At 49.8% G+C, this 64328-nt stretch overlaps 1 protein-coding gene across 1 annotated transcript; it reads right to left on the reverse strand.

The window, feature by feature from the left end:
- Positions 1-2180: 2180 nt before the first annotated feature.
- On the reverse strand, positions 2181-25762 carry LOC135000761 (zinc finger protein OZF-like). The gene is made up of 2 exons (XM_063951528.1): positions 25503-25762; positions 2181-5009 (listed from the first exon to the last, which is right to left on the reverse strand). The coding sequence occupies exons 1-2, from the start codon at positions 25609-25611 to the stop codon at positions 3442-3444; spliced, it is 1677 nt and encodes a 558-aa protein (XP_063807598.1). The 5' UTR covers positions 25612-25762; the 3' UTR covers positions 2181-3441.
- Positions 25763-64328: the final 38566 nt, after the last annotated feature.

Here is a 64328-nt window from a genome sequence, read left to right on the forward strand (position 1 = left end):
TCGTCCTGGTCAGTGATGCAGCCCCACTGCTCCCACTCTCTCTGTACTCATACATACATGCCTTTCTGGGAGTGTCTCGTCCTGGGTGTCAGTGATGCAGCCCCACTGCGCCCACTCTCTCTGTACTCATACATACATGTCTTTCTGGGAGTGTCTCGTCCTGGTCAGTGATGCAGCCCCACTGCTCCCACTCTCTCTGTACTCATACATACATGCCTTTCTGGGAGTGTCTCGTCCTGGGTGTCAGTGATGCAGCCCCACTGCGCCCACTCTCTCCGTACTCATACATACATGCCTTTCTGGGAGTGTCTCATCCTGGTTGTCAGTGATGCAGCCCCACTGCTCCCACTCTCTCTGTACTCATACATACATGCCTTTCTGGGAGTGTCTCATCCTGGTTGTAAGTGATGCAGCCCCACTGCGCCCACTCTCTCTGTACTCATACATACATGTCTTTCTGGGAGTGTCTCGTCCTGGTCAGTGATGCAGCCCCACTGCTCCCACTCTCTCCATACTCATACATACATGTCTTTCTGGGAGTGTCTCGTCCTGGCTGTCAGTGATGCAGCCCCACTGCTCCCACTCTCTCCGTACTCATACATACATGCCTTTCTGGGAGTGTCTCGTCCTGGCTGTCAGTGATGCAGCCCCACTGCGCCCACTCTCTCCGTACTCATACATACATGCCTTTCTGGGAGTGTCTCATCCTGGTCAGTCATGCAGCCCCACTGCTCCCACTCTCTCTGTACTCATACATACATGCCTTTCTGGGAGTGTCTCGTCCTGGGTGTCAGTGATGCAGCCCCACTGCTCCCACTCTCTCTGTACTCATACATACATGCCTTTCTGGGAGTGTCTCGTCCTGGCTGTCAGTGATGCAGCCCCACTGCGCCCACTCTCTCCGTACTCATACATACATGCCTTTCTGGGAGTGTCTCGTCCTGGCTGTCAGTGATGCAGCCCCACTGTGCCCACTCTCTCCGTACTCATACATACATGTCTTTCTGGGAGTGTCTCGTCCTGGGTGTCAGTGATGCAGCCCCACTGCGCCCACTCTCTCCGTACTCATACATACATGCCTTTCTGGGAGTGTCTCGTCCTGGGTGTCAGTGATGCAGCCCCACTGCGCCCACTCTCTCCGTACTCATACATACATGCCTTTCTGGGAGTGTCTCGTCCTGGTTGTCAGTGAGACAGTGTCTCTGGCACAGCTGTGTAATCATGATGTGAGTGTGTGTGCTGAGTAGAGAGTACTGCTAGCAGCAAGTCTTACAGCTTAACTGCAGTGAATCAGTGTGGTGGGGGTGGAGGGGAGAAGGGGGTTGCTACACCAATGAGACAAGGAGAGGAGGAGTGGTTGGATGGAACTCACACAGCAGGTGGTGAAAAGCTTAAAAAGGAGGAGTGGTTGGAAGAGGAAGGAGCTAGTAGGCTCAGAAAGGATTAGTAAGGACTCTCAAGGGAAATTGGAGTGGGATCCCCCAGGTACCAAACTGGGTAAAGAGCAGCTTTTAGGAAGGAAATTGTTGAGCCAGTCCCTGTGGTTGTCCCTTCTCTGCCTCATGTGGGGTGGATCCTTGGACTTTCCAGTTCCTCAGGAGGCTGTGGATTTTTCTTGCCCACTACCTGGTGGGTCTGTGGTCATCTCAGGCCATGAACCTCCCAGATGCCTGGCCTCCAGATAAACATGACATGGTCATGGAGATGGTCCTGGGCTCTGTAGAGGAGGAGGTGGAACAAGCAAAGGAAAGTTGTGTCCCTTCTGAAGGGGCAATGGTGGACATTGTGAATGGTGAATGGTGAAGGGAAGGTTTTTGTGGGTGAAGAGGGAGTTATTCCATATATAGCAGAAACATGGGTCCTCAGCCTATACGATGTGCCACCATTAATGTGGCTTCTGTCTTGTCCGACCAAGCTTGATCTATGGGCTGATTTTTTTTTAATTTCTGCAGTAGACTAGAATAAGCCCAGACAGTCCCACTTCCATTATACCACCTGAATGTGACGGTCAGTGACCACCGTGCCATCACTTACCTGTATGATTACACGAAACAGAATGATGGAAAACTTACACGGTTTCTTTACATCTTCTGGGGTCCACTCCGAGATTAGACATTATGGCGTAATTACTCAGACGGGAATATAAAACAGATAAAAAAATAAAAGCTATAATGCAATAATTAGATGCAAACAAAAGCTTTTATTATGAAATCATACATAGGAGTATCCGCACCATATAGATGTAACATACAACAAACCACCGCAGATGGAACCCGGGTGACTCTAATGCACATGGTAATGTACAGGGTATATATGGATAGGATCTTGTATCAGAAAACACTCAGCACTCCTGATCAAGATGAGTGTCTGCAACAAGTTAGGCAAACTAGAAGTGAAAACACGTTCCAATGGCCGCCATATTGTCGTGTAGCAATACAGATTGTGCAAACTGGTATTAGACATTCACATTTACACAAAGCACAAGACACAAAATAAACAGCAGAAAAAAGACCTAAGCATTTAGGATGTATTATTTAGGAAGTAAATAGAGGTACATTAATGAAAAGCGTGAGTAGCAGTCATCAGTCTATTTGTGACGTTCTCTAGAGTGGTGGTCTCTTGGACTGTGCAAGGCAGTACGTTCCATGGTAAGGGCTGCAAAGTTAAAAATTTGACCCTTAAATGAATGACAGGAGATTCTTGGTACTGCTGGTAACAGTCCTTCATCTGTAGAAGCAAGCAAGCAGGGCAGTAAGGAGGCAGAAGCTGCTTCTAGCACCTTGGACCATGTAATGTTGGGCTGGGAAGGTCAGTTAGCCAATTATGAAATAGATTTGTCATCTTACAGGCAGCCGGTGAAGGGAGCAGAGAATGGGTGTTATGTGGCAGGAACGGGCTGGTTAGGTAACAGCTTGGCTGCTGCATTATGTACTATCTGCAAGCTCTGTAATTATTTTGCTGGGTGACCCAGGTAGATGGCATTGCAGTAGTCTATGAACTTCCGAGGGAATCAAGTGTTTGATTCTGGCTATGGTCCACAGATGGAAGAATGAGGATTTGTATGTGGCAGATACCTGATGTCTGTGTCAGCCACATACTAGGACAACACAAAGATTCAGCACACGTTCAGTATTTTGCGATTCTGAACACCAAAGCATAAATCCAGATGGTTGGTAAAGTCTTGTCCTTTATTGGGGAGCTTCTATTATGTTTCACAAAGACTGAGTCACAGCCAACTGGCATCATCCACCCCTGGCGCTCAGCTAGACAACCATTTATTGGTATTAGGTTCTCAGTACATGGAGCAAAAAGCAGGTCATCTGCATAGCAGTGGTAGACCAGGCCATGACGTCTGATTATATCACCCAGTGCTAGCATGTATATTTTATAAAGCATAGGAGATAGGATTCACCCTTGAGGAACATTGCATGACAGTGATGATTATACTCCAGAAGATTTAAATGGTTCCGTACTTGGGTAATGTCTAATGTGTTCAACAAGAGCGGATTTATTTCTCTCACAGCATGAAAACGGCTTCTCACCTGTGTGACTTCTCTGATGTGTAACAAGAGATGATTTCTGTGTAAACCATTTCCCACACTCAGAACAGGAAAACGGCTTCTCACCTGTGTGACTTCTCTGATGTGTAACAAGAGATGATTTCTGTGTAAACCATTTCCCACACTCAGAACAGGAAAACGGCTTCTCACCTGTGTGACTTCTCTGATGTTTAACAAGAACTGATTTAAATGCGAAACATTTCCCACACTCAGAACAGGAAAACGGCTTCACACCTGTGTGACTTCTCTGATGTGTAACAAGAGCTGATTTCTTTGTAAAACATTTCCCACACTCAGAACAGGAAAACGGCTTCTCACCTGTGTGACTTCTCTGATGTGTAACAAGAGCTGATTTCTTTGTAAAACATTTCCCACACTCAGAACAGGAAAACGGCTTCTCACCTGTGTGACTTCTCTGATGTGTAACAAGAGCTGATTTCTTTGTAAAACATTTCCCACACTCAGAACAGGAAAACGGCTTCTCACCTGTGTGACTTCTCTGATGTGTAACAAGAGCTGATTTCTTTGTAAAACATTTCCCACACTCAGAACAGGAAAACGGCTTCTCACCTGTGTGACTTCTCTGATGTGTAACAAGATCTGATTTCCATGCAAAACATTTCCCACACTCAGAACAGGAAAACGGCTTCTCACCTGTGTGATTTCTCTGATGTGTAGCAAGATTTGAGTTGCGTGCAAAACATTTCCCACACTCAGAACAGGAAAACGGCTTCTCACCTGTGTGACTTCTCTGATGTGTAGCAAGATTTGAGTTGCGTGCAAAACATTTCCCACACTCAGAACAGGAAAACGGCTTCTCACCTGTGTGACTTCTCTGATGTATAACAAGATGTGATTTCCGTGCAAAACATTTCCCACACTCATAACAGGAAAACGGCTTCTCACCTGAGTGACTATTCTGATGTTTAACAAGAACTGATTTCAATGCAAAACATTTCCCACACTCAGAACAGGAAAACGGCTTCACACCTGTGTGACTTCTCTGATGTGTAACAAGAGCTGATTTCTGTGTAAAACATTTCCCACACTCAGAACAGGAAAACGGCTTCTCACCTGTGTGACTTCTGTGATGTGTAACAAGAGCTGATTTCTTTGTAAAACATTTCCCACACTCAGAACATGGAAATGGCCTCTCCCCTGCCTTAGCTGGCTGATGGGTAATGAGCTTTGTGTTCTGTGTAAAACATTTGGCATCTATAGAACAGGGAAACACTGTATCTACTGTCAGAGCTGTAACAGATGCACCAATATCAGAGTGATCAGGAGAACATTTCCCAGGATCAGGGGGATCAGCTGATAGAGCTGGATATATAATTGGGGTAATGGGGTTATCTCCTGGAGAATCCTGTCTACTGTCATTATCTCTTATGTCACAATCCGGGGATAACATTAGATGTCCTTCTGAGATATTCCTGCTTGTGTGTCCATCTGCTGGAAATAAAATACATTATGGAAAATAAGATTTCTCTGACGTCCTAGTGGATGCTGGGGACTCCGTAAGGACCATGGGGAATAGCGGCTCCGCAGGAGACTGGGCACAAAAGTAAAGCTTTAGAACTACCTGGTGTGCACTGGCTCCTCCCCCTATGATTAGAAATGAGAATAACCGCGCTGTTGCCGGGATTTAAGTGTTTTAGCTGCCCTGAATAAAAATAAACAATTCAAATAGATACTAAAACAAGGTGCTTGTGACGAATGCGCCTCTCATGCTCCTTTCCACAGACGCAGAAAAGGCCTTTGATCGGGTGGATTGGGATTTTATGGAGGCAGTGCTTCGGCGATTGGGTCTGGGGGATGTTTTCTTACAAAAAATTCTCTCATTATATAGGGCCCCATCTGCTCGGATTAGGGTGAATGGCGTCCTCTCGGAGCCCGTATCAATTACTAACGGCACACGCCAGGGTTGCCCGCTGTCACCCTTAATATTTGTTTTATGCATGGAGGCACTGGCACGTGCGATCAGATGCAACCCTGACATTGTGGGACTACGGGTAGGTAACACTGACCATCGTTTGGCCCTCTTTGCTGATGACTTATTGGCAGTCATAACGAATCCATTGATCTCTCTACCTAACCTTATGAAGGAATTCGCACGGTTCGGAGATATGTCAAATTTTAAAATTAATTATTCAAACTCTATGGCGATGAATGTCACACTTCCGTCTGCCACGGCATCCCTCCTATCGCAATCATTCCAATTTACATGGCAAAAATCCCATATTACGTATCTGGGAATCCAGATTCCTTCGGCACTTAACACTATAACTGCTATTAATCATACCCCACTACTCCGCAAACTGAGACAGGAGATGGGGCACTGGCTCACGCAGAGGTTTTCATGGCTAGGCCGTATAAATATAGTAAAGATGAACATTCTCCCCAGGTTGCTATACCTTTTTCAAACCACTCCTTTAAATCTTCCCCCTCAATTTTTAGCTGAAGCACACAAGGCGATAAGCCACTTTGTCTGGGGCGGTCGGAAACCTAGGTTCAAACATAGCCACCTATCTAGACTGAAATCCCAAGGCGGACAGCAATTGCCCATGATCTCTGCATACTACTGTGAAGACCAGGAGTATTAGAGCATAAACTCAGAGTGTACTCCAGGACTTCTGGGTCAGGTCACGCAGACAGGAGACAGATAAAGATATAACAATATATTTATTAGGTGTTTACTTAGTACAAGCTCTCTAAATCAACTATAAGATAAACACAGTTGAAATTAACCCAAGAACAACAGGTCCCAATAAACAGCAGTTTACCGTCAGACTTCCCAGCACTTTCCCACATGCTCTTGTCCGGATGTAGTATAATTGTGGAGGATCACAGGAGTTTCAAGCAGTGTTCATATAGCAGAGCCAACAAGTCTGCAAATCCAGAGAAAAGTGGGTAATCCAGTAGCCACAATGCTCCCAGGCCAAATCCTCAGCACACTAGCAGGAGCTGAGACTCCAGGACTAGTAGCTTTTAGAAGCCAAACTCACACACACTGGTGATCTCTTGCCTTCCCTTTTTAAACAACATTCTAATTTCCACCACCAAAAGTCCCTCCTGATTGGAAGAGTTCCATGAAGGTCTGTAAAAGAGATGAGTCATGAGGAGATCCCCCCTGCTGTTCTCATGGCCCAGTGTCTGACTCAGTCCTAGGGGAGAACAATGGGATCTTGACACAATTAATCCCTTGGTGATGGGGGAAGATAGCCAGTCACTCCCTGTTTTATCCTTTTATAGTCATACAATATGTAACCTCAGAGGGCTCCAACTGCTCCCAGCTTCCTGCTATAGGTGTCTAGTGACTGGTCCAGCATAACACATCACACCTGGCCCTGTTTAAGAACAATAGCTACTACAACATAGTCAGAATGGACCTTGGACAGTATATTCTGTCACAACTACCACGCCGCAATACTGCATAGAGTTGTAGACTGGTCCCGTCCCGTCTCACATAGGAAGCAATGGGTCGAACTGGAGTCATCTTCTACCAGCCTTAATCTACAAGTAGTGCCCTGGCTCCCTAGATTTAATCGCTCATCACATCCCACTGTGGGACCTACTTTGGCTTTATGGCGGACGCTTCGCTATAAGATGGGAATCTCGTCAAAACGAACATCCCTTATGCCTATCTTCGACAACCCGTTATTCCCCCCGGGTGGGTCCAATAGGATTGCTTCTAGATGGGAAGGGGCGGGTGTGACTAGGGTGGGTCACTTGCTTGCGCATGGCAAACTCAAAATGTTCTCTGAAATACGGAGAGCGGGCGACATTCCTTCTAAAGATTATTGGTTTTACCTTCAGGTACACCATTTTGTTACCTCGAAACGAGAGACAATAGACTTGTATAAAACTCTCACGCCTTTTGAGTCCATGTGCGACCAGGAGATAACCCCCACACATGTAGTGTCGGGAATCTATAAGATTCTTCAACAAGGTTCCTTTCCTACTGTCCCCTCTTTTTGTGACGCATGGGATAGAGACTTCATGCACCGGGGAATCAAGATCCACTGGGACACACACTGCAAGGTCATGGCACAATGCTCCACTAGTCTGGACGTTGTGGAAACGCAATATAAATTACTAACAAGATGGTATAGATGCCCGTCCCTTCTGCATAAATTCTACCCCTCAGTTTCCCCTTTGTGCTGGCGATGTGGTAGGGATACGGGCACACTGATACACATATGGTGGGATTGTCTGTCGATTGCCCCTTTTTGGAATACGATCATAGACCTATCCACAAAGATTTTGGGTGGCCCTGTCCCGCCGGGTCCGGACTTTTGGCTATTATCGCATTCAGATATACCCCTTTCCCGCTACAAGAAATCCCTCCTTAAACACTTAAATAACGCAGCAAGAGCTGTACTCCCGGTGCATTGGAAATCCACTAACCCACCGACAATATGGGAGTGGTTCCAACGCATTGACTTCTATATGCATATGGAGAATGTTTATTCTGCCGCCTTGGACAAATACTCAGATTACATAGCTACCTGGCTCCCTTGGATTGAATTCAAGATCACTAACACCTATGCTGATTATGCACCCTGACCATACATTGAGGACGGGGGTCCTTAAGGCCCCCGCTTTGGCTTCTGTATGTGCTACATATGTGGCCTACCTACTCCCCTCCCCATTCTGCTTCCCCCCTCTCCCCCCTCTTCCCTTTGTCCTCCTCTTTATCTATTTGTTTCCAAATGTTTACTACCTCACACTTTCTATAAAAGCTATGTTATTAAGCGATATCGATATGAGGATGTTTTTGATCCCAGATTTTGTACAATCTACCAAACGTGGCACAGTTTAAGAAAAGATAGATGAAACTGTTGATTCCTTTTTACTGCAAACATTTATTGATGTATATAACTACAATTGATAAGATATGAGACTGTTGTCTACATTCTATTCTATGATATGTATGTTAACATATTTGGAAAATGTTTTATATTATAAAATGAAAAATAAAGAATTTAAAAAAAAAAAAAAAACAAGGCGCTTGTGACAATATGTATTCTATTTTGCAACAATTTAAATGTTGCAATACTGTAGTGCAATACCTGTAAAAAAGAAAAGGATTAGTAATGTTTACAGCTCCTTTTGCGTTTATTTTCAGTCCTGCCGGATTTTTCTGTAAAACCGGCTCCTTATCCCATTGAAATCTCTGTACGGGGTGACGGTAACCCCGTAGTATAGGGAAAGATAGGGTTACCGTCACCCCGTACAGAGATTTCAATGACTTCCTCCCCCTATGACCCTCCTCCAAGCCTCAGTTATATTTTTGTGCCGAACGAGAAGGGTGCACACTAGGTGGCTCTCCTGAGCTGCTTAGTGAAAAGTTTTTTATGTTCAGTGAGACCTGCTGGCAACAGGCTCACTGCATCGAGGGACTAAGGGGAGAAGAAGCGAACTCACCTGCGTGCAGAGTGGATTGGGCTTCTTAGGCTACTGGACATTAGCTCCAGAGGGATCGATCACAGGCCCAGCCATGGATGGGTCCCAGAGCCGCGCCGCCAGCCCCCTTACAGAGCCAGAAGAGCGAAGAGGTCCAGAAATCAGCGGCAGAAGACGTCCTGTCTTCAACAAGGTAGCGCACAGCGCTGCAGTTGTGCGCCATTGCTCTCAGCACACTTCACACTCCGGTCACTGAGGGTGCAGGGCGCTGGGGGGGGGGGGCGCCCTGAGCAGCAATAAAAACACCTTGGATGGCAAAAAATGCATCACATATAGCTCCTGGGCTATATGGATGAATTTAACCCCTGCCAGAATACACAGAAAAACGGGAGATAAGGCCGCCGGGAAGGGGGCGGAGCCTATCTCCTCAGCACACTGGCGCCATTTTCCCTCACAGCTCCGTTGGAGGGAAAGCTCCCTGGCTCTCCCCTGCAGTCACTACACTACAGAAAGGGTTAAAAAAGAGAGGGGGGCACTAATTAGGCGCAGTATTAAAAATACAGCAGCTATAAGGGGAAAAACACTTATATAAGGTTATCCCTGTATATATATAGCGCTCTGGTGTGTGCTGGCAAACTCTCCCTCTTCTCCCCAAAGGGCTAGTGGGGTCCTGTCCACTATCAGAGCATTCCCTGTGTGTGTGCTGTGTGTCGGTACGATTGTGTCGACATGTATGAGGAGGAAAATGGTGTGGAGGCGGAGCAGATTGCCTGTAATAGTGATGTCACCCCCTAGGGGGTCGACACCTGAGTGGATGAACTGTTGGAAGGAATTACGTGACAGTGTCAGCTCTGTATAAAAGACAGTGGTTGACATGAGACAGCCGGCTACTTAGCTTGTGCCTGTCCAGACGTCTCATGGGCCGTCAGGGGCTCTAAAGCGCCCGTTACCTCAGATGGCAGATACAGACGCCGACACGGATACTGACTCCAGTGTCGACGGTGAAGAGACAAACGTGACTTCCAGTAGGGCCACACGTTACATGATTGAGGCAATGAAAAATGTTTTACACATTTCTGATAATATGAGTACCACCAAAAAGGGGTATTATGTTCGGGGAGGAAAAACTACCTGTAGTTTTCCTGAATCTGAGAAATTAAATGAGGTGTGTGATGATGCGTGGGTTTCCCCCGATAACAACTGATAATTTCTAAAATGTTATTGGCATTATATCCTTTCCCGCCAGAGGTTAGGGTACGTTGGGAAACACCCCCTAGGGGGGATAAGGCGCTCACACACTTGTAAGAACAAGGGCTCTACCCTCTCCTGAGATGGCCGCCCTTAAGGATCCTGCTGATAGAAAGCAGGAGGGTATCCTAAAATGTATTTACACACATACTGGTGTTATACTGCGACCAGCAATCGCCTCAGCCTGGATGTGCAGTGCTGGGTTGGCGTGGTCGGATTCCCTGACTGAAAATATTGATACCCTAGATAGGGACAGTATTTTATTGCCTATAGAGCATTTGAAAGATGCATTTCTATATATGCGTGATGCACAGCGGAATATTTGCCGACTGGCATCAAGTCTAAGTGCGTTGTCCATTTCTGCCAGTAGATTATGGACACGACAGTGGTCAGGTGAGGCGGATTCCAAACGGCAATTGGAAGTATTGCCTTATAAAGGGGAGGAGTCATTTGGGGTCGGTCTTTTAGACCTCGTGGCCACGGCAACAGCTGGGAAATCCACGTTTGTACCCCAGGTCGCCTCTCAACATAAGAAGACGCCGTATTATTAGGCGCAGTCTTTTCGTTGGCAAGCGGGCAAAGGGTTCCCCATTTCTGCCCGTGACAGAGGGAGAGGAAAAAGGCTGCAGAAATCAGCCAGTTCCCAGGAACAGAAGCCCTCTCCTGCCTCTGCCAAGCCCTCAGTATGACGCTAGGGCTTTACAAGCTCAGGCACGGTGGGGGCCCGTCTCAACAAATTGGAATTCGAGACGTCCCCCCCTCGCCGTTTCCTAAAGTCGGCTTTACCGACGTCTCTCTCTGACAGGGAGGCAGTTTGGGAAGCCATTCACAAGCTGTATTCCCAGCAGGTGATAATCAAGGTACCCCTCCTGCAACAGGGAACGGGGTATTATTCCACACTGTTGTGGTACCGAAGCCGGACGGCTCGGTGAGACCGATTCTAAATCTAAAATCTTGAACACTTACATACAGAGGTTCAAATTCAAGATTGAGTCACTCAGAGCAGTGATTGCGAACCTGGAAGAAGGGGACTACATGATGTCTCGGGACATCAAGGATGCTTACCTTCATGTCCCAAATTACTCTTCTCACCAAGGGTACCTCAGGTTTGTGGTACAGAACTGTCACTATCAGTTTCAGACACTGCCGTATGGATGGTCCACGGCACCCCGGGTCTTTACCAAGGTAATGGCCGAAATGATGATACTCCTTCGAAGGAAGGGAATTTTAGTTATCCCTTACTTGGACGATCCCCTGATAAGGGTATGATCCAAGGAACAGTTGGAGGTCGGTGTAGCACTATCTCAGGTAGTGTTGCGGCAGCACGATTGGATTCTCAATATTCCAAAATCGCAGCTGATTCCGACGACTCATCTTCTGTTCCTAGGGATGATCCTGGACACAGTCCAGAAAAAGGTGTTTCTCCGGGAGGAGAAAGTCAGGGAGTTATCCAAGCTAGTCGGGAACCTCCTATAACCGAGCCAAGTCTCAGTACATCAATGAAAGGGTTCTGGGAAAAATGGTGGCTTCTTACGAAGCAATCCCATTCGGCAGTTTCCACTCAAGAACTTTCCAGTGGGACCTGCTGGATAAATGGTCCGGGTCGCATCCTCAGATGCATCAGCGGATAACCCTGTCACCAAGGACAAGGGTGTCTCTCCTGTGGTGGTTGCAGAGTGCTCATCTTCTAGAGGGCCGCAGATTCGGCATTCAGGACTGGGTCCTGGTGATCACGGATGCCAGCCTGCGAGGCTGGGGAGCAGTCACACAGGGAAGGAATTTCCAGGGCTTATGGTCAAGCCTGGAGACATCACTTCACATAAATATCCTGAAGCTAAGGGCCATTTACAATGCTCTAAGCTCAGCAAGACCTCTGCTTCAAGGTCATCTGGTGTTGATCCATTCGGACATCACGGCAGTCACCCACGTAAACAGACAGGGTGGCACAAGAAGCAGGAGGGCAATGGCGGAAGCTGCAAGGATTCTTCGCTGGGCGGAAAATCATGTGATAGCACTGTCAGCAATATTCATTCCGGGAGTGGACAACTGGGAAGCAGACTTCCTCAGCAGACACGACCTCCACCCGGAAGAGTGGGGACTTCACCCAGAAGTCTTCCACATGATTATAAAACTCGACGGGTATTGCGCCAGGTCAAGGGACCCTCAGGCAATAGCTGTAGACGCTCTGGTAACACCGTGGGTGTACCAGTCAGCGTATGTGTTCCCTCCTCTGCCTCTCATACCCAAGGTACCGAGAATTATAAGATGGAGAGGAGTAAGCACTATATTCGTGGCTCCGGATTGGCCAAGAAGGACTTGGTAACCGGAACTTCAAGAGATGCTCACGGAGGATCCGTGGCCTCTACCTCTAAGAAGGGACCTGCTCTAGCAAGGACCCTGTCTGTTCCAAGACTTACCGCGGCTGCTTTTGACGGCAGAGCGTTTGAACGCCGGATCCTGAAGGAGAAAGGCATTCCGGATGAAGTCATTCCTATCCTGATCAAAGCCAGGAAGGATATAACCGCAAAACATTATCACCGCATTTGGCGAAAATATGTTGCGTGGTGCGAGGCCATTAAGGCCCCAACGGAGGAATTTCAACTGGGTCGATTCCTGCATTTCCTGCAAACAGGAGTGTCTTGGGCCTAAAATTAGGATCCATTAAGGTTCAGATTTCGGCCCTGTCGATTTTCTTCCAGAAAGAACTGGCTTCAGTCCCTGAAGTTCAGACGTTTGTAAAAGGGGTACTGTATATACAACCTCCTTTTGTGCCTCCAGTGGCACCTTGGGATCTCAATGTAGTTTTTGGGTTCCAAAACTCACATTGGTTTGAACCACTTAAATATGTGGAGTTAAAATATCTCACATGAAAAGTGGTCATGCTGTTGGCCCTGGCCTGGGCCAGGCGCGTGTCAGAATTGGCGGCTTTATCCTGTAAAAGCTCTCATCTGATTTTCCATTCGGACAGGGCGGAATTGAGGACTCGTCCTCAGTTTCTCCCTAAGGTGGTTTTCAGTGTTTCACCTGAATCAACCTATGGTGGTGCCTGCGGCTACTAGGGACTTGGAGGATTCCAAGTTGCTAGACGTTGTCAGGGCCCTGGAAATATAGGTTTCCAGGACAGATGGAGTCAGAAAATCTGACTCGTTGTTTATTCTGTATGCACCCAACAAGCTGGGTGCTCCTGCTTCTAAGCAGACTATTGCTCGTTGGATTTGTAGTACAATTCAGCTGGCACATTCTGTGGCAGGCCTGCCACAGCCAAAAATCTGTAAATGCCCACTTCACAAGGAAGGTGGGCTCATCTTGGGCGGCTGCCCAAGGGGTCTCGGCCTTACAACTTTGCCGAGCAGCTACTTGGTCAGGAGCAAATACGTTTGTAAAATTCTACAAATTTGATACCCTGGCTGAGGAGGACCTGGAGTTCTCTCATTTGGTGCTGCAGAGTCATCCGCACTCTCCCGCCCGTTTGGGAGCTTTGGTATAATCCCCATGGTCCTTACGGAGTCCCCAGCACAAACTAGGACGTCAGAGAAAATAATAATTTACTTACCGATAATTCTTTTTCTCGTAGTCCGTAGTGGATGCTGGGCGCCCATCCCAAGTGCGGATTGTCTGCAATACTGGTACATAGTTATTGGTACCAAAAAATCGGGTTATTGCTGTAGTGAGCAATCTTTTCTAGAGGCTCCTCTGTTATCATGCTGTTAACTGGGTTTAGATCACAAGTTATACGGTGTGATTGGTGTGGCTGGTATGAGTCTTACCCGGGATTCAAAATCCTTCCTTATTGTGTACGCTCGTCCGGGCACATTATCCTAACTGAGGCTTGGAGGAGGGTCATAGGGGGAGGAGCCAGTGCACACCAGGTAGTTCTAAAGCTTTACTTTTGTGCCCAGTCTCCTGCGGAGCCGCTATTCCCCATGGTCCTTACGGAGTCCCCAGCATCCACTACGGACTACGAGAAATAGAATTATCGGTAAGTAAATTCTTATTTTTACTCACCGGTAAATCTATTTCTCCTAGTCCGTAGTGGATGCTGGGAACTCCGTAAGGACCATGGGGAATAGCGGCTCCGCAGGAGACTGGGCACAACTAAAAGAAAGCTTTAGGACTAACTGGTGTGCACTGGCTCCTCCCCCTATGACCCTCCTCCAGACCTCAGTTAGGATACTGTGCCCGGAAGAGCTGACACAATAAGGAAGGATTTTTGAATCCCGGGTAAGACTCATACCAGCCACACCAATCACACCGTACAACTCGTGATTTTAAACCCAGTTAACAGTATGATAACAATGGAGCCTCTGAACAGATGGCTCTCAACAATAACCCGTTTTAGTTAACAGTAACTATGTACAAGTAATGCAGACAATCCGCACTTGGGATGGGCGCCCAGCATCCACTACGGACTACGAGAAATAGAATTACCTGTGAGTAAATTCTTATTTTCTCTGACGTCCTAGTGGATGCTGGGAACTCCGTAAGGACCATGGGGATTATACCAAAGCTCCCAAACGGGCGGGAGAGTGCGGATGACTCTGCAGCACCGAATGAGCAAACTCAAGGTCCTCCATAGCCAGGGTATCAAACCTGTAGAATTTTGCAAATGTGTTTGAACCCGACCAAGTAGCAGCTCGGCAAAGTTGTAAAGCCGAGACCCCTCGGGCAGCCGCCCAAGAAGAGCCCATTTCCTCGTGGAATGGGCTCTTACAGATTTAGGATGCGGCAGTTCAGCCGCAGAATGTGCAAGTTGAATCGTGCTACAAATCCAACGAGCAATAGTCTGCTTTGAAGCAGGAGCATGGGTGAATACAGGATAAATAGCGAGTCAGTTTTCCTGACTCTAGCCATCCTGGAAACATAGATTTTTAAGGCCCTGACTACGTCCGGCAACTTGGAATCCTCCAAGTCCCGAGTAGCCGCAGGCACCACAATAGGTTGGTTCAAATGAAACGCTGATACCACCTTAGGAAGAAATTGGGAACGAGTCCTCAATTCCGCCCTATCCATATGAAAAGCAGATAAGGCTTTTACATGACAAAGCCGCCAATTCTGATACACGCCTGGCGAAGCCAAGGCCAGAAGCATGACAACTTTCCACGTGAGATATTTTTGCTCTACTGTTTTCAGTGGCTCAAACCAATGCGACTTTAGGAAATCCAACACCACGTTGAGATCCCAAGGTGCCACTGGAGGCACAAAAGGGGGCTGAATATGCAGCACTCCTTTTATCAAAAGTCTGAACTTCAGGCAGTGAAGCCAGTTCTTTTTGGAAGAAAATCGACAGAGCCGAAATCTGGACCTTAATGGAACCCAATTTGAGGCCCATAGTCACCCCTGACTGTAGGAAGTGCAGAAATCGACCCAGCTGAAATTCCTCCGTTGGTGCCTTCCTGGCCTCACACCAAGCAACATATTTCCGCCATATGCGGTGATAATGTTTTGCGGTCACCTCCTTCGTAGCTTTAATCAGCGTAGGAATGACTTCCTCCGGAATGCCCTTTTCCTTTAGGATACGTTCAACCGCCATGCCGTCAAACGCAGCCGCGGTAAGTCTTGGAACAGACAGGGCCCCTGCAGCAGCAGGTCCCGTCTGAGCGGCAGAGGCCATGGGTCCTCTGAGACCATTTCTTGAAGTTCTGGGTACCAAGCTCTTCTTGGCCAATCCGGAACAATGAGTATAGTTCTTACTCCTCTCCTTATTATCCTCAGTACCTTGGGTATGAGGGTGAGAGGAAGGAACACATAAACCGACTGGTACACCCACGGTGTCACTAGAGCGTCCACAGCTAACGCCTGAGGGTCCCTTGACCTGGCGCAATATCTTTTTAGCTTTTTGTTGAGGCGGGACGCCATCATGTCCACCTGTGGCCGTTTCCAACGGTTCACAATCAGCTGGAAGACTTCTGGATGAAGCCCCCACTCTCCCAGGTGGAGGTCGTGCCTGCTGAGGAAGTCTGCTTCCCAGTTGTCCACTCCCGGAATGAACACTGCTGACAGTGCTATCACGTGATTCTCCGCCCATCGAAGAATCCTTGTGGCTTCTGCCATTGCCACCCTGCTTCTTGTGCCACCCTGGCGGTTTACATGGGCGAACGCTGTGATGTTGTCTGACTGAATCAGAACCGGTTGGTTTTGAAGCAGGGGTTCTGCTTGACTCAGGGCGTTGTAAACGGCACTTAGTTCCAGAATAGTTATGTGTAGGGAAGTTTCCTGACTCGACCATTGTCCTTGGAAGTTTCTTCCCTGGGTGACTGCCCCCCAACCTCGGAGGCTTGCATCCGTGGTCACCAGGACCAAGTCCTGTATGCCGAATCTGCGGCCTTCGAGCAGAGGAGCACTCTGCAGCCACCACAGCAGAGACACCCTGGCCCTCGGGAACAGGGCGATTAACCCATGCATCTGGAGATGCGATCCGGACCACTTGTCCAACAGATCCCACTGGAAGATCCTTGCATGGAATCTGCCGAAGGGAATTGCTTCGTAAGAAGCTACCATCTTTCCCAGGACTCGCGTGCAGTGATGCACCGACACCTGCTTTGGTTTCAGGAGGTCCCTGACCAGAGATGATAATTCCTGGGCCTTCTCCACCAGGAGAAATATCTTCTTCTGTTCTGTGTCCAGAATCATGCCCAAGAACAGCAGACGCATCGCAGGAATCAGCTGCGACTTTGGGATATTCAGAATCCAGCCGTGCTGATGTAGCACTTCCTGAGATAGGTCTACGCTGACTAGCAACTGCTCTTTGGACCTTGCCTTTATAAGGAGATCGTCCAAGTACGGAATAATCATGACTCCCTTCTTTCGGAGGAGCATCATCATTTCGGCCATTACCTTGGTAAATACCCTCGGTGCCTTGGACAAACCAAACGGCAGCGTCTGGAATTGGTAATGACATTCCTGTACCACAAACCTGAGGTACTCCTGGTGGGGTGGATAATTGGGGACATGCAGGTAAGCATCCTTGATGTCCAATGACACCATAAAATCCCCCTCTTCCAGGCTTGCAATAACCGCTCTGAGCGATTCCATCTTGAACTTGAACTTTTTATATATAAATGTTCAAGGATTTTAAATTTAGAAAGGGTCTCACCGAACCCTCTGGTTTCGGTACCACAAACATTGTGGCATAGTAACCCCGTCCCTGTTGAAGGAGGGGTACCTTGATTATCACCTGCTGAAGATACAGCTTGTGAATTGCCGCCAGTACTACCTCCCTTTCTCCGAGGGCAGCAGGTAAGGCTGATTTGAGGTAACGGTGAGGGGGAGTCGCCTCGAACTTCAGCTTGTATCCCTGTGATACTACTTGCAGAACCCAGGGATCCACCTGCGAGCGAGCCCACCGGTCGCTGAAGTTCCGGAGACGCGCCCCCACCGCACCTGGCTCCGCCTGTGGAGCCCCAGCGTCATGGGGTGGACTTAGAGGAAGCGGGGGAAGATTTTTGATCCTGGGAACTGGCTGTCTGGTGCATCTTTTTCCCTCTTCCCTTGCCTCTGTGCAGAAAGGAAGCGCCTTTGACCCGCTTGCTTTTCTGTGGCCAAAAAGACTGTTTCTGATAATACGGTGCTTTCTTAGGCTGTGAGGGAACTGAGGTAAAACTTTTTACTTCCCAGCTGTTGCTGTGGATACGAGGTCCGAGAGACCATCCCCAAACAATTCCTCACCCTTATAAGGCAGAATCTCCATGTGCCTTTTAGAATCAGCATCACCTGTCCACTGCCGGGTCCCTAATACCCTCCTGGCAGAAATGGACATTGCATTAAATCTGGATGCCAGCCGGCAAATATCCCTCTGTGCATCCCTCATATATAAGACGACGTCTTTAATATGCTCTATGGTTAGCAAAATAATATCCCAGTCGAGGGTAACAATATTATCTTACAGGGTATCAGACCACCCATACTGAGGCAATTGCAGGTCTCAGTATAGTACCCGAGTGTGTATATACAGACTTCAGGATAGCCTCCTGCTTTCTATCAGCAGGCTCCTTCAAGGTGGCCGTATCCTGAGACGGCAGTGCCACCTTTTTTGACAAACGTGTGAGCGCCTTATCCACCCTAGGGGATATCTCCCAACGTGACCTATCCTCTGGCGGGAAAGGGTACGCCATCAGTAACTTTTTAGAAATTACCAGTTTCTTATTGGGGGAACCCCACGCTTCTTCACACACTCCATTCAACTCATCTGATGGGGGTACAAAACACTGGCTGCTTTTTCTCCCCAAACATAAAACCCCTTTTTAGTGGTACTTGGGTTAATGTCAGAAATGTGTAACACATTTTTCATTGCCGAAATCATGCAACGGATGCCCCTAGTGGATTGTGTATATGTCTCAACCTCGTCGACACTGGAGTCAGACTCCGTGTCGACATCTGTGTCTGCCATCTGAGGTAGCGGGCGTTTTTGAGCCCCTGATGGCCTTTGAGACGCCTGGGCAGGCGCCGGCTGAGAAGCCGGCTGTCCCACGGCTGTTACGTCATCCAGCCTTTTATGTAAGGAGTTGACACTGTCGGTTAATACCTTCCACATATCCACCCACTCTGGTGTCGGCCCTGCAGGGGGTGACATCACATTTATCGGCACCTGCTCCGCCTCCACATAAGTCTCCTCATCAAACAAGTCGACACAGCCGTACCGACACACCGCACACAGACAGGGAATGCTCTGACTGAGGACAGGACCCCACAAAGTCCTTTGGGGAGACAAAGAGAGAGTATGCCAGCACACACTACAGCGCTATTTAATCAGGGAGTTACACTAACAGAACGTGATTTATCCCTATAGCTGCTTTTTATATACAGTTTGCGCATAAATTTAGTGCCCCCCCTCTCTTTTTAACCCTTTGAGCCTGGAAGCTGCAGGGGAGAGCCTGGAGAGCTGTCTTCCAGCTGCACTGTAAAGAGAAAATGGCGCCAGTGTGCTGAGGGAGATAGGCCCGCCCCTTTTTCGGCTGACTTCTCCCGCTCTCATAAGTGTATTATGGCAGGGGATATTTACACATATATAGCTTATTAGGCTATATTATGTGTTGTTTGCCAAAGTCAAAGTACTCTAATTGCAGCCCAGGGCGCCCCCCCCCCAGCGCCCTGCACCCATCAGTGACCGGAGTATGTGGTGTGCATAGGGACCAATGGCGCACAGCTACAGTGCTGTGCGCTACCTTAATGAAGACTGGAGTCTTTAGCCGCCGATTTCCAGGACGTTCTTCTTGCTTCTGGCTCTGCAAGGGGGACGGCGGCGCGGCTCCGGGACCGGACGACCGAGGCTGGGCCTGTGTTCGATCCCTCTGGAGCTAATGGTGTCCAGTAGCCTAGAAGCCCAAGCTAGCTGCAAGCAGGTAGGTTCGCTTCTCTCCCCTAAGTCCCTCGTAGCAGTAAGTCTGTTGTCAGCAGATCTCACTGAAAATAAAAAACCTAATAAATACTTTCTTTACTAGAAGCTCAGGAGAGCCCCTAGTGTGCAACCAGCTCGAGCCGGGCACAGATTCTAACTTAGGTCTGGAGGAGGGGCATAAAGGGAGGAGCCAGTGCACACCAGATAGTACCTAATCTTTCTTTTAGAGTGCCCAGTCTCCTGCGGAGTCCGCTATTCCCCATGGTCCTTACGGAGTTCCCAGCATCCACTAGGACGTTAGAGAAAATAAGAATTTACTTACCGATAATTCTATTTCTCGTAGTCCGTAGTGGATGCTGGGATTCCGTAAGGACCAAGGGAATAGCGGCTCCGCAGGAGACAGGGCACAAAAAGTAAAAGCTTTAAGACTAGCTGGTGTGCACTGGCTCCTCCCCCTATGACCCTCCTCCAAGCCTCAGTTAGGATACTGTGCCCGGACGAGCGTACACAATAAGGAAGGATTTTGAATCCCGGGTAAGACTCATACCAGCCACACCAATCACACTGTACAACCTGTGATCTGAACCCAGTTAACAGCATGATAACAGAGGAGCCTCTGCAAAGATGGCTCTCAACAATACAAAACCCGATTTTTGTAACAATAACTATGTACAAGTATTGCAGACAATCCGCACTTGGGATGGGCGCCCAGCATCCACTACGGACTACGAGAAATAGAATTATCGGTTAATAAATTCTTATTTTCTCTGACGTCCTAAGTGGATGCTGGGACTCTGTAAGGACCATGGGGATTATACCAAAGCTCCCAAACCGGCGGGAGAGTGCGGATGACTCTGCAGCACCGAATGAGAGAACTCCAGGTCCTCCTCAGCCAGGGTATCAAATTTGTAGAATTTTGCAAACGTGTTTGCCCCTGACCAAGTAGCTGCTCGGCAAAGTTGTAAAGCCGAGACCCCTCGGGCAGCCGCCCAAGATGAGCCCCCCTTCCTTGTGGAGTGGGCATTTACAGATTTTGGCTGTGGCAGGCCTGCCACAGAATGTGCAAGCTGAATTGTACTACAAATCCAACGAGCAATCGTCTGCTTAGAAGCAGGAGCACCCAGCTTGTTGGGTGCATACAGTATAAATAGCGAGTCAGTTTTCCTGACTCCAGCCGTCCTTGAATATATATTTTTAGGGCTCTGACAACGTCTAGCAACTTGGAGTCCTCAAAGTCCCTAGTAGCCGCAGGCACCACAATAGGTTGGTTCAGGTGAAACGCTGACACCACCTTAGGGAGAAACTGGGGACGGGTCCGCAGTTCTGCCCTGTCCGAATGGAAAATCAGATATGGGCTTTTGTAAGATAAAGCCGCCAATTCTGACACTCGCCTGGCCGAGGCCAGGGCCAACAGCATGGTCACTTTCCATGTGAGATATTTCAAATCCACAGATTTGAGCGGTTCAAACCAATGTGATTTGAGGAATCCCAGAACTACATTGAGATCCCACGGTGCCACTGGAGGCACAAAGGGGTGCTGTATATGCAGTACTCCCTTGACAAACGTCTGGACTTCAGGAACTGAAGCCAATTCTTTCTGGAAGAAAATTGACAGGGCCGAAATTTGAACCTTAATGGACCCCAATTTGAGGCCCATAGATACTCCTGTTTGCAGGAAATGCAGGAATCGACCCAGTTGAAATTCCTCCGTCGGGGCCCTCCTGGCCTCACACCACGCAACATATTTTCGCCAAATACGGTGATAATGTTGTGCGGTCACCTCCTTCCTGGCTTTGATCAGGGTAGGGATGACTTCCTCCGGAATGCCTTTTTCCTTCAGGATCCGGCGTTCAACCGCCATGCCGTCAAACGCAGCCGCGGTAAGTCTTGGAACAGACAGGGTCCTTGCTGAAGCAGGTCCCTTCTTAGTGGCAGAGGCCATGGGTCCTCTGTGAGCATCTCTTGAAGTTCCGGGTACCAAGTCCTTCTTGGCCAATCCGGAGCCACGAGTATAGTTCTTACTCCTCTCCGTCTTATAATTCTCAGTACCTTGGGTATGAGAGGCAGAGGAGGGAACACATACACTGACTGGAACACCCAAGGTGTTACCAGAGCGTCCACAGCTATTGCCTGAGGGTCCCTTGACCTGGCGCAATACCTTTCTAGTTTTTTGTTGAGTTTGGTTTTTCCCAACGGTTCACAAACATGTGGAAGACTTCCGGATGAAGTCCCCACTCTCCCGGGTGGAGGTCGTGCCTGCTGAGGAAGTCTGCTTCCCAGTTGTCCACTCCCGGAATGAACACTGCTGACAGTGCTATCACATGATTTTCCGCCCAGCGAAGAATCCTTGCAGCTTCCGTCATTGCCCGCTTGTGCCGCCCTGTCTGTTTATGTGGGTGACTGCCGTGATGTTGTCCGACTGGATCAACACCGGCTGACCATGAAGCAGAGGACTTGCTAGGCTTAGAGCATTGTAAATTGCCCTTAGCTCCAGTATATTTATGTGAAATGAAGTCTCTAGGCTTGACCACACTCCCTGGAAATTTCTTCCCTGTGTGACTGCTCCCCAGCCTCGAAGGCTGGCATCCGTGGTCAACAGGACCCAGTCCTGAATGCCAAATCTGCGGCCCTCTAGAAGATGAGCACTCTGCAACCACCACAGAAGAGACACCCTTGTCCTTGGAGACAGGGTTATCCGCTGATGCATCTGAAGATGCGATCCGGACTATTTGTCCAGCAGATCCCACTGAAAAGTTCTTGCATGGAATCTGCCGAATGGAATCGCTTCGTAAGAAGCCACCATTTTTCCCAGTACCCTTGTGCATTGATGCACTGACACTTGGCCTGGTTTTAGGAGGTTCCTGACTAGCTCGGATAACTCCCTGGCTTTCTCCTCCGGGAGAAACACTTTTTTCTGGACTGTGTCCAGAATCATCCCTAGGAACAGCAGACGTGTCGTCGGACTCAGCTGCGATTTTGGAATATTTAGAATCCACCAGTGCTGTCGTAGTACTACTTGAGATAGTGCTATTCCGACCTCTAACTGTTCTCTGGACCTTGCCCTTATCAGGAGATCGTCCAAGTAAGGGATAATTAAGACGCCTTTTCTTCGAAGAAGAATCATCATTTCGGCCATTACCTTGGTAAAGACCCGGGGTGCCGTGGACAATCCAAACGGCAGCGTTTGAAACGGATAATGACAGTTCTGTACCACGAACCTGAGGTACCCTTGGTGAGAAGGGCAAATTGGGACATGGAGGTAAGCATCCTTGATGTCCAGAGACACCATATAGTCCCCTTCTTCCAGGTTCGCTATCACTGCTCTGAGTGACTCCATTTTGAATTTGAACCTTTGTATGTAAGTGTTCAAGGACTTTAGATTTAGAATAGGTCTCACCGAGCCGTCCGGCTTCGGTACCACAAACAGTGTGGAATAATACCCCTTTCCCTGTTGTAGGAGGGGTACTTTGATTATCACCTGCTGGGAATACAGCTTGTGAATGGCTTCCAATACCACCTCCCTGTCGGAGGGAGACGTTGGTAAAGCAGACTTCAGGAACCGGCGAGGGGGAGATGTCTCGAATTCCAATCTGTACCCCTGAGATACTACCTGCAGGATCCAGGGGTCCACTTGCGAGTGAGCCCACTGCGCGCTGAAACTCTTGAGACGACCCCCCACCGTACCTGAGTCCGCTTGTAAAGGCCCCAGCGTCATGCTGAGGACCTGGCAGAAGCGGGGGAGGGCTTCTGTTCCTGGGAAGAGGCTGCCTGCTGCAGTCTTTTCCCCCTTCCTCTACCCCGGGGCAGATATGAGTGGCCATTTACCCGCTTGCCCTTATGGGGACGAAAGGACTGAGGTTGAAAAGACGGTGTCTTTTTCTGCTGAGAGGTGACCTGGGGTAAAAAGGTGGATTTCCCAGCTGTTGCCGTGGCCACCAGGTCCGATAGACCGACCCCAAATAACTCCTCTCCTTTATACGGCAATACTTACATGTGCCGTTTGGAATCCGCATCACCTGACCACTGTCGTGTCCATAAACTTCTTCTGGCAGAAATGGACAGCGCACTTACTCTTGATGCCAGAGTGCAAATATCCCTCTGTGCATCTCGCATATATAGAAATGCATCTTTTAAATGCTCTATAGTCAATAATATATTGTCCCTGTCCAGGGTATCAATATTTTCAGTCAGTGACTCCGACCAAGCTACCCCCGCACTGCACATCCAGGCTGAGGCGATTGCTGGTCGCAGTATAACACCAGTATGTGTGTATATACTTTTCAGGATATTTTCCAGCTTTCTATCAGCTGGTTCCTTGAGGGCGGCCGTATCAGGAGACGGTAACGCCACTTGTTTTGATAAGCGTGTGAGCGCTTTATCTACCCTAGGGGGCGTTTCCCAGCGCGCCCTAACCTCTGGCGGGAAAGGGTATAATGCCAATCATTTTTTAGAAATTAGCAGTTTTTTATCGGGGGAAACCCACGCTTCATCACACACCTCATTTAATTCATCTGATTCAGGAAAAACTACAGGTAGTTTTTTCACACCCCACATAATACCCCTTTTTGTGGTACTTGTAGTATCAGAAATATGCAAAACCTCCTTCATTGCCGTGATCATGTAACGTGTGGCCCTACTGGAAAATACGTTTGTTTCTTCACCGTCGACACTGGAGTCAGTGTCCGTGTCTGTGTCGACCGACTGAGGTAACGGGCGCTTTAGAGCCCCTGACGGTGTTGGAGACGCCTGAACAGGCACTAATTGATCTGCCGGCTGTCTCATGTCGTCAACAGTCTTTTTCAAAGTGCTGACGCTATCACGTAATTCCTTAAATGAGACCATCCAGTCAGGTGTCGACTCCCTAAGGGGTGACATCACTATTACCGGCAATTGCTCCGCCTCCACACCATTTTCCTCCTCATACATGTCGACACACACGTACCGACACACAGCACACACACAGGGAATGCTCTGATAGAGGACAGGACCCCACTAGCCCTTTGGGGAGACAGAGGGAGAGTTTGCCAGCACACACCAGAGCGCTATAATATGTATAGGGACAACCTTATATAAGTGTTTCTCCCTTATAGCTGCTATGTAGTTTATATATGCCAAATTAGTGCCCCCCCCCTCTCTTTTTTACCCTGTTTCTGTAGTGCAGGACTGCAGGGGAGTGTCAGGGAGACGTCCTTCCAGCGGAGCTGTGAGGGAAAATAGCGCTTGTGTGCTGAGGAGATTGGCTCCGCCCCCTTCTCGGCGGCCTTTTCTCCCGCTTTTTACAGAAAAACTGGCAGGAGTTAAATACATCCATATAGCCCAGGAGCTATATGTGATGTATATTTTGCCAAAAAAAGTGTTTATATTGCGTCTCAGGGCGCCCCCCCTCCCAGCGCCCTGCACCCTCAGTGACCGGAGTGTGAAGTGTGCTGAGAGCAATGGCGCACAGCTGCAGTGCTGTGCGCTACCTTTACTGAAGACAGGACGTCTTCTGCCGCCGATTTCTGGACCTCTTCTGTCTTCTGGCTCTGTAAGGGGGCCGGCGGCGCGGCTCCGGGACCCATCCATGGCTGGGCCTGTGATTGATCCCTCTGGAGCTAATGTCCAGTAGCCTAAGAAGCCCAATCCACTCTGCACGCAGGTAAGTTCGCTTCTTCTCACCTTAGTCCCTCGATGCAGTGAGCCTGTTGCCAGCAGGACTCACTGAAAATAAAAAAACCTAAGTCTAAACTTTTACTCTAAGCAGCTCAGGAGAGCCACCCAGATTGCACCCTTCTCGGCCGGGCACAAAATTCTGAGGCTTGGAGGAGGGTCATAGGGGGAGGAGCCAGTGCACACCAGCTAGTCCTAAAGCTTTTATTTTGTGCCCAGTCTCCTGCGGAGCCGCTATTCCCCATGGTCCTTAAGGAAGTCCCAGCATCCACTACGGACGTCAGAGAAAAGTGTTTATTACTCACCTGTGCTGATATCTGTAGGAATCTCCTCCTCCTTACACTGCTGATCACCCCTCACATACGTCTCTTCTTCTTCCTCTATATTTTCTGCCTTTATATCAGTCATATACATCTCTTCTTCTCCCTCTATATCTTCTGCCTTTATATCAGTCACATACGTCTCTTCTTCTTCCTCTATATCTTCTGCCTTTATATCAGTCACATACGTCTCTTCTTCTCCCTCTATATCTTCTGCCTTTATATCAGTCACATACGTCTCTTCTTCTTCCTCTATATCTTCTGCCTTTATATCAGTCACATACGTCTCTTCTTCTCCCTCTATATCTTCTGCCTTTATATCAGTCACATACGTCTCTTCTTCTTCCTCTATATCTTCTGCCTTTATATCAGTCACATATGTCTCTTCTTCTACCTCTGTACCTTGTATTTTAATATCAGACAGACGTTGTGCCTAAAAAACAAACAAACAAACACTCTAATGACATTTGCATACAGTCTAATTAAACTGAGGTGAAACAGTATAATATCAGTGTACAAGACACAGCTCCTCTACAGATCATGTAGTTACAGTCACTTTGGTGTATGGGTGAGACCCTAAATCCCACCTACCTGATCCTCCTGTGGGATCCTGTGATTCTCCTCTGTACAATCCTGGGAATACAGAGGACGGGGACATCTCTCTGGGGTATCTCTGTTACTGGGTCCATCTGTAGGAGACACACAGTGACTGAGTACAGTGTATATATGTGATTATCAGATGATGTGTGTATATAGGGGGCCCCCATACCTGTTCTCCCCTGTACAATACATGACAGTCTCCTCTTACCCAGTGATGTGAGGGGCCGGTGATTCTCCATCATCACGTCCTTGTACTGACCCCTGTGTTCCTCTATATACTCCCCCTCCTGCATGGAGACATAGACAGTGACAACCTGACACCTTATAGGAACCTGACACACACAGTGATACAGTCATCACCCAGACACATCCCCTGGTGTTACTGTATAATGTCCCATTCCCAGCAGTCACCTCTCCAGTCATCACCCAGACATGTCCCCTGGTGTTACTGTATAATGCCCCATTCCCAGCAGTCACCTCTCCAGTCATCACCCAGACACATCCCCTGGTGTTACTGTATAATGTCCCATTCCCAGCAGTCACCTCTCCAGTCAACGCCCAGACATGTCCCCTGGTGTTCCTGTATAATATCCAATTCCAAGAAGTCACCTCTCCAGTCATCAAGCAGACATGTCCCCCGGTGTTACTGTATAATGCCCCATTCCCAGCAGTCACCTCTCCAGTCATCACCCAGACACATCCCCTGGTGTTACTGTATAATGTTCCATTCCCAGCAGTCACCTCTCCAGTCAACGCCCAGACACGTCCCCTGGTGTTACTGTATAATGCCCCATTACCAGCAGTCACCTTTCCAGTCATCACCCAGACACACCCCCTGGTGTTACTGTATAATGTTCCATACCCAGCAGTCACCTATCCAGTCATCACCCAGACACATCCCCTGGTGTTACTGTATAATGTCCCATTCCCAGCAGTCACCTCTCCAGTCATCACCCAGACACGTGCCCTGGCGTTACTGTGTAATGCCCCATTCCCGGCAGTCACCTCTCTAGTCATCACCCAGACACATGCCCTGGTGTTACTGTATAATGTCCCATTCCCAGCATTCACCTCTCCAGTCAGCAGCTGAATGATCTTGTTGGTGAGTTCCAGGATCTTCTGGTCACTGTGTCTCTCATGTATCAGTGAGTGAGGTGGAGGCACCGTAATGGGGCTCTGGGTTCTGCTTAGTCCTTCTGACAAACAGGGACGGCTGCTGGGTGTCTCACACTCATTGGATGTCTTCTTCACTACTGTGCAATCCTGCAAAATGGGGAAGGCATCAATATCACTATAAATACTGCCAGATACCCTCACCTCCCCAGTCATGTCCCTGTATTATCACTATAGATATAAGTGATGTCACAGTGACACTCCCAGATCCCCTCACCTCCCCAGTCATGTACCTGTATTATCACTATAGATATTAGTGATGTCACTGTGATGCTCCCGCATCCCCTCACCTCCCCAGTCATGTCCCTGTATTACTATAGATATAAGTGATGTCACTGTGACGCTCCCAGATCCCCTCACCGCCCCAGTCATGTCCCCGTATTATTACTATAGATATAAGTGATGTCACTGTGACACTCCCAGATCCCCTCACCTCCCCAGTCATGTCCCTGTATTATTACTATAGCTATAAGTGTAGCTCCCTAGTATGATGCTATGATTTGTACGAGTGTAAATAAATGAAATTTATATGGTAGTTATATGCCCTTGAGGGTGATCCTATTTCAATGCACCCTGTACTATGGGATCAGCGGGACAGTGGGACTAGATGGGCACGAGGGGACTGGAGAAAATTCTTCTAGAAGCCCCCGCGCCAGGACAAAGTGGTGTTCGCGTGCTGGTGGAGGAAGATACAGCGTCCGAGGAGAGAGACCATTAACTGGAAAAAGGACTGACCGGTAAACGGAGTTTAGAGGCTGTGTGGTGCAGAGAGCGGAGAACGGGTGGTAGCGGGTGAGGTCCTGAGTCCCTGAGCCTGGCCTGAACTGGTGGTGTAACGGCGGCCTGACTACGAGCAGGGGCAGCTCAGCAGAAGAAACGGGGAGTGACCTGACCATGGAGACAGGAGATTTGGTCGTGCTGCACCGACCGAGCGTACCAGCGTACCGCTAGTTAGCGACAGAAAGTGACAGCTCCTCTAGGGTCACTGGGTGTCCCATTATACATAAGCAGCGGTGGCGGACAGTGAAAGACGTGCCCATCAGGTGGGTGGTCCTACGCAGTACAAGAGGAAAGAGTCGCAGCCTACGAAACGGGGGATGTGATACAGGAGGCGGCCAGCGTTGCTCAGTAAGGAGGAGGCAGAAGATATGGGGGGAGTAACGGCTGGACATCCAATTCGCATGAGTCATAAGTGAAATTCCACCCCAGCACTCCGTACATGCCCAAGGAATGTTAATGGGATTTGGAGCAGCCCTAGGTGTAATATAGGGACGAACGCTGTGCACACACCCCTTAGTCCCGCTGCTGCGGAACCCGTAGTGAGACTGCTATTCATATACAGATAGGCCGGCACCATCTACGGTATCTGCGAAACCCATAGTGAGACTGCTATTCATATACAGATAGGCCTGCACCATCTACGGTATCTGCGAAACCCATAGTGAGACTGCTATTCATATACAGATAGGCCGGCACCATCTCAGGACACAGTTGTGCACGCGCGCGCGGGGGCAGGACACAGTTGTGCGCGCGCGCGGGGGCAGGACACAGTTGTGCGCGCGCGGGGGCAGGACACAGTTGTGCGCGCGCGCGGGGGCAGGACACAGTTGTGCGCGCGCGGGGGCAGGACACAGTTGTGCGCGCGCGGGGGCAGGACACAGTTGTATACACACGCGGGGGCAGGACACAGTTATATACACACGCGCGGGGGCAGGACATAGTTATATACACACGCGCGCGCGGGGGCAGGACACAGTTATATACACACGCGCGCGCGGGGGCAGGACACAGTTATATACACACGCGCGCGCGGGGGCAGGACACAGTTATATACACAAGCGCGCGCGGGGGCAGGACACAGTTATATACACACGCGCGCGGGGGCAGGACACAGTTATATACACACGCGGGGGCAGGACACAGTTATATACACACGCGCGCGGGGGCAGGACACAGTTATATACACACGCGCCCGGGGGCAGGACACAGTTATATACACACGCACGCGGGGGCAGGACACAGTTATATACACACGCGCGCGGGGGCAGGACACAGTTATATACATACACACGCAGGTCACAGTTATATACACACGCGGGGGCAGGACACAGTTATATACACGCGGGGGCAGGACACAGTTATATACACGCGGGGGCAGGACACAGTTATATACACGCGGGGGCAGGACACAGTTATATACATACGCGGGGGCAGGACACAGTTATATACACACGCGGGGGCAGGACACAGTCATATACACACGCGGGCAGGACACAGTCATATACACACGCGGGCAGGACACAGTTATATACACACGCGGGGCAGGACACAGTCATATACACACGTGGGGGCAGGACACAGTTATATACACGGGGGCAGGACAGAGTTATATACACGCGGGCAGGACACAGTCATATACACACGAGCGGGCAGGACACAGTCATATACACGGTGGCAGGAAACAGTTATATACACACACGGGGGCAGGACACGGATATATAAACACGCGGGGGCAGGACACTGTTATATACACACGCGGGGGCAGGACACTTATATACACACGCGAGGGCAGGACACTTATATACACACGCGAGGGCAGGACACTGTTACATACACACGCGAGGGCAGGACACTGTTACAAACACACTCGGGGGCAGGACACTGTTACATACACACGCGGGGGCAGGACATTGTGACATACACACGCGGGGGCAGGACACTGTGACATACACACGCGGGGGCAGGACACTGTGACATACACACGCGGGGGCAGGACACTGTGACATACACACGCGGGGGCAGGACACTGTGACATACACACGCGGGGGCAGGACACTGTGACATACACACGCGGGGGCAGGACACTGTGACATACACACGCGGGGGCAGGACACTGTGACATACACACGCGGGGCAGGACACAGTTATACACACACGCGGGGGCAGGACACAGTTATACAAACACACGCGTGGGCAGGACACTGTTATATACACACGCGGGGGCAGGACACTGTTATATACACACGCGGGGCAGGACACTGTTATATACACACGCGGGGCAGGACACTGTTATATACACACGCGGGGCAGGACACTGTTATATACACACGCGGGGCAGGACACTGTTGTATACACACGCGGGGCAGGACACAGTTATACACACGCGGGGCAGGACACAGTTATACACACGCGGGGCAGGACACAGTTATACACACGCGGGGCAGGACACAGTTATATACACACGCGGGGCAGGACACAGTTATATACACACGCGGGGGCAGGACAGTTATACATACACGCGGGGGCAGGACAGTTATACATACACGCGGGGGCAGGACACAGTTATACACACACGCGGGGCAGGACACAGTTATACACACACGCGGGGCACGACACAGTTATACACACACGCGGGGCAGGACACAGTTATACACACACGCGGGCAGGACACAGTTATACACACACGCGGGGCAGGACACTGTTATACACACACGCGGGGCAGGACACTGTTATACACACACGAGGGGCAGGACACTGTTATACACACACGCGGGGCAGGACACTGTTATACACACACGCGGGGCAGGACACTGTTATATACACACGCGGGGCAGGACACTGTTATATACACACGCGGGGCAGGACACAGTTATACACACGCGGGGCAGGACACAGTTATACACACGCGGGGCAGGACACAGTTATACACACACGCGGGGCAGGACACAGTTATACACACGCGGGGCAGGACACAGTTATACACACGCGGGGCAGGACACAGTTATACACACGCGGGGCAGGACACAGTTATACACACGCGGGGCAGGACACAGTTATATATACACGCGGGGCAGGACACAGTTATATATACACGCGGGGCAGGACACAGTTATATATACACGCGGGGGCAGGACACAGTTATATATACACGCGGGGGCAGGACACAGTTATATATACACGCGGGGGCAGGACACAGTTATATATACACGCGGGGGCAGGACACAGTTATATATACACGCGGGGGCAGGACACAGTTATATATACACGCGGGGCAGGACACAGTTATATATACACGCGGGGCAGGACACAGTTATATATACACGCGGGGCAGGACACAGTTATATATACACGCGGGGCAGGACACAGTTATATATACACGCGGGGCAGGACACAGTTATATATACACGCGGGGCAGGACACTGTTATATATACACGCGGGGCAGGACACTGTTATATATACACGCGGGGCAGGACACAGTTATATATACACGCGGGGGCAGGACACAGTTATATATACACGCGGGGCAGGACACAGTTATATATACACGCGGGGGCAGGACACAGTTATATATACACGCGGGGCAGGACACAGTTATATATACACGCGGGGCAGGAAACTGTTATATATACACGCGGGGCAGGACACAGTTATATATACACGCGGGGGCAGGACACAGTTATATATACACGCGGGGCAGGACACAGTTATACACACACGCGGGGCAGGACACTGTTATATACACACGCGGGGCAGGACACAGTTATATACACACGCGGGGCAGGACACAGTTATATACACACGCGGGGCAGGACACAGTTATACACACACGCGGGGCAGGAAACTGTTATATACACACGCGGGGCAGGACACAGTTATATATACACGCGGGGCAGGACACAGTTATATATACACGCGGGGCAGGACACAGTTATATATACACGCGGGGCAGGACACAGTTATATATACACGCGGGGCAGGACACAGTTATATATACACGCGGGGCAGGACACAGTTATACACACACGCGGGGCAGGACACAGTTATACACACACGCGGGGCAGGACACAGTTATACACACACGCGGGGCAGGACACAGTTATACACACACGCGGGGCAGGACACAGTTATACACACACGCGGGGCAGGACACAGTTATACACACACGCGGGGCAGGACACAGTTATATATACACACACGCGGGGCAGGACACAGTTATATATACACACACGCGGGGCAGGACACAGTTATATATACACACACGCGGGGCAGGACACAGTTATATATACACGCGGGGGCAGGACACAGTTATATACACACGCGGGGGCAGGACACAGTTATACACACACGCGGGGCAGGACACAGTTATACACACACGCGGGGCAGGACACAGTTATACACACACGCGGGGCAGGACACAGTTATACACACACGCGGGGCAGGACACAGTTATACACACACGCGGGGCAGGACACAGTTATATATACACACACGCGGGGCAGGACACAGTTATACACACACGCGGGGCAGGACACAGTTATATATACACACACGCGGGGCAGGACACAGTTATACACACACGCGGGGCAGGACACAGTTATACACACACGCGGGGCAGGACACAGTTATACACACACGCGGGGCAGGACACAGTTATACACACACGCGGGGCAGGACACAGTTATATATACACACACGCGGGGCAGGACACAGTTATATATACACACACGCGGGGCAGGACACAGTAATACACACACGCGGGGCAGGACACAGTTATACACACACGCGGGGCAGGACACAGTTATACACACACGCGGGGCAGGACAGTTATACACACACGCGGGGCAGGACACAGTTATATATACACACACGCGGGGCAGGACACAGTTATACACACACGCGGGGCAGGACACAGTTATACACACACGCGGGGCAGGACACAGTTATACACACACGCGGGGCAGGACACAGTTATACACACACGCGGGGCAGGACACAGTTATATATACACACACGCGGGGCAGGACACAGTTATATATACACGCGGGGGCAGGACACAGTTATATACACACGCGGGGGCAGGACACAGTTATACACACACGCGGGGCAGGACACAGTTATACACACACGCAGGGCAGGACACAGTTATACACACACGCGGGGCAGGACACAGTTATACACACACGCGGGGCAGGACACAGTTATACACACACGCGGGGCAGGACACAGTTATACACACACGCGGGGCAGGACACAGTTATACACACACGCGGGGCAGGACACAGTTATACACACACGCGGGGCAGGACACAGTTATACACACACGCGGGGCAGGACACAGTTATACACACACGCGGGGCAGGACACAGTTATATATACACACACGCGGGGCAGGACACAGTTATATATACACACACGCAGGGCAGGACACAGTTATACACACACGCGGGGCAGGACACAGTTATACACACACGCGGGGCAGGACACAGTTATACACACACGCGGGGCAGGACACAGTTATACACATACGCGGGGCAGGACACAGTTATATATACACACACGCGGGGCAGGACACAGTTATACACACACGCGGGGCAGGACACAGTTATACACACACGCGGGGCAGGACACAGTTATACACACACGCGGGGCAGGACACAGTTATACACACACGCGGGGCAGGACACAGTTATATATACACACACGCGGGGCAGGACACAGTTATATATACACACACGCGGGGCAGGACACAGTTATACACACACGCGGGGCAGGACACAGTTATACACACACGCGGGGCAGGACACAGTTATACACACACGCGGGGCAGGACACAGTTATACACACACGCGGGGCAGGACACAGTTATATATACACACACGCGGGGCAGGACACAGTTATATATACACACGCGGGGCAGGACACAGTTATACACACACGCGGGGCAGGACACAGTTATACACACACGCGGGGCAGGACACAGTTATACACACACGCGGGGCAGGACACAGTTATACACACACGCGGGGCAGGACACAGTTATACACACACGCGGGGCAGGACACAGTTATATATACACACACGCGGGGCAGGACACAGTTATATATACACACACGCAGGGCAGGACACAGTTATACACACACGCGGGGCAGGACACAGTTATACACACACGCGGGGCAGGACACAGTTATACACACACGCGGGGCAGGACACAGTTATACACATACGCGGGGCAGGACACAGTTATATATACACACACGCGGGGCAGGACACAGTTATACACACACGCGGGGCAGGACACAGTTATACACACACGCGGGGCAGGACACAGTTATACACACACGCGGGGCAGGACACAGTTATACACACACGCGGGGCAGGACACAGTTATATATACACACACGCGGGGCAGGACACAGTTATATATACACACACGCGGGGCAGGACACAGTTATACACACACGCGGGGCAGGACACAGTTATACACACACGCGGGGCAGGACACAGTTATACACACACGCGGGGCAGGACACAGTTATACACACACGCGGGGCAGGACACAGTTATATATACACACACGCGGGGCAGGACACAGTTATATATACACACACGCGGGGCAGGACACAGTTATACACACACGCGGGGCAGGACACAGTTATATATACACGCGGGGCAGGACACAGTTATATATACACGCGGGGCAGGACACAGTTATATACACACGCGGGGGCAGGACACAGTTATACACACACGCGGGGCAGGACACAGTTATACACACACGCGGGGCAGGACACAGTTATACACACACGCGGGGCAGGACACAGTTATATATACACACACGCGGGGCAGGACACAGTTATATATACACGCGGGGGCAGGACACAGTTATATACACACGCGGGGGCAGGACACAGTTATACACACACGCGGGGCAGGACACAGTTATACTCACACGCGGGGCAGGACACAGTTATACACACACGCGGGGCAGGACACAGTTATACACACACGCGGGGCAGGACACAGTTATATATACACACACGCGGGGCAGGACACAGTTATACACACACGCGGGGCAGGACACAGTTATATATACACACACGCGGGGCAGGACACAGTTATACACACACGCGGGGCAGGACACAGTTATACACACACGCGGGGCAGGACACAGTTATACACACACGCGGGGCAGGACACAGTTATACACACACGCGGGGCAGGACACAGTTATATATACACACACGCGGGGCAGGACACAGTTATATATACACACACGCGGGGCAGGACACAGTTATACACACACGCGGGGCAGGACACAGTTATACACACACGCGGGGCAGGACACAGTTATACACACACGCGGGGCAGGACACAGTTATACACACACGCGGGGCAGGACACAGTTATATATACACACACGCGGGGCAGGACACAGTTATACACACACGCGGGGCAGGACACAGTTATACACACACGCGGGGCAGGACACAGTTATACACACACGCGGGGCAGGACACAGTTATATATACACGCGGGGCAGGACACAGTTATATATACACGCGGGGCAGGACACAGTTATATACACACGCGGGGGCAGGACACAGTTATACACACACGCGGGGCAGGACACAGTTATACACACACGCGGGGCAGGACACAGTTATACACACACGCGGGGCAGGACACAGTTATATACACACGCGGGGCAGGACACAGTTATATATACACACACGCGGGGCAGGACACAGTTATATATACACGCGGGGGCAGGACACAGTTATATACACACGCGGGGGCAGGACACAGTTATACACACACGCGGGGCAGGACACAGTTATACACACACGCGGGGCAGGACACAGTTATACACACACGCGGGGCAGGACACAGTTATACACACACGCGGGGCAGGACACAGTTATATATACACACACGCGGGGCAGGACACAGTTATACACACACGCGGGGCAGGACACAGTTATATATACACACACGCGGGGCAGGACACAGTTATACACACACGCGGGGCAGGACACAGTTATACACACACGCGGGGCAGGACACAGTTATACACACACGCGGGGCAGGACACAGTTATACACACACGCGGGGCAGGACACAGTTATATATACACACACGCGGGGCAGGACACAGTTATATATACACACGCGGGGCAGGACACAGTTATACACACACGCGGGGCAGGACACAGTTATACACACACGCGGGGCAGGACACAGTTATACACACACGCGGGGCAGGACACAGTTATACACACACGCGGGGCAGGACACAGTTATATATACACACACGCGGGGCAGGACACAGTTATACACACACGCGGGGCAGGACACAGTTATACACACACGCGGGGCAGGACACAGTTATACACACACGCGGGGCAGGACACAGTTATACACACACGCGGGGCAGGACACAGTTATATATACACACACGCGGGGCAGGACACAGTTATATATACACACACGCGGGGCAGGACACAGTTATACACACACGCGGGGCAGGACACAGTTATACACACACGCGGGGCAGGACACAGTTATACACACACGCGGGGCAGGACACAGTTATACACACACGCGGGGCAGGACACAGTTATATATACACACACGCGGGGCAGGACACAGTTATATATACACACACGCGGGGCAGGACACAGTTATACACACACGCGGGGCAGGACACAGTTATACACACACGCGGGGCAGGACACAGTTATACACACACGCGGGGCAGGACACAGTTATACACACACGCGGGGCAGGACACAGTTATACACACACGTGGGGCAGGACACAGTTATATATACACACACGCGGGGCAGGACACAGTTATACACACACGCGGGGCAGGACACAGTTATACACACACGCGGGGCAGGACACAGTTATACACACACGCGGGGCAGGACACAGTTATACACACACGCGGGGCAGGACACAGTTATATATACACACACGCGGGGCAGGACACAGTTATATATACACACACGCGGGGCAGGACACAGTTATACACACACGCGGGGCAGGACACAGTTATACACACACGCGGGGCAGGACACAGTTATACACACACGCGGGGCAGGACACAGTTATACACACACGCGGGGCAGGACACAGTTATATATACACACACGCGGGGCAGGACACAGTTATACACACACGCGGGGCAGGACACAGTTATACACACACGCGGGGCAGGACACAGTTATACACACACGCGGGGCAGGACACAGTTATACACACACGCGGGGCAGGACACAGTTATACACACACGCGGGGCAGGACACAGTTATATATACACACACGCGGGGCAGGACACAGTTATATATACACACACGCAGGGCAGGACACAGTTATACACACACGCAGGGCAGGACACAGTTATACACACACGCGGGGCAGGACACAGTTATACACACACGCGGGGCAGGACACAGTTATACACATACGCGGGGCAGGACACAGTTATATATACACACACGCGGGGCAGGACACAGTTATACACACACGCGGGGCAGGACACAGTTATACACACACGCGGGGCAGGACACAGTTATACACACACGCGGGGCAGGACACAGTTATACACACACGCGGGGCAGGACACAGTTATATATACACACACGCGGGGCAGGACACAGTTATATATACACACACGCGGGGCAGGACACAGTTATACACACACGCGGGGCAGGACACAGTTATACACACACGCGGGCAGGACACAGTTATACACACACGCGGGGCAGGACACAGTTATACACACACGCGGGGCAGGACACAGTTATATATACACACACGCGGGGCAGGACACAGTTATACACACACGCGGGGCAGGACACAGTTATACACACACGCGGGGCAGGACACAGTTATACACACACGCGGGGCAGGACACAGTTATACACACACGCGGGGCAGGACACAGTTATATATACACACACGCGGGGCAGGACACAGTTATATATACACACACGCAGGGCAGGACACAGTTATACACACACGCGGGGCAGGACACAGTTATACACACACGCGGGGCAGGACAGTTATACACACACGCGGGGCAGGACACAGTTATACACACACGCGGGGCAGGACACAGTTATATATACACACACGCGGGGCAGGACACAGTTATATATACACACACGCGGGGCAGGACACAGTTATACACACACGCGGGGCAGGACACAGTTATACACACACGCGGGGCAGGACACAGTTATACACACACGCGGGGCAGGACACAGTTATACACACACGCGGGGCAGGACACAGTTATATATACACACACGCGGGGCAGGACACAGTTATACACACACGCGGGGCAGGACACAGTTATACACACACGCGGGGCAGGACACAGTTATACACACACGCGGGGCAGGACACAGTTATACACACACGCGGGGCAGGACACAGTTATACACACACGCGGGGCAGGACACAGTTATATATACACACACGCGGGGCAGGACACAGTTATACACACACGCGGGGCAGGACACAGTTATACACACACGCGGGGCAGGACACAGTTATACACACACGCGGGGCAGGACACAGTTATACACACACGCGGGGCAGGACACAGTTATACACACACGCGGGGCAAGACACAGTTATATATACACACACGCGGGGCAGGACACAGTTATATACACACGCAGGGCAGGACACAGTTATACACACACGCGGGGCAGGACACAGTTATACACACACGCGGGGCAGGACACAGTTATACACACACGCGGGGCAAGACACAGTTATATATACACACACGCGGGGCAGGACACAGTTATACACACACGCGGGGCAGGACACAGTTATACACACACGCGGGGCAGGACACTGTTATATACACACGCGGGGCAGGACACAGTTATACACACACGCGGGGCAGGACACAGTTATACACACACGCGGGGCAGGACACAGTTATACACACACGCGGGGCAGGACACAGTTATATATACACACACGCGGGGCAGGACACAGTTATACACACACGCGGGGCAGGACACAGTTATATATACACACACGCGGGGCAGGACACAGTTATATATACACACACGCAGGGCAGGACACAGTTATACACACACGCGGGGCAGGACACAGTTATACACGGGATCCGGACTGAAAGTCGACAGTAACTAGGTCGACAATGTCTAGGTCGACCACTATTGGTCGACAGTAACTAGGTCGACAGGGTCAAAAGGTCGACATGTTCTAGGTCGACAGGTCAAAAGGTCGACATGAGTTTTTCACAATTTCTTTCTTTTTTTGAACCTTTTCATACTTAACGATCCACGCGGACTATGATTGGAACGGTAATCTGTGCCGAGCGAAGCGGTAGCGGAGCGAAGGCACCATGCCCGAAGCATGGCGAGCGAAGCGAGCCATGCGAGGGGACGCGGTGCACTAATTGGGGTTCCCGGTCACTCTACGAAGAAAATGACACCAAAATAACATTAAAAATTCATGTCGACCTTTTGACCTGTCGACCTAGGACATGTCGACCTTTTGACCCTGTCGACCTTTTGACCCTGTCGACCTAGTTACTGTCGACCAATAGTGGTCGACCTAGACATTGTCGACCTAGTTACTGTCGACTTTCAATACCACACCCGTTATACACACACGCGGGGCAGGACACAGTTATACACACACGCGGGGCAGGACACAGTTATACACACACGCGGGGCAGGACACAGTTATACACACGCGGGGCAGGACACAGTTATATACACACGCGGGGCAGGACACAGTTATACACACACGCGGGGCAGGACACAGTTATATATACACACACGCGGGGCAGGACACAGTTATATATACACACACGCGGGGCAGGACACAGTTATACACACACGCGGGGCAGGACACAGTTATACACACACGCGGGGCAGGACACAGTTATACACACACGCGGGGCAGGACACAGTTATACACACACGCGGGGCAGGACACAGTTATATATACACACACGCGGGGCAGGACACAGTTATATATACACACACGCGGGGCAGGACACAGTTATACACACACGCGGGGCAGGACACAGTTATACACACACGCGGGGCAGGACACAGTTATACACACACGCGGGGCAGGACACAGTTATACACACACGCGGGGCAGGACACAGTTATACACACACGCGGGGCAGGACACAGTTATACACACACGCGGGGCAGGACACAGTTATATATACACACACGCGGGGCAGGACACAGTTATATATACACACACGCAGGGCAGGACACAGTTATACACACACGCGGGGCAGGACACAGTTATACACACACGCGGGGCAGGACACAGTTATACACACACGCGGGGCAGGACACAGTTATACACACACGCGGGGCAGGACACAGTTATATATACACACACGCGGGGCAGGACACAGTTATATATACACACACGCGGGGCAGGACACAGTTATATATACACACACGCAGGGCAGGACACAGTTATACACACACGCGGGGCAGGACACAGTTATACACACACGCGGGGCAGGACACAGTTATACACACACGCGGGGCAGGACACAGTTATACACACACGCGGGGCAGGACACAGTTATACACACACGCGGGGCAGGACACAGTTATATATACACACACGCGGGGCAGGACACAGTTATACACACACGCGGGGCAGGACACAGTTATACACACACGCGGGGCAGGACACAGTTATACACACACGCGGGGCAGGACACAGTTATACACACACGCGGGGCAGGACACAGTTATACACACACGCGGGGCAGGACACAGTTATATATACACACACGCGGGGCAGGACACAGTTATACACACACGCGGGGCAGGACACAGTTATACACACACGCGGGGCAGGACACAGTTATACACACACGCGGGGCAGGACACAGTTATACACACACGCGGGGCAGGACACAGTTATATATACACACACGCGGGGCAGGACACAGTTATATATACACACACGCGGGGCAGGACACAGTTATACACACACGCGGGGCAGGACACAGTTATACACACACGCGGGGCAGGACACAGTTATACACACACGCGGGGCAGGACACAGTTATACACACACGCGGGGCAGGACACAGTTATACACACACGCGGGGCAGGACACAGTTATATATACACACACGCGGGGCAGGACACAGTTATACACACACGCGGGGCAGGACACAGTTATACACACACGCGGGGCAGGACACAGTTATACACACACAGTAGATAAAGTCAACCTTTCTGTCAAACTTGACAGTTGTTAACGCCCCCCTTGACCTAGGCTCCACCCCCTTTTAATATTAAATGATAGTGTTTTATATCGCTTAATATAAAATTAATATAAAATTTATAGTGTTCGATATTAAACCGTATTAAAAATTGTCGCGTAACACCAGTCACAGAGTGTCAAGCAGCACCAGTCGCAGAGTGTCGCGCAGCACCAGTCGCAGAATGTCTTCAGTTTGTGATGAAAAAATTCACTATTTTGAAGTAACACAAAATGTTCTTACATTCCAACAATTTAAACATCAGGCTTGGTACACATGGTATCGTTTTAAAAGTCATAATGACTAATGACCATGTCCAATGTCAGTTTGTGATGAAAAAAAAAAAAAATTCACTATTTTGAAGTAACACAAAATGTTCTTACATTCCAACAATTTAAATATCAGGCTTGGTACACATGGTATCGTTTTAAAAGTCATAATGACTAATGACCATGTCCAATGTCAGTTTGTGATGAAAAAATTCACTATTTTGAAGTAACACAAAATGTTCTTACATTCCAACAATTTAAACATCAGGCTTGGTACACATGGTATCGTTTTAAAAGTCATAATGACTAATGACCATGTCCATTTTCTTAGATGTACGGAAACATCACACATGGCAATAATTTAAAAATATGATGAATGATGGCAGCACATTCTTAAAAAAAAAAAAAAAAAAAAAGCAGTTTGTTATCTCTGTAGAAGAACATTACCGCCACCTACAGGTTTATGTGTTGACTCAAATCGGATTTTCCGTATTTTGTATTCATGTACATTAGTTCATAAGAACCATTTCGATTGTTATTTAGCTACAAATCAGTAAGCCAGTGTATATTTATGGAATCATAAAATAATTTTGTATTCATGTACATTAGTTCATAAGAACTTCTGTATAATGCTTTTATGAATTAATTTTATTATTAAATAATGTATGAGCTTTTTATGAGCCTCATATTCTACAGTATAAGATATACCCAATTGGAATGACTTCCATTCAATCTATAAAAGTAGTTTAGACCACTCAGGATTTTTATTTTTTATTTTTTTATTTATTTATTTTTTTTCTTTTTTTTCCTTCTGTATATATAATATAAGTGTATTTGGTATGCGTTTGATGCGCTGTGTATGACATTTAAGAAACAGACGCAGGTAAAGTTGCACTACCTTAAACGTTGTGGATTTCAGATACGTGAAATCTGGGGTTGTGAATGGAAGTCTATGCTAGATTCTGATGCGGATCTACAGGCTTTTCTGAAGGGTAAAGATTTACCCGAACCCTTGGAGCCACGTGATGCTCTTTATGGCGGGCGCACAAACGCCATAAAGCTGTATCACAAAACAGGCTGTGATGAAAAAATACACTATTTTGATTTCACCAGTCTCTATCCGTATGTTAATAAAACCAAAACGTATCCTATACAGCACCCACGCATAATTTATAAGGACTTTGGTGATGTTACAAAGTATTTCGGTTTTGCCAGGGTTAAAGTTTATCCACCTCGTGGCCTATTCTTTCCGGTTCTGCCAGTTAAAATGGGCGGCAAGTTAATGTTTCCATTATGTCGCACATGCGCTGAGTCTGGACAGACTGAGCCGTGCGTTCATGATTCAGAAAAACGTGCGCTCATCGGTACATGGTGTACCGTGGAACTAAACTTGGCTGTAGAAATGGGGTACAAGGTATGTAAAATCTATGAGGTGTGGCATTTTGATGAGAGATCTGACAAATTGTTTTCAGGCTACATTAAAACGCACCTCAGGGATAAACAAGAGGCCTCTGGTTATCCCGAATGGTGTACAGACGCCGAGAAGCGCCAAGAGTATATAGACGCCTATCAAAAGAATGAAGGCTTGTCTTTACGACCCGAACACATAGAAATCAACCCCGCTAAAAGACAAATTTCAAAATTGTTTTTAAATTCCTTATGGGGTAAATTTGGTCAACGTAGCAACATGCCCAATACGTGTCTAGTGACCGACCCCGACAAACTTTTTGAATACGCGTTCTTACCGTACTATGACGTGTCCGCTTTGGATTTTATTGACGATGATACAGTTATGGTAAATTGGAAGTATGCCAAAGACCATTACACCAGGGGTGCAATTTCAAATGTAACTATAGCCATCTTTACAACGGCTTATGCCCGTGTTGAACTGTACAAACTACTGTATAGATTACAAGATAGATGTCTTTATCACGACACCGATTCTGTAATTTTTGTCAGTAGACCCGGTGACTGGAGCCCGCCATTGGGTGATTATTTAGGTGAGTTGACCAGCGAACTGCCCACAGGCACCCATATAACAGAATTTGTCTCAGCCGGTCCCAAGTCATACGGCTATCGACTAAACAACGGAAAGACCTGTTTAAAAGTTAAAGGTATAACGCTCAATGTTGATAATGCGCAGCACGTTAACTTTGACAGCCTGAAAGAACTGGTCTTAGATTATCCTTTAAACCCCGAAGGCGATGACCAGAAAAAGGTTGTGATCCGTCAACCCGGTATAGTACGTGTGAAAAAGTGCTGGCAGATAGAGACGCGTACTTTGCAGAAGACGCAAAGGTGTGTTTATACTAAACGGTCTCTTACGGACAACTTCACAACACTGCCGTTCGGCTATTAAGATGGACACCAGATTTCAACACCCTTTCTCATGTATTTTAGCGGGGCCGTCCAATTCGGGTAAAAGTTATTTTGTCAAAACGCTGTTGCAACACGCTGCAACACATATGACTCATGTACCTGATAATGTTGTTTGGTTTTACACCTGTTGGCAACCTATATACGACCAACTTCTGCGTGATTACCCCGGTACGCGCTTTATAGAGGGGTTACCAGAGTCTTTTAGCGATGATCAACTTTTTCCCCCTGATAAGGTTAATTTAACAGTGATTGATGATTTGATGGACGCGGCAAGTAATAATTCTGAGGTTGAGAAGGCTTTCACAAAGTATGTACATCATCGTAATCTCAGTATCCTGTACCTTGTCCAAAACATATTTTGTCAAGGTAAAAAGAGCAGAACTATACATTTAAACACAAAATATATGGTCCTGTTCAAAAACCCCAGGGATAAAATGCAGGTGGGCATTCTGGCTAGACAAATGTACCCATCGAAACATCGTTTTTTTCTCGAATCCTATGAATCCGCGACGGCTGCCCCTTATGGGTATTTGCTGGTTGATTTAAGAAATAACGCTCTTGACGATTATCGTTTACGAAGCGGCTTATTCCCACCAGACAAGCCTGTCGCTTTTGTCATTAAGAAGCGTGGTTCTATAAAGCTATAACAGTACAACCTTTAGTCATTTGTTGCCATTCTAACAACGGTGAACATGTCGGGGCGGATAAGACGTAATTGGGTGCTTTTAAAAACGTTAATTAAAGCAACACCAATCCAAAGAAATGCTATTTTATCCAACGCTTCAAACGATTTAGTCACGGCCATTTGTGAGATAGCGCTCAACACGCTTAAAGGCAAAATACCGCTGTCTCAACGGCAGCTGAACTACCTTAAAAAGAAGCGTGCGCTTATAAAATCACTTTGTAATAAGAAATGTGCCATTGGAAAAAAGAAGATTCTGGTTAAACAGTCGGGTGGTTTTATCGGCTCGCTGCTTGGTTTTGCTATACCGCTAATTACAGGACTATTGTCTAATCGCTGATGGAGTACGCTGAGAAAATGTATCTGGTGCCTCAGAATCAGATAGAACGTTTACATAATAAAACGAACAGCGACGACATACGTAAAACAGCAACGCACGGTCTAGATGTAGAGATCGTGAAAATACTACAGAATAATGATTTATCAGAATATGAAAAAGCAAAGCGATATACAATGTTGTTGCAGAGATACCTGGTGTTGAGTAAGCAGTCTGATAGTGAAATGTCAACTTTAGCTCTTTTATCACCCGTTGCAAAATCTGTTGATGAATCAAATAATACGACACAGCCTATTGCCCCCGATGCTGTTTATCATGAGCTTTTGAGCGGTGTTAATGACCGGTATAAGAAAAACTGTGAAATACTATTGAGTAAAATGACACGCTCTAAACACATCACAGACTGGAACAGTAAAGGGGAGTTTCTGTACAAAGGCGTCACTGTGCCTGGTTCCAACATGTTAGATTTAATAAGAAGCATCACGCAAAGTAACGGTGTGTCGATCCGTAATATACCGAATGGTTGGCCTGAATTTATGCGGGCTATGTCTGAATTGAATATTCCCTCAACCATCATAGCCAATGCGGGGAATAGAATGTGTTTAGAACGATTAAAAGCTGAGATGCAGGATGACTCTGATGGCGCTGTGACATCGCCCATGTCGTTACAAACCCTTAACAAAGGGCGAATAAATGTTTTAAGTCCCCCAGGTTTAACAACACAGCACGGTTACTTACTGCCTAGGAAAAGATCCGTAAATCTATTTCAGGATTCACAGTGGCTGAAACTATAACATATAACTAATTTATATTATTTTTATACACTGTATTTTGTGTTGGTATTTTGCGCCACAATGTTTAACTTATGTCAATAATATTTTATGTAATGTTTTAAATTCATCTTTACCGTGTTATATATATATATATATATATACATATATCAATAAAATATGCTTATGCTTTATAAAACAACGTTTTGTTCTTTGTTTCTATTGCTGTAAACAGAAGAAATTTCAAGCACACGATATAAAGTTTAATAAACAACGTTGTTTATTAGAAAAACATCATAGATATGATGCGTTGTACATAAAACGTATCAAACAGAATGTTGATTACAAGTTACACAAACAATACAACGTTGTGCGTAACACGCTTCACACACAGCGTTGTGCGTGAAACGTTTTATGTACAACGTGTCAAGTTATGACACGTTGTACATAAAACGTTTCACGCACAACGCTGGTTACAAGTTACACAATTCTGTATATATCTATATGCATAATGACTCAGACAATGGCTTCTTGGGAGTCGTCTTACAAAATTTGAAACAAAACAATCATTACGTTTTGTGTCATCACTAAAACGGGCCAGTACATCCACATATTTGTATTTTTTACACATGTAAAATATAAAGTATATGCAATATTGGCCGCAAACGGTACTGTTAAAATTTTGCAACTGCATATTTTGGTGATAAACACTTTTTGAATTCAAGTTTAAAAAATGTATTATTGCCTTTGGGAATAGGGGGCTGTCAGGGGCTAACCCGTAAGAATCAAAAAAGTAACATTCACGCTTTTCGTTAAAATAAGCGGCCATCCAGTGCTCACCCGGTTGCCCGCTGCTATGCGTATTGATTACAAAAGCGCAGGGATATTGCGACAGTTTACTGACCGGCAACATATCGCACGGATACGTTCCTTTAAAAATATGCCTTGTGCTTTGCACGGCGTACAGAATACAGTTTATCTGTAATGTGTTCATTTTTTCAGCAGCGTAGTGTTAGTTTATTTCATTTATAGATAATCGTACAGCACATCGCGCCTTTGATTAATCTCGATGATGTTATCAAATAGAGCGTATATTATCACATTGACTGTCCGGTCCAACGCGGCTGCAAAGCGGAATTCGGCACGTAGATTGCCTGTTCTTATCAGGGAAAGGTGTTCTCCACACTCCTGTTCTGGTGAAAGGTCAAAAGCAAATAGCGTGTAGCCCCTGAGGTACTCTTCGCGGTCAATCAGTATACCATTGTCAGATTTCTGCTTATTTGTGATCTGTATGAGTGACATATACTCTCTTACAGCATTACCGCTTTCAAAGTCGGGTTGAAATGGCTTGGCGGGATGCGGCGTTCCATCCAGATAAAGGGACGCAAAACTTACATTTTTATGTTCAAAGCACAGGGGGTTCCGGTTATGGATTCCTGAAAATGATTCGTTATCCACGAAACCTGCTATAACTGTTTTCGGCACTTGTCCTAAAAATAAATTTTCTAGATTAAATACTCTACTGCCTGTTGGTACGCTGTAGATTTTCATCCCAACGCGGTCAATCGCGTATTTCGCGTTACCGTTTAACAGAGCCTGCGCGTGCCCAATCCGCACGGCCGGTGAGACCTGAACTCTTTTCACGAACAGGGATGCAGCTGTGATCTGTATTTTAAAGGCGTCCGCCTCAGACGACATTAAGCAGAATGCGTCTTTGTTTCTGGTTAGTTTAATCTTCAGATCCACGGCGTTTAAAATTAGTTTATGTTGATGGAAGAGGTCGCAGTGAAGCGGACCTAGCAGTTCAACAGTGCGACTCTGCGCTGTTGCGCCTGCTCGTTTTTTGAATCCCGTATTCGGGCCGTCCAGCGCCGTGTTGTTAAATTCACCATCCACATCTTTGTAAAATAGTCCTGTTGTGTGTTTTGTTGACAATGCGTCCGAGCTGTAATTTAATATAGTCTCAATGTACGCGCGGTATGCGTAAAGATTGTTGGATTGTGATATGAGCCTGTCGCCCAAAGTTACATCCACTTGGTTGAATAAAGTCGCTATTGGGTAATTAATAAGCGCGACCCGCGCACCTTGCTGTATCGGCGTGTTATCGGTTCGTACGATCTTACATGTCACGTACAACAGCGTATTGTTCAGATCGTAGTAGTGTTCACCGCTGGCTGCTATATAAAATTCAAGCGGCGCTGTGTCGGATAACGCCGCTAAAGGTTGAACTTCGACGTATAGACTTTTCTCTATGCTAGTTTGTGTCGGGGGCACGTCAAAAAGATCCAGCTCTGTTTTTGCACATTCAACGGATTCGTGGTGTATGAAAGACATGTTTAAAAAATATCACCAACGGCACTCTTCGGCTTTCTCTTCTTCTTTGAGTTGCGTCGTCTCTGTTTTTTATTTAAAAAGGGTATGTCCCAAGGCGGAAGCGTTATCATACGCTTCCGTTTTCTTTTAGACACGCCTTTTCTTGTATATATTAGTCCTGAACCGTCTTGCTTTGCTTGGTTCGCCTCGTGTATCTTATTCACAACGGCCGTTGTGGCTTGCCCGATAACATCTTTCGCTATATTACGAACCGCAGTCTTCATATGCGGTTTAGCCAACTCTAAACCTCTCCGGAAAAGAGGAACAGCTTTTCTGAAAAGACTTCGAAAAATACCGCCTAAACCGCAGCCGTACATGTATGCGCTGCCGTGAAAACCGGGTAATCCATTACCGGCTTGAGATTTATAATATTGCGCATAGAGCCCCGGATCGCCATAATTTTTTACAGCGACCATTCTGCTTAGTTAATAAAATTCAGTTTTGCGGCGCCTGAAGTGTAGCTTCACGATCGCTTTCCCAAACTTAAATGCCATGTTCTCGTTTTGGTCGTTCTTTATCTCTATGGCTATCGTGTCAAAATGTGTTTTGCACAATGGTACGTAATCGGGTTTCTCGTATCGTATTGTGACAACCTCATTGTTATAGCCCTTCATTTCAACAGTGCGAAGTAGCGGTACATAACTATCCCCGACCCGTTGGTGTTCGATAATGTCTGTGTACACGTACATCGTATATTGGCCGCCTTTGATGTCGGCGCATGGTTTAGAAATATTAGTTTTAGGTTGTAAACCCAGTATCCATGTCAGCTTAGAACCGGCGTGGATTTGATACAACAGTTTACTGTCACATGTTACAACGCGTGCAAATGGATCATACGTTAGTCTTAATCCAACGTCCAGTTTCAGTTGTACAATTTCAGCGTTGATTACGTTCAGTAACGCTTCGATTGTTTCATAAAAACCGGGTTTAATGCACAAACTCGCGACTCTCGCCACCGGCTGTTCCGCCGTTCCATCCCATGATAATTGCAGTCTACAATCTTGTAAATCCAATGTATTCCACGTATGCGGGTATTGTATCTCAGTAAGTGCCACTGCCCATTCGCCATTTAAGTCTATCGGTTTAGCCAACTTTGTCGTATAGTTAGAAATCTTATTTTGCGGGAAGGTAACAGCCGATGCGTTGCTGGGTAAGGTTATGTAGAACGACTTGTCATCCATCGCTCGTCTTGTTAGATACTGATGATCTTTATATGTCTTTTATCACCGATGCTGCGACCCAACTGTTAAATTTTGCGGGGTACCCGCGCCACTTGACTAACGCGTATTTACGGCCTCTGACCGTCTTATTTTTTAAAATCTTTTCCACTTTGTAAACTCTGTTATAGTTTTTTGGTATGCTTTGAAGCTCTTCGGGGTAAAAACTACCTGTTATAACTTCACCATACAGATCTGTCAACTTATAAAGCGGTTTAATCCCTTTAGTGTTCACACTATGTACAACAAAAATCTCCTCAGAAAAGCTCTGTTCGTAACCTTTCTGAAATATGTCCTTATATTTAGAAATACGGACGTGGTCACCGCTTCCTAAACAAACTGGGGCTTTCTTACTTCTAAAGTAATCACCGTAGGTCGTTTTGAAGACACTCAATGCGTTAGAGTCATTCACATCGTTTGGAGCGCACTTAATCGTTCTATGGTATGTGTTATTATAGCTGCGTATGAAATCTTGTAAAACGTCTATATACCTGTAGGTATTCTTTGCCGTGAAATAGCGCCACATGCGTGTTTTTAAAGTCCTATTGAAGCGCTCTATAACAGCCGCTTTCACATCGTTATTGGTCGTGAAATGATTTATACCGTATTTTTCTAACACCTTTTTTAGGTTTCTGTTTAGAAACTCTTTACCATTATCGGTTTGTAGCTTCATCGGCACATCACCGCGCTGGAATATTTTTTCAAAAGCATTAGCGACCGTTGCTGCATTCTTAGCGGTCAGACTTTCACCCCACACCCTCTTACTGAATATATCGATGATTGTTAATATGTATTTAACGCCATCGTTGTATTTTGACAAATCTATCAGCGAGACCAAATCGCATTGCCACTGTTGGTTTATACCCGATACACAAATCATGTTCCTTTTATAGTTTTTTCTTGCTGGCTTGTGCAGCGTGTATGCGTCTTGTTCTTGTAACCACTTTCTTACGTCGGATCTTTTAAATTAATTTTTAACCGACCCATAATATTTATCAATGCCGCTAAAACTACCTGGTTTTAACACTGTGTAATATGCATCTTTCATCCGTCTGATTTGACGCGCCGCGTTGCGTGACATTCTGCGACTGGTGTTGCGCGACACTCTGCGACTGGTGTTACGCGACAATTTTTAATACGGTTTAATATCGAACACTATAAATTTTATATTAATTTTATATTAAGCGATATAAAACACTATCATTTAATATTAAAAGGGGGTGGAGCCTAGGTCAAGGGGGGCGTTAACAACTGTCAAGTTTGACAGAAAGGTTGACTTTATCTACTACACACGCGGGGCAGGACACAGTTATACACACACGCGGGGCAGGACACAGTTATACACACACGCGGGGCAGGACACAGTTATACACACACGCGGGGCAGGACACAGTTATACACACACGCGGGGCAGGACACAGTTATACACACACGCGGGGCAGGACACAGTTATATATACACACACGCGGGGCAGGACACAGTTATATATACACACACGCGGGGCAGGACACAGTTATACACACACGCGGGGCAGGACACAGTTATACACACACGCGGGGCAGGACACAGTTATACACACACGCGGGGCAGGACACAGTTATACACACACGCGGGGCAGGACACAGTTATATATACACACACGCGGGGCAGGACACAGTTATATATACACACACGCGGGGCAGGACACAGTTATATACACACGCGGGGCAGGACACAGTTATACACACACGCGGGGCAGGACACTGTTATATACACACGCGGGGCAGGACACTGTTATATACACACGCGGGGCAGGACACAGTTATATATACATGCGGGGCAGGACACAGTTATATATACACGCGGGGCAGGACACAGTTATATACACACGCGGGGGCAGGACACAGTTATACACACACGCGGGGCAGGACACAGTTATACACACACGCGGGGCAGGACACAGTTATACACACACGCGGGGCAGGACACAGTTATATATACACACACGCGGGGCAGGACACAGTTATATATACACGCGGGGGCAGGACACAGTTATATACACACGCGGGGGCAGGACACAGTTATACACACACGCGGGGCAGGACACAGTTATACACACACGCGGGGCAGGACACAGTTATACACACACGCGGGGCAGGACACAGTTATACACACATGCGGGGCAGGACACAGTTATATATACACACACGCGGGGCAGGACACAGTTATACACACACGCGGGGCAGGACACAGTTATATATACACACACGCGGGGCAGGACACAGTTATACACACACGCGGGGCAGGACACAGTTATACACACACGCGGGGCAGGACACAGTTATACACACACGCGGGGCAGGACACAGTTATACACACACGCGGGGCAGGACACAGTTATATATACACACACGCGGGGCAGGACACAGTTATATATACACACACGCGGGGCAGGACACAGTTATACACACACGCGGGGCAGGACACAGTTATACACACACGCGGGGCAGGACACAGTTATACACACACGCGGGGCAGGACACAGTTATACACACACGCGGGGCAGGACACAGTTATACACACACGCGGGGCAGGACACAGTTATACACACACGCGGGGCAGGACACAGTTATACACACACGCGGGGCAGGACACAGTTATATATACACACACGCGGGGCAGGACACAGTTATATATACACACACGCGGGGCAGGACACAGTTATATATACACACACGCGGGGCAGGACACAGTTATACACACACGCGGGGCAGGACACAGTTATATATACACACACGCGGGGCAGGACACAGTTATACACACACGCGGGGCAGGACACAGTTATACACACACGCGGGGCAGGACACAGTTATACACACACGCGGGGCAGGACACAGTTATACACACACGCGGGGCAGGACACAGTTATATATACACACACGCGGGGCAGGACACAGTTATATATACACACACGCGGGGCAGGACACAGTTATACACACACGCGGGGCAGGACACAGTTATACACACACGCGGGGCAGGACACAGTTATACACACACGCGGGGCAGGACACAGTTATACACACACGCGGGGCAGGACACAGTTATACACACACGCGGGGCAGGACACAGTTATACACACACGCGGGGCAGGACACAGTTATATATACACACGCGGGGCAGGACACAGTTATATATACACACACGCGGGGCAGGACACAGTTATACACACACGCGGGGCAGGACACAGTTATACACACACGCGGGGCAGGACACAGTTATACACACACGCGGGGCAGGACACAGTTATACACACACGCGGGGCAGGACACAGTTATATATACACACACGCGGGGCAGGACACAGTTATACACACACGCGGGGCAGGACACAGTTATACACACACGCGGGGCAGGACACAGTTATACACACACGCGGGGCAGGACACAGTTATACACACACGCGGGGCAGGACACAGTTATATATACACACACGCGGGGCAGGACACAGTTATATATACACACACGCGGGGCAGGACACAGTTATACACACACGCGGGGCAGGACACAGTTATACACACACGCGGGGCAGGACACAGCTATATATACACACACGCGGGGCAGGACACAGTTATATATACACACACGCGGGGCAGGACACAGTTATACACACACGCGGGGCAGGACACAGTTATACACACACGCGGGGCAGGACACAGTTATACACACACGCGGGGCAGGACACAGTTATACACACACGCGGGGCAGGACACAGTTATATATACACACACGAGGGGCAGGACACAGTTATACACACACGCGGGGCAGGACACAGTTATACACACACGCGGGGCAGGACACAGTTATACACACACGCGGGGCAGGACACAGTTATACACACACGCGGGGCAGGACACAGTTATATATACACACACGCGGGGCAGGACACAGTTATATATACACACACGCGGGGCAGGACACAGTTATACACACACGCGGGGCAGGACACAGTTATACACACACGCGGGGCAGGACACAGTTATACACACACGCGGGGCAGGACACAGTTATACACACACGCGGGGCAGGACACAGTTATACACACACGCGGGGCAGGACACAGTTATATATACACACACGCGGGGCAGGACACAGTTATATATACACACACGCGGGGCAGGACACAGTTATACACACACGCGGGGCAGGACACAGTTATACACACACGCGGGGCAGGACACAGTTATACACACACGCGGGGCAGGACACAGTTATATATACATGCGGGGGCAGGACACAGTTATACACACACGCGGGGCAGGACACAGTTATACACACACGCGGGGCAGGACACAGTTATATATACACACACGCGGGGCAGGACACAGTTATATATACACACACGCGGGGCAGGACACAGTTATACACACACGCGGGGCAGGACACAGTTATACACACACGCGGGGCAGGACACAGTTATACACACACGCGGGGCAGGACACAGTTATACACACACGCGGGGCAGGACACAGTTATATATACACACACGAGGGGCAGGACACAGTTATACACACACGCGGGGCAGGACACAGTTATACACACACGCGGGGCAGGACACAGTTATACACACACGCGGGGCAGGACACAGTTATACACACACGCGGGGCAGGACACAGTTATATATACACACACGCGGGGCAGGACACAGTTATATATACACACACGCGGGGCAGGACACAGTTATACACACACGCGGGGCAGGACACAGTTATACACACACGCGGGGCAGGACACAGTTATACACACACGCGGGGCAGGACACAGTTATACACACACGCGGGGCAGGACACAGTTATACACACACGCGGGGCAGGACACAGTTATATATACACACACGCGGGGCAGGACACAGTTATATATACACACACGCGGGGCAGGACACAGTTATACACACACGCGGGGCAGGACACAGTTATACACACACGCGGGGCAGGACACAGTTATACACACACGCGGGGCAGGACACAGTTATATATACATGCGGGGGCAGGACACAGTTATACACACACGCGGGGCAGGACACAGTTATACACACACGCGGGGCAGGACACAGTTATATATACACACACGCGGGGCAGGACACAGTTATATATACACACACGCGGGGCAGGACACAGTTATACACACACGCGGGGCAGGACACAGTTATATATACACGCGGGGGCAGGACACAGTTATACACACACGCGGGGCAGGACACAGTTATACACACACGCGGGGCAGGACACAGTTATATATACACACACGCGGGGCAGGACACAGTTATATATACACACACGCGGGGCAGGACACAGTTATACACACACGCGGGGCAGGACACAGTTATACACACACGCGGGGCAGGACACAGTTATACACACACGCGGGGCAGGACACAGTTATACACACACGCGGGGCAGGACACAGTTATATATACACACACGCGGGGCAGGACACAGTTATACACACACGCGGGGCAGGACACAGTTATACACACACGCGCGGCAGGACACAGTTATACACACACGCGCGGCAGGACACAGTTATACACACACGCGGGGCAGGACACAGTTATATATACACACACGCGGGGCAGGACACAGTTATATATACACACACGCGGGGCAGGACACAGTTATATATACACACACGCGGGGCAGGACACAGTTATACACACACGCGGGGCAGGACACAGTTATACACACACGCGGGGCAGGACACAGTTATACACACACGCGGGGCAGGACACAGTTATACACACACGCGGGGCAGGACACAGTTATATATACACACACGCGGGGCAGGACACAGTTATATATACACACACGCGGGGCAGGACACAGTTATACACACATGCGGGGCAGGACACAGTTATACACACACGCGGGGCAGGACACAGTTATACACACACGCGGGGCAGGACACAGTTATACACACACGCGGGGCAGGACACAGTTATATATACACACACGCGGGGCAGGACACAGTTATACACACACGCGGGGCAGGACACAGTTATACACACACGCGGGGCAGGACACAGTTATACACACACGCGGGGCAGGACACAGTTATACACACACGCGGGGCAGGACACAGTTATACACACACGCGGGGCAGGACACAGTTATATATACACACACGCGGGGCAGGACACAGTTATATATACACGCGGGGGCAGGACACAGTTATACACACACGCGGGGCAGGACACAGTTATACACACACGCGGGGCAGGACACAGTTATATATACACACACGCGGGGCAGGACACAGTTATACACACACGCGGGGCAGGACACAGTTATATACACACGCGGGGCAGGACACAGTTATACACACACGCGGGGCAGGACACAGTTATACACACACGCGGGGCAGGACACAGTTATATATACACACACGCGGGGCAGGACACAGTTATACACACACGCGGGGCAGGACACAGTTATACACACACGCGGGGCAGGACACAGTTATACACACACGCGGGGCAGGACACAGTTATACACACACGCGGGGCAGGACACAGATATATACACACACGCGGGGCAGGACACAGTTATATATACACACACGCGGGGCAGGACACAGTTATACACACACGCGGGGCAGGACACAGTTATACACACACGCGGGGCAGGACACAGTTATGCACACACGCGGGGCAGGACACAGTTATACACACACGCGGGGCAGGACACAGTTATATATACACACACGCGGGGCAGGACACAGTTATATATACACACACGCGGGGCAGGACACAGTTATACACACACGCGGGGCAGGACACAGTTATACACACACGCGGGGCAGGACACACACGCGGGGCAGGACACAGTTATATATACACACACGCGGGGCAGGACACAGTTATATATATACACACGCGGGGCAGGACACAGTTATACACACACGCGGGGCAGGACACAGTTATACACACACGCGGGGCAGGACACAGTTATACACACACGCGGGGCAGGACACAGTTATACACACACGCGGGGCAGGACACAGTTATACACACACGCGGGGCAGGACACAGTTATATATACACACACGCGGGGCAGGACACAGTTATATATACACACACGCGGGGCAGGACACAGTTATACACACACGCGGGGCAGGACACAGTTATACACACACGCGGGGCAGGACACAGTTATATATACACACACGCGGGGCAGGACACAGTTATATATACACACACGCGGGGCAGGACACAGTTATATATACACACACGCGGGGCAGGACACAGTTATACACACACGCGGGGCAGGACACAGTTATACACACACGCGGGGCAGGACACAGTTATACACACACGCGGGGCAGGACACAGTTATATATACACACACGCGGGGCAGGACACAGTTATATATACACACACGCGGGGCAGGACACAGTTATATACACACGCGGGGCAGGACACAGTTATACACACACGCGGGGCAGGACACTGTTATATACACACGCGGGGCAGGACACTGTTATATATACAAACACGCGGGGCAGGACACAGTTATATACACACGCGGGGCAGGACACAGTTATACACACACGCGGGGCAGGACACTGTTATATACACACGCGGGGCAGGACACAGTTATATATACACACACGCGGGGCAGGACACAGTTATACACACACGCGGGGCAGGACACAGTTATACACACACGCGGGGCAGGACACAGTTATACACACACGCGGGGCAGGACACAGTTATACACACACGCGGGGCAGGACACAGTTATACACACACGCGGGGCAGGACACAGTTATATATACACACACGCGGGGCAGGACACAGTTATATATACACACACGCGGGGCAGGACACAGTTATATATACACACACGCGGGGCAGGACACAGTTATACACACACGCGGGGCAGGACACAGTTATACACACACGCGGGGCAGGACACAGTTATACACACACGCGGGGCAGGACACAGTTATATATACACACACGCGGGGCAGGACACAGTTATATATACACACACGCGGGGCAGGACACAGTTATATATACACACACGCGGGGCAGGACACAGTTATATATACACACACGCGGGGCAGGACACAGTTATATATACACACACGCGGGGCAGGACACAGTTATATATACACACACGCGGGGCAGGACACAGTTATATATACACACACGCGGGGCAGGACACAGTTATATATACACACACGCGGGGCAGGACACAGTTATATACACACGCGGGGGCAGGACACAGTTATATACACACGCGGGGGCAGGACACAGTTATACACACACGCGGGGCAGGACACAGTTATACACACACGCGGGGCAGGACACAGTTATACACACACGCGGGGCAGGACACAGTTATACACACACGCGGGGCAGGACACAGTTATACACACACGCGGGGCAGGACACAGTTATACACACACGCGGGGCAGGACACAGTTATATATACACACACGCGGGGCAGGACACAGTTATATATACACACACGCGGGGCAGGACACAGTTATACACACACGCGGGGCAGGACACAGTTATACACACACGCGGGGCAGGACACAGTTATACACACACGCGGGGCAGGACACAGTTATACACACACGCGGGGCAGGACACAGTTATATATACACACATGCGGGGCAGGACACAGTTATATATACACACACGCGGGGCAGGACACAGTTATACACACACGCGGGGCAGGACACAGTTATACACACACGCGGGGCAGGACACAGTTATACACACACGCGGGGCAGGACACAGTTATACACACACGCGGGGCAGGACACTGTTATATATACACGCGGGGCAGGACACAGTTATATACACACACGGGGGCAGGACACAGTTATATATACACACACGCGGGGCAGGACACAGTTATACACACACGCGGGGCAGGACACAGTTATACACACACGCGGGGCAGGACACAGTTATACACACACGCGGGGCAGGACACTGTTATATACACACGCGGGGCAGGACACAGTTATACACACACGCGGGGCAGGACACAGTTATATATACACACACGCAGGGCAGGACACAGTTATATATACACACACGCGGGGCAGGACACAGTTATACACACACGGGGGGCAGGACACAGTTATACACACACGCGGGGCAGGACACAGTTATACACACACGCGGGGCAGGACACTGTTATATACACACACGGGGCAGGACACAGTTATATATACACGCGGGGAAGGACACAGTTATATACAGACGCGGGGGCAGGACACAGTTATACACACACGCGGGGCAGGACACAGTTATACACACACGCGGGGCAGGACACAGTTATACACACACGCGGGGCAGGACACAGTTATACACACACACGCGGGGCAGGACACAGTTATATATACACACACGCGGGGCAGGACACAGTTATACACACATGCGGGGCAGGACACAGTTATACACACACGCGGGGCAGGACACAGTTATACACACACGCGGGGCAGGACACAGTTATACACACACGCGGGGCAGGACACAGTTATATATACACACACGCGGGGCAGGACACAGTTATATATACACACACGCGGGGCAGGACACAGTTATACACACACGCGGGGCAGGACACAGTTATATATACACACACGCGGGGCAGGACACAGTTATACACACACGCGGGGCAGGACATAGTTATATATACACACACGCGGGGCAGGACACAGTTATATATACACACACGCGGGGCAGGACACAGTTATACACACACGCGAGGCAGGACACAGTTATACACACACGCGGGGCAGGACACAGTTATACACACACGCGGGGCAGGACACAGTTATACACACACGCGGGGCAGGACACTGTTATATACACACGCGGGGCAGGACACAGTTATATATACACGCGGGGCAGGACACAGTTATACACACACGCGGGGCAGGACACAGTTATACACACGCGGGGCAGGACACAGTTATACACACACGCGGGGCAGGACACAGTTATACACACACGCGGGGCAGGACACAGTTATACACACACGCGGGGCAGGACACAGTTATACACACACGCGGGGCAGGACACAGTTATATATACACACACGCGGGGCAGGACACAGTTATATATACACACACGCGGGGCAGGACACAGTTATACACACACGCGGGGCAGGACACAGTTATACACACACGCGGGGCAGGACACAGTTATACACACACGCGGGGCAGGACACAGTTATACACACACGCGGGGCAGGACACAGTTATATATACACACACGCGGGGCAGGACACAGTTATATATACACACACGCGGGGCAGGACACAGTTATACACACACGCGGGGCAGGACACAGTTATACACACACGCGGGGCAGGACACAGTTATACACACACGCGGGGCAGGACACAGTTATACACACACGCGGGGCAGGACACAGTTATACACACACGCGGGGCAGGACACAGTTATACACACACGCGGGGCAGGACACTGTTATATACACACGCGGGGCAGGACACAGTTATATATACACGCGGGGCAGGACACAGTTATATACACACGCGGGGGCAGGACACAGTTATATATACACACACGCGGGGCAGGACACAGTTATACACACACGCGGGGCAGGACACAGTTATACACACACGCGGGGCAGGACACAGTTATACACACACGCGGGGCAGGACACTGTTATATACACACGCGGGGCAGGACACAGTTATACACACACGCGGGGCAGGACACAGTTATATATACACACACGCAGGGCAGGACACAGTTATATATACACACACGCGGGGCAGGACACAGTTATACACACACGCGGGGCAGGACACAGTTATACACACACGCGGGGCAGGACACAGTTATACACACACGCGGGGCAGGACACTGTTATATACACACGCGGGGCAGGACACAGTTATATATACACGCGGGGCAGGACACAGTTATATACAGACGCGGGGGCAGGACACAGTTATACACACACGCGGGGCAGGACACAGTTATACACACACGCGGGGCAGGACACAGTTATACACACACGCGGGGCAGGACACAGTTATACACACACGCGGGGCAGGACACAGTTATACACACACGCGGGGCAGGACACAGTTATATATACACACACGCGGGGCAGGACACAGTTATATATACACACACGCGGGGCAGGACACAGTTATACACACACGCGGGGCAGGACACAGTTATACACACACGCGGGGCAGGACACAGTTATATATACACACACGCGGGGCAGGACACAGTTATACACACACGCGGGGCAGGACACAGTTATACACACACGCGGGGCAGGACACAGTTATACACACACGCGGGGCAGGACACAGTTATACACACACGCGGGGCAGGACACAGTTATACACACGCGGGGCAGGACACAGTTATATATACACACACGCGGGGGCAGGACACAGTTATATACACACGCGGGGCAGGACACAGTTATATATACACGCGGGGCAGGACACAGTTATACACACACGCGGGGGCAGGACACAGTTATACACACACGCGGGGCAGGACACAGTTATACACACGCGGGGCAGGACACAGTTATACACACACGCGGGGCAGGACACAGTTATACACACACGCGGGGCAGGACACAGTTATATATACACACACGCGGGGGCAGGACACAGTTATATATACACGCGGGGGCAGGACACAGTTATATACACACGTGGGGGCAGGACACAGTTATACACACACGCGGGGCAGGACACAGTTATACACACACGCGGGGCAGGACACAGTTATACACACACGCGGGGCAGGACACAGTTATACACACACGCGGGGCAGGACACAGTTATATATACACACACGCGGGGCAGGACACAGTTATATATACACACACGCGGGGCAGGACACAGTTATACACACACGCGGGGCAGGACACAGTTATACACACACGCGGGGCAGGACACAGTTATACACACACGCGGGGCAGGACACAGTTATATATACACACACGCGGGGCAGGACACAGTTATATATACACACACGCGGGGCAGGACACAGTTATATACACACACGCGGGGCAGGACACAGTTATACACACACGCGGGGCAGGACACAGTTATACACACACGCGGGGCAGGACACAGTTATACACACACGCGGGGCAGGACACAGTTATACACACACGCGGGGCAGGACACTGTTATATACACACGCGGGGCAGGACACAGTTATATATACACGCGGGGCAGGACACAGTTATACACACACGCGGGGGCAGGACACAGTTATACACACACGCGGGGCAGGACACAGTTAAACACACACGCGGGGCAGGACACAGTTATACACACACGCGGGGCAGGACACAGTTATACACACACGCGGGGCAGGACACAGTTATACACACACGCGGGGCAGGACACAGTTATACACACACGCGGGGCAGGACACAGTTATACACACACGCGGGGCAGGACACTGTTATATACACACGCGGGGCAGGACACAGTTATATATACACGCGGGGCAGGACACAGTTATATACACACGCGGGGGCAGGACACAGTTATACACACACGCGGGGCAGGACACAGTTAAAGACACACGCGGGGCAGGACACAGTTATACACACACGCGGGGCAGGACACAGTTATACACACACGCGGGGCAGGACACTGTTATATACACACGCGGGGCAGGACACAGTTATACACACACGCGGGGCAGGACACTGTTATATACACACGCGGGGCAGGACACAGTTATACACACACGCGGGGCAGGACACAGTTATATATACACACGCAGGGCAGGACACAGTTATATATACACACACGCGGGGCAGGACACAGTTATACACACACGCGGGGCAGGACACAGTTATACACACACGCGGGGCAGGACACAGTTATACACACACGCGGGCAGGACACAGTTATACACACACGCGGGGCAGGACAGTTATACACACACGCGGGGCAGGACACTGTTATATACACACGCGGGGCAGGACACAGTTATACACACACGCGGGGCAGGACACAGTTATATATACACAAACGCAGGGCAGGACACAGTTATATATACACACACGCGGGGCAGGACACAGTTATACACACACGCGGGGCAGGACACAGTTATACACACACGCGGGGCAGGACACAGTTATACACACACGCGGGCAGGACACAGTTATACACACACGCGGGGCAGGACACAGTTATACACACACGCGGGGCAGGACACAGTTATACACACACGCGGGGCAGGACACAGTTATACACACACGCGGGGCAGGACACAGTTATACACACACGCGGGGCAGGACACTGTTATATACACACGCGGGGCAGGACACAGTTATACACACACGCGGGGCAGGACACAGTTATATATACACACACGCAGGGCAGGACACAGTTATATATACACACACGCGGGGCAGGACACAGTTATACACACACGCGGGGCAGGACACAGTTATACACACACGCGGGGCAGGACACAGTTATTACACACACGCGGGGCAGGACACTGTTATATACACACACGGGGCAGGACACAGTTATATATACACGCGGGGAAGGACACAGTTATATACAGACGCGGGGCAGGACACAGTTATACACACACGCGGGGCAGGACACAGTTATACACACACGCGGGGCAGGACACAGTTATACACACACGCGGGGCAGGACACAGTTATATATACACACACGCGGGGCAGGACACAGTTATATATACACACACGCGGGGCAGGACACAGTTATACACACATGCGGGGCAGGACACAGTTATACACACACGCGGGGCAGGACACAGTTATACACACACGCGGGGCAGGACACAGTTATACACACACGCGGGGCAGGACACAGTTATATATACACACACGCGGGGCAGGACACAGTTATATATACACACACGCGGGGCAGGACACAGTTATACACACACGCGGGGCAGGACACAGTTATATACACACACGCGGGGCAGGACACAGTTATACACACACGCGGGGCAGGACACAGTTATATATACACACACGCGGGGCAGGACACAGTTATATATACACACACGCGGGGCAGGACACAGTTATACACACACGCGAGGGCAGGACACAGTTATACACACACGCGGGGCAGGACACAGTTATACACACACGCGGGGCAGGACACAGTTATACACACACGCGGGGCAGGACACTGTTATATACACACGCGGGGCAGGACACAGTTATATACACACGCGGGGCAGGACACAGTTATACACACACGCGGGGCAGGACACAGTTATACACACGCGGGGCAGGACACAGTTATACACACACGCGGGGCAGGACACAGTTATACACACACGCGGGGCAGGACACAGTTATACACACACGCGGGGCAGGACACAGTTATACACACACGCGGGGCAGGACACAGTTATATACACACACGCGGGGCAGGACACAGTTATATACACACACGCGGGGCAGGACACAGTTATACACACACGCGGGGCAGGACACAGTTATACACACACGCGGGGCAGGACACAGTTATACACACACGCGGGGCAGGACACAGTTATACACACACGCGGGGCAGGACACAGTTAGATATACACACACGCGGGGCAGGACACAGTTATATATACACACACGCGGGGCAGGACACAGTTATACACACACGCGGGGCAGGACACAGTTATACACACACACGCGGGACAGGACACAGTTATACACACACGCGGGGCAGGACACAGTTATACACACACGCGGGGCAGGACACAGTTATACACACACGCGGGGCAGGACACAGTTATACACACACGCGGGGCAGGACACTGTTATATACACACGCGGGGCAGGACACAGTTATATATACACGCGGGGCAGGACACAGTTATATACACACGCGGGGGCAGGACACAGTTATATATA

Source organism: Pseudophryne corroboree, unplaced genomic scaffold (assembly GCF_028390025.1).
Source record: "Pseudophryne corroboree isolate aPseCor3 unplaced genomic scaffold, aPseCor3.hap2 scaffold_1570, whole genome shotgun sequence".
In the NCBI taxonomy this organism is placed as follows: domain Eukaryota; kingdom Metazoa; phylum Chordata; class Amphibia; order Anura; family Myobatrachidae; genus Pseudophryne; species Pseudophryne corroboree.

What these genes read in the sequence shown, in the direction of transcription:
- LOC135000761 (XM_063951528.1), bottom strand. Translation starts at nt 25,611, where the DNA reads ATGTATATGACTGATATAAAGGCAGAAAATATAGAGGAAGAAGAAGAG. An exon ending in TCCTACAGATATCAGCACAG is followed by an intron (nt 5,010 to 25,502) that starts GTGAGTAATAAA and finishes TATTTCCAGCAG; the next exon opens with ATGGACACACAAGCAGGAAT.